General features: G+C 36.5%; 2 protein-coding genes across 2 annotated transcripts; one reads left to right on the top strand and one right to left on the bottom strand.

Annotated features, from left to right (window-relative positions):
* Positions 1-4,273: 4,273 nt before the first annotated feature.
* On the bottom strand, positions 4,274-6,636 carry LOC104238604 (E3 ubiquitin-protein ligase PUB23-like). Its single transcript, XM_009793004.2, has 2 exons — positions 6,275-6,636; positions 4,274-5,724 (listed from the first exon to the last, which is right to left on the bottom strand). Exons 1-2 carry the CDS (start codon positions 6,611-6,613, stop codon positions 4,810-4,812), a joined length of 1,254 nt encoding a protein of 417 aa, XP_009791306.1. The 5' UTR covers positions 6,614-6,636; the 3' UTR covers positions 4,274-4,809.
* Positions 6,637-26,256: 19,620 nt separating this feature from the next.
* Positions 26,257-27,353, top strand: LOC138877179 (uncharacterized mitochondrial protein AtMg00860-like). Its single transcript, XM_070156767.1, has 2 exons — positions 26,257-26,385; positions 27,018-27,353. Exons 1-2 carry the CDS (start codon positions 26,257-26,259, stop codon positions 27,351-27,353), a joined length of 465 nt encoding a protein of 154 aa, XP_070012868.1.
* Positions 27,354-52,740: the final 25,387 nt, after the last annotated feature.

Here is a 52,740-nt window from a genome sequence, read left to right as displayed (position 1 = left end):
AGTAAGTTTAAAAGTAATAATGCATTAAATTTTCTTTGGGCCTTGGAATTATGAAAACTATTACAATCCAATAAGTAATCAAACTCAAAATACTAATTCCTAAATTATGCTACTTCTACTTAAACTAAGTTATTTCAAGTATCTTTATTAGCAAGACACAAAGTATTCTAGCGATTATGAGTAACAAACTACAATGTATTGAATATGTTTCCTTTCATATAATTTGGATTTATCTTTTTGAATATTTAATCTTCTATAGACTTTATTCTTGAGTTCCAGCTTGGTATATCTTTCAACTCGTATGATTTATATTTTCTTTGCCTTTGTTTGATTTCTTTTACGCTGTTGTAGAATAGTTGATGGATCTATACTCTAGCCATCTTTTTTTTTTTTTTTTAATTCATCACCCTTAGAAAGTTTTGCTAAGTCTTATAAAAGAACGTATGTTATTACATTCTACTTCTACTGATGAATTTTACATGATATAAAAAATACCGAAAATTAACCGAACCTTACCGATACCGAAGAAAAATCGACATGATTGGGACGGTTCGAAAAGTCTAATTTTGATTATACATAATAGAATAACCGAAAAATTGATATGATACAAATTTTATAAAATAATCGGCCAAACCGAACCATTGACACCCCTAAGTCTAAACTAATGGCAGTAAGTTGACATAAATCAGTACAATTATTGCACTTATAATTGCTCATCCTCATCCACAAATTTTGTTTGATACTAAAACCCCACATGATTTCGGTGTTTCATAGTTATCTAGGAGGATAGGAATACTGAGACATACAACAAATCCGATTATTCAATTAATATTTTGAAGCTAATATTTTCAAGTGAAATGTTCAACTGAAGTCGATATAATTGATAATTTATTTTCTCCCCCCCCCCCCCCCTTTTTTTCTTCTTAATAACTTGTTCTATAAAGGGGCAGTTCATGCTAAAAAATTGGTATTATATCCTACTACAATGAGAACTATTAGAGTTAAAGGAATATTGTGAAATTGTCATTAGTTATCCCTTTTTGTATTAGCTATTTAATAAATACTGTAATTATTTATTTCTCCTGTTCTGAGGAATCTTTTAGACTATAGTTTAACTTATCTTTTTTGAGTACACCAAAAATCTTATGAGAGAATGTTAGTCCACGGTCTAAAATGTTATTGGAAATGTTAGACCACCAATATTTTGTATGCAAACTGAAAATTATATTAGCAAACATTAAATTTGAGACTAGATTTATCTGGAATGAGTAATTCTCAGGGGTTATATTTGCATAATTTTCAAATGAGGACAAAATCTAAACATTGGCCTAAAAAGGGATATTTACGTAAATCAGACAAGATGTCTATTTTGTGGCCCAATCAGATAATGGATTCTGATTTGGGCCAATTATGGGCCTCCCTTTAGTTTGTATTGAGTTGGAGGGTAGCCCAATGTATCATCCTTTAAACCAAAGTATTCTATTTACTTTAAAATTAATAAAGAGAATCTTATAGAAATACGGGGCATTTGCATCTATACCCGCTTTTTTTGTCACGTTTTAACTTGTGCCCGCTTTGCAAAAAAAATTGCAAGCGTACCCACTTTTTCGCGTAATTTCAGCATTCTAGTAGACGGGCCTGAAGTAGCAAATATTGTGAACCAAGTGTGCTGAAGTTTTTGTTTGTAATTGCTGAACTTAAACATAGTAGCTGAAGTTTTGTTCTCTATTTGCTGAAGCTTTTGTTTGTAATTGCTGAACTTAAGCATAGTAGCTGAAGTTTTATTCTCTATTTGCTGAAGTTTTTGTTTGTAATTGCACTAAATAAGCTGAACTTTTTTTTTGTCCTCAATTCATTAGTTTTGTCATTAAGCTTTTTCAAAAATTTCAGCAGAAGATGCTGAAGTTATTTAGTTTATTTATAAAAACTTCAGCACTAAATAAACTGAAGTTTTTTTTGTCCTGGATAAGCTTTTTCAAAAACTTCAGCAGAAGATGCTAAAGTTATTAGTTCAGTTGTAAAAACTTCAACACTAAATAGGCTGAAATTCTTTTGTCCTGGATTCATTAGTTTTGTCATAAAGCTTGTTCAAAAATTTCAGCAGAAGATGCTGAAGTTATTTAGTTCATTGGTAAAAACTTCAGCACTAAATAAGCTGAAGTTTTTTTGTCCTGGATTCATTAGTTTTGTTCAGATACTATAAAATAATTAGATTGCCAACAGTATCTAAATCATAAAATTTTGAAAACAATAAACGTGAAAAGGACATAATTATCATGAAAAGAATCACTAAGTGTGACCTTAAACTTCTCGTACTTGGGAATATTCATAAATTATTGTCTACTAACTTACATAATTATTTATAATTTATTTTTAAATAATCTAATAAACATACTTATGACAATCATCTCATGAACTGAAGTTTCATAGCAGCACCAACATCAGCAGAAGAAAGAAGAAGAATAAGAAGAAAAATAAATGAAGGAGGAGAAGGAAGAGTAGAAAGAGGGTTGAAATTAAAAAGTGGGTAACAAGTTAAAACTTTTTTTAAAAAAATGGGTATAGGTTAAATGGGGGCGACCAAATAGGGCGCCCCGTGCAATTTTTACCAGAAATATCCCAAATAAGTCCCAACTTACCAACCTATAGCCATTAATTATAGACTTACCAAAACTAGCCAAACACGTATAAAAATTGAAAACCCAAATAAATAAGGTTCTTTCTCTCCAAGAATCACACGCAAAGATTCCTTCCTTATATTTTAGCGTGATTAGCAACCTTAGATGCAAGACAAAAGAAAATTTCATGGATGAGGTGGCGAATAAGGTGATGAAACTCAATATATATATATAATTCCAAGCAAAAAAAGACTTTTTTTTTCCAATGGATATGGTTGAAATTCATTGAAAACATATAGATTAGTCAATAAACAAAATTTGAGGAAGATTAGAGGTGGTTCTGACTGATTTGGTATCCAAATTCGTAGTTAAAGTCAAGCTAAAAAAAATCTTCTGCGACACATGTATCACGCATGTATCTCACACACAGGTATACATGGATATACGTGTGATATTCATTTGATACAAATATGACACATATGTGATGCACAAATAATACACATATCATTTTTTTCTAGTTCCTCTTCTACTTCGAATTTTCAATTCAAACCACCTCAAAACTCCACCAAATCATCCCAAAACTGATATTCAAACTCCTTAAGATGTACCCAATCAATTCTAATAACACCACTAAAAAGAAAGCAAAAAATTAACCTTTTTTGGCTACAAATAACTAATTGGCTTATATTGATAATAATTGGCTAATATTAATAATATTTTATGAATTGATCAATTTTTGTAATAAGCTACTTATAAATGGACATATATAGCTAGTAGTTTCCCATTAATAAACCTCTGGCTTAGATAACTTTGAGTTGGTCTTCTTCAAACTTCATAATCTCTGATGTATTTCCATTTGCTTAGTCTATCTGCTAATTAAGCATGAATTATAATAACAACGATACTAATGACGTGAAGATGAGAAATACAAGTGTATTAACTTCGGTTTTCTTTTTGGGTAGTGAAAACGATAATTATATTAATTATGCATGGTTACAAAACGGGCTCTCTATGTTGAATAAACTCCAAATCAATTACGTAAAAGAAACCGAAAAAGGCAAACATTTGCTTTGTTCAAAAACCTTTACAGCTTGTTTGGATGGTTGTTACGCATCGTTTCATAATGTATCGTATCGTACTGTATTGTATTGTATCGTTTAATAAATACAATGTTTGGATAGATTGTGTCGTTTGCCATCATTTCATGATATCACGTACCAGTATTATGAAGAATAAACTTGAAATATTATAAGGAAAAATCATGATGCAAGGTAAAATTACTATATAAAAAGATATGGTAAATGATAAAATAAAATAATTTAATAATAATAAAGGGTGAGATTGAGAGAAAAAGACAAGGTAACGACGCGACCACACGAAATCGGTCGTTACATAAAGTGGCACATTTTGTTATTATGTAACGACGGATTTAACGATACGATACAATAAAATTTAAGTAACAATCAAAACAAACATTGTATTTAAAGTAACAATACGATACAATAATAACAACCATCCAAACAAGCTGTTAGTTATATATATGAGGTTGCTATTATCCTTGCTAGAATTACAAGTAGGATTTGGGGAGAGTGTGTACGCAAACCATACCCTTACCCTCCAAGTAAAATTGATGTTTTCGATAGACCCTCGGCTCAAGTATAGATGAAAAGAAAACAACAGTAACAAATAGTAACAACAAAATATTAGGAAAATGAAGCGAAAAGACCAGCACATAGTAATAGAAATCTAATAATATTAGAAAATAAGACTAACATTACTACTGGAATAGGAAAAAACACTCAGGACTACATACTAGCCTACTATCATATTATCCTTACTAGAATTGTTATACAGAAATAAAGAAACTAGAGTCTTTCTGTGTTTATACAAGTATAATTAAAAAAAGAAATGAATAGAATAATCAAAGAATTTAGTCGTTTGGTACGCGGAATAAAGTGGGATAAGATGTGAGATTAAATTTATATTGTTTGGTTGACGGTATAAATTTATCCCAGAATAAATTTAGACCGTCAATCAAATACAATACAAATCCCATCAAACTTGAGATTATTTTATCCCACATTCCAGATGGCATAAATTAGTCCAAGAATTATAATCCTAGGAATATAATCTCGGGATAATTTAGTCCGCCTACCAAACGACCCACTTTAGGGCTCTATTATCTTGGATATCAAGTTAAGAGATGAATTTGTATACATGGAGAATTACCCCAAGCATAAGAATGTGTCCTCAAAATCTCCATAGCTTTTTTCTTTAAATAATCTTCACAATCTGCTTGAATTACCATGCAAAGTTTTGAAACAGCTCCAACTCTCAACATCTCAATCAACACTTCTTTTGTAGCAGAAAATTTGGAAATTGATCCAAGAATTTGAATTGCACAATCATCTGTAGTTGAAGAAACCCTAAGTGTCCTTTTAGTAATAACACTAATTCCAGCTGCATGTTTCAAGAACTCCGCCCTCCCATCAGCACAGGTACATAGATGAGCCAATATACAAAATATTAATTCGCTAACCCTTTTTTCTGTGTTACATAATTCAAGCTCGATTAGCTCGAAAATGGCTCCCGATTCGATGATTTTATGCTTGTTTCTTCCCCATGGGCAAGTATCTATTAGCACTTGTAGTGCTACTTTTGTTGCTTGTTGAGAGATGTGATGTTTGCTTTCTTTTCGTAATATATTTACCATTTCTTGAAAAAACTCGGGTTGTAACCCTGATAAAAGATTTGAACTCGAGATCTCTATGACGTTTTTCAACACCATCATTGCATGAGTCTTGATAATAACTTGATTATTGTTCATCATTTCACTCCTTAGAATCCATAAAATAGCTTCAATTAGATCATGATTTTCCTTCACAAGTTGCTCATTTTTAGTTGTTGGGCTCCAAACTAGGTGAAAAATTCTCAAAGCATGTTCAAGACCATTGATTAGTTTTTTTTCTTTAAAACTTTTCACAATAAAAGAAACCATAGCCTTAATTGCACCAACTTCTTCTAAGCATTTCTTGTTCTTCTCATTCTCAATCACCAAAGCTTCAATTTTCCTCAATGCTTCAATACAAATCTGATGATTATTCACCTGGGATATACGTTATATATACTGTCAGTACAAAATATTTTACACTATACATCAATGTAATTTAACCAATTAAAATAGATTATTAATCTGTATTTCAAGTTATCAAACCATATTTGCTATAAACAATATACTATATGTTAACTATGGATAATATAATATGATAGTGCAAATAATTTATGCACTCTCACAGCGAAGAATTTTCACGCTATTAAACATCCCTCTGATCCATCCATCCTAATGGAAAGAAGAACTTACTATGAGCTCCAGTTTTTCCGGCAACACGGAGGATCCATCCTAATGGAAAGAAGAACTTACTATGAGCTCCAGTTTTTCCGGCAACACGGAGGATCCGTTTTGCCACATATTCATAGCACAAGCCATAAGTTTTTCCAAGAACTTCTATGATTTTTCTGGTACTTATGTCACCGATATTATATTTTTATGGAATTTAACTGGAACGCGTTCAAACTCAGATCATGCTTGTTATAAAATATTGCACACTATGAAACATTATCATACACTTCAATGCATAGAATTTAAACTCATTTACCTGACGGACGAGTCGAAGCATATGGGATTTGTCAAGAGGATATTTAGGAGTTGGAATTCTATCAATCCCTTTACTTGCATTAGCAATACACCAAGCTTGAATAAGTCGCCGGAGCATATGGTTTGGTGTCAACAACTCAGTGTCTCTAGGCAATTTTTGCTTTGTCACCGGACACGTCACCGCCTCGGCTTCCTCCTCCGCCTCTTCCTCCGCCGTTAACAACCACATCTCGATACTTTCCCGGTCGTATGTTATTCCGGTCACCGTCGTCACCGGATCTTTCATTATCATAAGTGATATCGGACATAGAAAATATTGTGGTATCTCAACTTCTTCCATATTTTTGTCTACAAATAATTAAATTCTTCTTCCAAAATAAAACAAGAATCTAAGTATATATGAACAAGAATATAAGTTTAAGTATATATATAATAATAAAAGTGGTAAGAGAAAGCGGCTATTATATATGTAAAGTTTGAATGGAGAACGTAAAGGAAGAATAGGAATAAAGACTTTGTAAAGTCTAGACAAAACCCTAATATTTTAATATGATAGGAAATATTCGTTTTTTTGGTTTGATTTATTGGTCAAAGGTTGAATGAGGTGGGTCTGTTCTACTTACGAGTAAACAATTGAGAAATGTAAATCACATTTTTTGTGTTGACTTTATAATATTAATTTGCCTTATGGTAGGTGTTATAGAAATTTTTATTCCTCTTATGATTTCTTCTTTCTAGTTATTTTTTTGTTGCTTTGTTTCTTCGCTAGGATAAGGGACAAAAGACAGAACTAGGAATATTAAATTCACGATTTATGTATTAACTCGCTCCGGTCCATAATAAGTGACAAATGCACACCCATTAAGAAAATACTAAATTCTAGAAAAAAATAGTTAGTGTGACTAAACTACCCTTTATTAAATGTTGCACCATAGTTATAGTAACACTTACTTCTGTTCTCAGATGTGAGGATTAAATGACTTTTTAGGGATACGTACATAAGGGTAATTTTGAAAAAATAAATTGAATTTTTTCTTGATTATATAAATGGACACTTATTTTGGACCAAAATAAAAAAACAAATTGATTACTTATTTGTGGACCGGAGGGAGTAATATTTGATATAATTAGGTCGCTTATAAAGCAAACTGATTACTCCGTAAATAAAATCTTTGTATTGTTAATGTATATACATAACTTAAATTCAAGAATATTTACCTTTTTTCTTTTTGGTATTTGCAATGTTTTATGGAAGTTGGAAATGTCTGATTTTTGAATCTTTTTGTTTTTTGTGCTCGTAAAAGGAAATATATTAAAGGCCATCTGATTCATATGGCTTAACATGTGGTTCACGAATTCGTTCATGCATAGGAGGGGCGATAATAGTGTTTTTCCATAGTGGGATTTTCATTCGGTATTCGATATTTATATTGGGACCCTAATTAATTTAGTTTTGTTTCGCATAAGACTCTTTAAGAGAAGAATCGCTCCTTACTGGAATTTTTTTTATTTCAAAACCTCGAATTCTAGACATTTGATTAAATATGGAGGTATCCTATTTATTCCATCACCATCCTTGGTCAATAAGAAGGGGCGGATGTAATCTTTCGGTTACCGGTTCAATCGAACACATAATTTTCGATACTAAGTATGAATATATATGTAAAATATAAACCTATTATATTTAAATTTTGAATCCGTTGTGTCAGTAATAAGCTTTACTTTGAGGTTTTTATTATTTTGGACAAATTACTTTCTTTCTAAGTCTCATCACTCATGATGTGACTGATGAAAAGCTAAGCTGGCTGGTTGTTAAAGTTTGTCATACGAAAGCAAAATAATTTTTGCAGCGCCGTATATGTTTTCAAATGTATTTTTGTCTTCAATACATTTTCTTCTGCCATATGACGTATACAAACCTTTTTCTTCTCTCAATAGAAGTGGTTAGCCAAAATTGTATACTATAATGTTTAAAAAATTAATTTATATACAATAGTAATAGTATAAATAGTTTTTTACCATAAAAAAACTACTCCGCGTCTGAATTTATGTGGCGAAATTTGAATTTCGAGAGTCAAATAAGTTTTTCTTTGACATGATTTTTTCATATGCCTTTTATATATTTTAAATTGTTAACTATTATGACTTATATTACTTTTTATATAGTTTCATTTTATTCGGTCCATTATATACTTATCATTACACTACTAGAAAACTGCCTAAAACCGTCCAGAAATACTGATCGAAATCGGTCGAAAATCTGAAAAAATCGACTGATTTCCGACCGACTTCAACTGGTCGAAAATATGTTGGTCGGTAAAAAATACCGACCGAAGTCGGTCGCAATTTCCGACCGATTTCGGTCGGTAAATTAATTTTCACAAATGACCCAAAAAGAAAAAATTGCCGAAAAAAATCGACCGAAGTTAGTCGGTATTTTTCGACCGAATTCGGTCGATATTTTTAATTATGCAATTAAAAAATGTACCATCTGGGACTTGAACTAGGGTCTGTATTGTGGCATGATACTATTCTACCACTAGACTATTGGTACATTTTGGTTTAGGACTTTCTTTTAATTTATTTGTACTCCTTAATTTTATTTTTGCGCGAAATAACCCACCAATTTCGGTCGATTTTACTAAAAATATAAAATTACCAATCGAAGTCGGTCGGTTTTTTAAAAATAATTGACTGAAATAATTTTTTGAATATTAGTTTTAATTTATTTTATATGAAAAACGGACCGATTTCGGCCGATTTCTTAAAAAATAAATTTTGCGGGATTTCAAAATATTTTTCCGCAAAAAAATACCGACCGAAGTTGATCGATTTCGTAAAAAAAAATTAAAAAATAAAATATTTTGAAAAACCGGCCGACTTCGATCGGTTTTTCGATTGGTTGGCCGCAGTCGGTTTTGGCCGAATTGCCTTTATTATTAGTGGAACTCCAACACGAAATGAATGGACTCGAGGTGTCCAAATTATCGAGAATTGGAAACAGACTTACAGTACATATATTATTATGTTTAGGTAGCTAAATGATCAGTATATGTTCATTTCTTACATATAATCTAAATTTAATTCTATTTAATTTCTATTAGTACTGAAGTAGAAATTCATAGGACTTAACTAGTTTTGTGGTTAGTGCTAATGCCCATTTTATGATAGATATAACGTTGTATTTATCAACAATTATAGTTAGCAGAATTCAATAGTTTTGACTCAAAATTTATAATTTTGTTAAAACTTTTTTAATATGAATAAATAATTGATCCATAACCAAGTAAGCAAAAAAATTATGATTAGAACTCATAAATTATAAATTCTGGCTCTACCTCCGCTTCCGTCTTTCCTTTAAACCACTGAGCACCTTTAAATTTTGTATTATTTTCTGCAAATTTGTTTTAAAAATTAGTCGGTTCCAAACGCAGACTCGCACTTTTTAAGAATTTAAATCTAATTTATTGTGTAATCGTATTTTAAAAAATTATTTTTGTCAATTCATAACTCTATTCAACTATTTAAAAGTGGGACGGAAGAAGTTAATGTCCTCTCTCGTGATGTTCAAGTCAAATAACTCTAGCTACATTGTTTGACTTAAAGATTTCATTATTAATATTATATACTCACTTTCATATGCGAATTCAGAATTTAATGTTTATGGATTCTTATAATATTCTTAAGTTAAGAGTACAGTACTAATTACATTTACAGTTAAATATCTATAGATATATAATTAATCTTTTAACAATTAATTTTCTAATCACACATACATGCACACACACAATGGCACCTCGATGGAGTACGTGACCTAGCCAGAATTAAATCGTTATTAGACGCTTTGGAGGCAAAGACATTAATTGTTTTTTACAATCAATTTCTTCTAATATTTTCTTCTTAATTGATAATATAACCAATTTATTTAATTATTCTTGAGACATTATTAGTTTAAGTAAACTTTTATTAATTTCACTTCTGAAAAATATCTTTCCATCAGGAAAAATGTCTTATTTTTCTGTTAGCAATATTATTTAGGCATGTGAAAGAAGAATCAAAATTTCTTATTTCATTGAATATATCAAATTAGAGTATTATCTTTTTGCTTATACAATTTTTTGTAGTACTTTTATTACAATATAAATACAAAAATAATATGGAACTAATTAGCTCAAATACAAAAACCATCGTAAAGTGAAAGTTAGGAGGAAGTTATTTAAGTGCATGCCATTCATTTGTTATAGTGTAACCAAATTCTCCCTGAAAAATAGCATAATGTTTGAAGCTATGTCATAATGATTATTGGCAAACCAAATGATTATTTACTTACCATTATAAAATGAGAAGGTTTAGATTAAATTTTACTAGATATAGAAATATGATAATCTTTTTCGAAACATACTTAAAAAGAAGATAGAAATACAACTTAAAACGGAGAAAGTACTTTTTTAAATATTCAAAATTATAAACAATCCCTTTTGAGAAAGCTAAATTAAAGAATATATACCCTAATTTTGATTTACTGAATTTCGAAGAATTAACTGATAACCAAAATCGACAAGAGGGGTTGCTCTGATGGTAAGCAACCTCCACTTCCAACCAAGAGGTTGTGAGTTCGAGTCTTCCCAAGAGCAAGGTGGGAAGTTCTTGGAGGGAAGGATGTCGGGGGTCTATTTGGAAACAGCCTCTCTACCTCAGGGTAGGGGTAAGGTCTGTGTACACACTACCCTCCCTAGACCCCACTAAGTGAGATTATACTGGGTGGTTGTTGTTGTTGTTGTTGTTGCTGTAACTGATAACCAAAATAAAACCACTTTCTAGTTTCAAAGCCTAGAAAAAGAGGTCAATGGTCTATGGGCCATACATAGAAGGATGACAGGGGTCTATTTGGAAACAACCTCTCTACCTCAGGGTAGAGGTAAGGTCTGTGTACACACTACCCTCCCCAGACCCCACTAAATGGGATTATACTGGGTTGTTGTTGTTGTTGTAACTGATAACCAAAATAAAACCACTTTCTAGTTTCAAAGCCTAGAAAAAGAGGTCAATAGTCTATGGGCCATACATAGAAGGATGCCGGGGGTCTATTTGGAAACAGCCTCTCTACCTCAGGGTAGGGGTAAGGTCTGTGTACAGACTACCCTCCCCAGACTCCACTAAATGAGATTATACTGAGTTGTTGTTGTTGTTGTTGTTGCTGCGGTAACCGATAACCAAAATAAAACCACTTTCTAGTTTCAAAGCCTTGAAAAAGAGGTCAATGGTCTATGGGCCATACAAATATTTGTAAAAGAACAACCAATTTGTCCAGAAAACAAAGCATGGTCGTTAATCGATCGTTAGTTATGATTTTTTTTTTTGGGTTTCCCCTTGGTGTCCGATATTCACATTGGGGTCCAATTAAATTCGGGTTCGCGCCAGAAAATCTCCAATTTGGGGGATAAAGTGCTCCCTAACAAAGGCGACTCCATATGGTCGTTACTCGTTAGTTGTGATTTTTTTTGGTTTCCCACTCGATGTCTGGTATCTAAATTGGGGCCCGATTAAATCCGGGTTCACGCCGGAAAGTCCCACATTGGGGGGGGGGAGGGGAGTAAAGTGCTCCCTAACAAAGGCGACTCCATATGGCCGGTCGTTACTCGTTAGTTGTGATTTTTTTTCTTTCCCACTTGGTGTCCGGTATCTAAATTGGGGCCTGATTAAATACGGGTTCATGCCGGGAAGTTGGGAGGGGGGGGGGGTAAAGTGCTCCCTAACAAAGGCGACTCCATATGGTCGTTACTCGTTAGTTGTGATATTTTCTTTTGATTTCTCACTCGGTGTCCGGTATCCAGATTGGAGCCCGATTAAATCCGGGTTTGCGCCGGAAAGTCCCACATTGGGGAGTAAAATACTCCATAACAAAGGCGGCTTCATATGGTCGTTACTCGTTAGTTGTGATATTTTGTTTTTGTTTCCCACTCGGTGTCTGGTATCCACATCGGGCCCGATTAAATTCGGATTCGCGCCGAGAAGTCCCATATTGCGGTTTAAAGTGCTCCCTAACAAAGGCAACTCCATACCCAGGGACTCGAACCCGAGACCTCTGATTATCCCGAGACTCCATACCACTCCACCACAATTCTTGTTGGTGTTAGTTGTGACTTTAATTTGAAAAGCTGGGAAAGTAAAAATTTGCCGCTGAGGTTATCTTTGATCAAATGAATCCAGAGGCGGATGCAGTATTGTGGCACGGTGTTTATCTGAATCCACTACTTTAAACGAGAACATAAATTTATGCATAAATTCTATTTGTCGGAACAAACAGTAGGTCTGAGCCTATAATTTTAAAAATACGATGAGTTCAAAATCAAAAAATTTAAAGATTGAATCAATAGAGCTTAAATCCTGAATCCGTCCGTAAATAAACCTTCCAGCTGCACTATTATATGAACTCTTGGTGTGTGAATTTTGGAAAATGTTTCATGTTTCCACTAGCATGACTTTGCAACAGTACATAGAAAGCTAACTTTTCCTGCAATAACATGCGTTATGAATAGAGCTGACCAGGCTAGCCCAGCCCAATCCACATGGGCTTTAGCAATTGACGGGTTAGGCTGGGCTAGTCCACCATTTTGATGAGCCTTATAATGATCAGCCCACTCCAGTCTTATGTGGACCGCATGCCCCACGAGCATGCCCATTATTTTTAAAAACATAATTTTATATTTTTCTTTAAGTTCTGACCTAAAAAAATATAATTATTTAAAAATTAAAAAATATCTTATTGGAAAAAATTCGCAAAACATAATAACTTTTTTATTGTTCTAATATATCACAATAAACACTAAAACAAGTAAAAGATAAGACTATATTTCATTTCATTCACTAAAAGTCAAAACTTAAAATAAGCTATTCAAGAGAACGCTCATGATGCTTATGAGATATCCAACACATCTTCTTCATCAAATACATTTGAATCTGCTTGTGACAAGATTGTCTTAACATCTTCACTTTCATCTACATCTACAATTCTTATGCAATATTAATTAGTTAAATATTAAAAATAATTAAATTTTAAAAATTAACAATATTTAAATTCATAAAAAAAATATTACCAGTTTGAGTTTGGGAAAACCCGTGCAGCCAATTTCGAGTAGTAACAAGTGTTTGGACATTTTTATAATAAATGCAACTTCTGTACTTTGTAAGAACACACCGCCAATGTTAAATGTTGATTCCGATGCTACAATGGTAGTAAGAATACTAAGTACATCACGCACCATCATTGAAAGATCGGGATATTTTCTAGAATGGTCCTTCTTATACATGAAGACATCCATCTCTTGAAACTTCTCAAGATCAAGTTTTTGTTCCTCTTAGTAAAAATCCAATTCTGACTTTCCATCTTTAAAGGCAGTATACCTTTTATTTTTTTATATATTTTAAATAAATATTTTACTAGGCTCACGGACCGGCCCGACCCAACCTCAGTTAAGCCTCACGGGCCACGTGCTTACTCAGGTCGGGCTTAAAAGCCTCGTTTTTAAACGGGCTCTAAAAATTCTAGCCCAACCATATTAAATCACGGGCTGGGCTGGACCAACTGACCAAGCCCATATTGACGGCTCTAGTTATGAACTAAAGAAGGAAAAAACATATTTCAAATTGTTTGCCTTGTCAAACGATAAACTTGTTTAATTAGTGCATGGAAGCTAGAAATAATTAGTTGTCTTTATTGGGATCAAAGTAACTCTACAACAATCCTAAGATAATTTAACCAATGACATATATTCATTAAATATGTATAAATATTTAATTGTGAACCTAGTAACTAAAACGAACTATAAATTCGATGGCAAATTCATAACTCAGGTAACTTCAAATCATAGTTCCGTCTCTAAACTTATATGGTTCCTAGCTAACTCAACATTTTAGGTGCTCAAGTCAGTTTGTTTCTCAACTAGCAAATTAGAGGGCAACTAGATAATAGATATACATTATAATATTTTGAAAGAGATTAGAGTTGCAATTAATTGGTTACAAATTACAACTCTATCCTGCATCATTTACGATACGTACACGGTTTGAACATTACCAAGTCCATCCTCAAGTCTAGAGGAAAAAAGAAAAGAAAAAGAGAATACATCTTTTTATTTAATCATTCAATAGTCTTAACTCCCCGCTCCAATTAATCTAGATTCGTGCCGTGTAAGACACCTAAAGTAAAGAAGATAAAAGTACTTAATGGTGGCTATATATGTCAATGTTGAACGAAATCTATTTTATTGATTTAAGAATAGGAATCTGAAATATTCTGACTCTCCCATATTCGCGCTCAGTATGTCTAATAAGGGAGGTAAATTAAGTACTTCCTATGAAGAGATCCTTTATTTTCAGCACTTGAACCCGTGATGTATGGTTAATGTTGAAAATTTCAACTATTGCATCATACCTATTAGAGATACTAGAATTAAAATTAGATGCATGCAAGAATATAAACCATACAATAGTCACTAGTCAGTGTTCAACTTGCATTATTTGCAAGGTCAACAATTCAAAACTATTCAAAAGAACTTGACCTGTTGACTAATGACCTAAAATATGCGTGACGTTTTGGGAAGCATGAGAAACCTTTCGCGTACGAGATAACAATGACAAGAGATTGACCAGTCGGATCGAGTGATCTCAGGGGTTTAGGGGTGCTTCTCCTAGCTGCGATTATCTCTCTTCTATTTGAAAGGTAAAGACCAACTATAGAGGTTTAATTTAGAGAACTTCATCACAACATTAATGGGCCTTTACCAAAAAACTTGCTACGAGCCAGGGCGGACGTAGAATAATGGCACCAGGTTCATCTGAACCCATAATTTTCGACACAGAGCATAAATTTATGTATAAAATTCATTAAAATTATAACAAATGTTAGGTCTAAACCCATAAATTTAAAAATATAATGATAGGTCTCAACCCATAAATTCAATACTAAAAGTTTTAAAGATTGAACACATAAAATTTAAATCTTGAATCAACCTCTGACTACGACACAATCATATACAATCAATTAGTGATGATTGATTGTATCAATATGAAGAGGCGAAGATGACTAATAACTAGTGTTTGACCAATGAGCTAATATTAGGAACCCTCGTAATCTTCACACATGCTTTCAAAATTGATGAAGATAATATACAATCTAGTTCAAAATTAATACTTTAGAGATTTCGGATATAACATTTGTGTGCATATAATTAATTTATTTTAGGTGATCTGATAGTCTAAAAATTCTTTTACACCATCTAATTAATATATTCGTGTCATTCTCCTAACTTTTAATAATGTTAGAGAAACTGAAGCTTCAATCATTTCTGTTAATCAGCCCTGAAATATTTCCTTGGCATTTCAGTCCAAAACCAAATTAAGCTCTCATGTCAAATGAAAATTCTTTGTCACCTTTAGTGCTAAAAAAGGACCATATTAATCTAACATTTTTGAATGTTATATATACAAAAAATATTTAATTTTTATACATTTTTCCGATAATCAGATTTTATACAATCACGAAGAAAAAGATCAAACATTAATCATTGTAAGTTGGATCATAGTGATTGGGCTGCTCACATGATTTATCTTGGGATCCTTGCATAAATAGCGCACCGAATTTACTGTTTATTTTTCTTTTTGCAACAAAATTTATAGACCTGAGATATATATTGTACACTTTTTATAAATAAAGTATCAATCTTGTATGAATATGTATAATAGTGTATAAAAAGTATTTATACACCCATATACCCTATGATATAATATTATACAAAGAACAAATTAATCACCAAAATGGGTAAAAAAAACATACCCTCTCAAAAATTCATGACAATGTTCTTTACATCAATCATTTTTCTTTTTCAAGTATAAAAAATTCATATGCCAAGGTTTAAATCATGTTGGTACCAAGCAAGCCACAAATTGGCCAATGGGCACAAACCCCAACTCAAACCACTTATTCTTCCTAAATTAACAAAAACTATATCTAAACTACAAGACTAATTCCCTTAAGAAAGTCACCAAGCTATCCATCATCGGGAAAAGTCGACAAAACTTTACTAATAATTACTCGGTTCAAAAATAAAATTGGCATCCTTAGAAAAGGAACCGTGGTACAACGAAAACCAAGGATATCTCCACCAAAATAAAACATTCTATTTAAAAAAATTAAGAATCTAATAAACATCAAGTAAATAAAACATAGTATATATTAAACCAAAAATTCAAAAAGCTAGTAAACATACTAATATAACGCATCACATGAAAACAAACAAAATACCAATCTACCATATCCACAGTTATCCACAATTATACAAGATCAACAATTATACAAGAACCCACCCCCAACTAAAGATGTTGAAATGTCCACAATGCTACTAAACACAATAGAGTAAAATAGTGGAAAGTGCTCCCTGAATACTGCATCAAGCGCTATCCTCGCTGTCGGAATTAGTAGCATCCTCCTCTCCTTCTTTCTTGGACCAATGAACTGGAGCATCATCATCATCTTTCGGCTTGGTCGATGGCACTGAGTCTTGAGGCCTTAGGACTTTCCACAGCCCCTTCACACCCTTCCACATGAGGGTGAAGAATTTATCTCTTTTTTTCTCCCTTTTCTCCATCCCGGTGTGTGCCTTTGCCAGATTGTCATGAGAAGTGCTCAAAGTACCGTGTGTCGTGGCTAAATTAGTATATGCCTTCTCCAGCTGCTTAAGGTGATCCCCTTGCTTCTTCAGGTCATCAAGATACTTTTGAAATTCTTTCTTTGAAATGTATGCAACGGGTCCCTCAGATGTTTCTCCAGGTCCCTGTGAAAGGCTAGCCACTAGGTCGCGAATCAGCCGCATTTCCTCGGAAAGCATAGCAAAAGATCCTCCTGTAGACGATGATGGCTGGAAACCCTGGTCGATCTGAGACGAAGATCCCAACTTTCTCTTTTTGCTCTTTAAGGCACCACCCTCTCCTCTTTTCTTCAATGGATGAATAGTCTTTCTTGGCTCTATCCAGATGTCTCCCGGATGCTCCAGAACCCTAGCAAGTTAGCACAGCTCAGTGATAAATGATGGGAATATCAATGATGTACTACTCTGAAGCCGATACTCCCCCAGTTCATTGATGAAAATCTCACCAACATTTAGTTGAATACCATCAAGAATGGAGGCTATCATTTGAGCTCTCGTTACTGATACCTTCCATATACTCGACACAGGGGAAATGCGACTGCATATGATGGCCAGCCATATCTTTGCTTCAGCAGTGAATTCTTTGGATGTGACCCCTCTCTTGTCAGCTGCACATGGAACATCTGCACCCGGACATAATTTGGAGACCAACCACTCCCCTGAGGCATAATCTTTTGCACGGAATGGAGCCATGTCTTGGTCTTGTAGGTGATAGACTAGGTTCACAGCTTCAGCTCCAAAATGCACCATTTTGCTGCGAATCCTCATCTTTGGCTTCTTTAGCCTGATGGTTGGAAGATTCGCATAAAACTCCCTCACCCATTGCTCATTGGCTCTGCAAGGTTGAGGGGCAGAACATGTCCATGCCATGTATACAAGACTCTAATGGAACTCGGGAAGACGTTCCGGGACATTATCCAGCTTTATATCACTTTTCGGTAGCACTTTCTTCGAAATCAGCTCAGCATAGTACCGTTCGTGGCATTCCAAGGACAAGAACCGGTGTTTGGCCATAGTTCTCCTCCATTTCCAAAAAATTTTCATGTGCAGATTCATCAGAGTTAGAGCTTATTTTTAACGTATGATACCCGTAAAGAAAGTATTGGAGTGAAAATATGGTATGGCTATGAAATATATTGCAAAATGAGTCAAATATGCCAAAGAAATGATTGAACAGTCAAAACTAAGCCTTAGAAAAAATTTCAGGATTTTCAAATTTTCAGGTGCCTGCTCTCTGACATCGCAAGTGCAACATTTTCTTCGCAAATGCAAAAGCAACATGATTTCACAAGCTACACAAATGCGAAGAATTCTTCGCAATTCCGAAGATGGTCAGGGCTGCCAAATTTCGCAATTGCGACCCCCATCGTACCCAGCCATAGAGCAGTCCTTAAACCCAAAATCTTTTGATAAAATCACATTTTTAGATACACCAATCACGTTTTTGCATGCAAATATAGACTAAACTTCACACACAGCCACAACCTGAAGTAATTTCAATGATTCGGCCAAGAATTTCATTCGGGCCTTTCATTGATCACATATTAAGCACAAAAATTCACTTCCATATTAACAAAGCAATGGGTACTCAGACTTAACCATTTTCAATCAAAGAACAAGCTCGCACTCTCAGCCAACCTCACTAGAAATCAACATATAAAATGAATAATTTTTAAACAATTTCGGACAGAGGAATGACCCATGTTTAAACCTGGATTTTGAGAAATAAAGGAGAGAGGGAAAAGAAGATGAAGCAATACACAACAATAGCATAAAGATTGAGTTTTCATACCTTGATGCTTTCAACTAGGAGTGAAAAATAGTGGAATTTGACAGTTAGGAGAGTGAGGAAGACGAAGATTTGAGAGCCCCAGATATTTTTCAACTTTGTTCAAAATGGGGACAATTACCCGTTTAAGGCTCCTGAAGTCGCATTTGTGACACTTACTTCACAATTAAGAACATTAGAATTTCAACAACATTTCTCGATTTTGCGAAGGTCCCCAGTTCGCAAATGTGAACACTGCTTCTGCAATTTTAGCAGCCACTAGTTTTGGCTCTCCAGACCACTCCGACCTGCTCAAATCAACTCCAAAAATTCTAAAACTTGGTAGATTAGTCAAAAATAATATTCTAAGCTATTCTAAAAATGAAATTTCAAAAATGACTAAAAGTTTTGAAAAACGATAGGTTGCCTCCCACCAAGCGCCGCGTTTAATGTCGTGGCACGACACAGATTAACTTTATCACTTTTATCGCCACTTGGATGATATGAATTAGGCACCTAATTTGGAATCAAATTTGTGACCACAAGAGGTGGGAGGTGGTAAGTTGATGATCAAGCCAAACTTTAATTTTTTCATTTTGCATTTCTTGGCTTTCATATTAGGAATGTCATTTTGCCTTCTGTTCCCTCAAATTGTAAGAGGTATGGCCTTTTTCTCTCCTCCTCGCAATCCCTCATTGACTCGTGTAGTTCAATTCCCATATCAGCACACAATTCCAATGATGAAAATGCTTGGAATGTGACATCAAGCCTTCAAATTGCAATTCTTCCTGGATTTTAACATCCTCTTTTTTCCCCGAATTAGAGTCAACTTCAGCCATATTTTCAACTACATCGATTGACTCTAATTTCATATTTTTCTCGGCATCACTAACAAGCATGGAGTCGGTTGGCGGATGTTCAATTCTTGATTCCTCAAAATAAAGCTCACATTCTTTCTCGAAATCAGACTCTTCTTGGCTTCTTTCCACACTCTCAAGTTGGTGGGTATATTGAGCCTCAACTAATATTTTCATCTGACCTTCCAAGGTGTGGATATCCTCATCATTTTGAGTCAATACTTGCTTCAAGTCCTCGAGTGCAAAGTTGTGCTTCTCCTCATTTTCAAGAATGACCTCCAACATAAGCATCATCTTCTCATTTTGAGCATTTGAGAGTTCTTCTTGATTTGGATCAAGTGCCAAGGAAGGATTTTTGGCTTCAACCTCCACGGAAGATTCTTGGCTATCATTCACTTCCGATGCTCTTTGGACCTCTAAAGCTTCAAGCATTTCTTCCATTTGTGAATTTAACCTTTCAAGTGCCAAGTCATTTTGGAGGCTATTTTCCAAAAGCTCCTCCAAGGCATTTTACTCTTTGTCTTCTCCTTCAAGTAAGCATTCTAACATGAGCTTGAAGTCTCCATTTTGACCATGCTCAATTTCTTCCACCTCCATATCCCTATAAATTTCATCACAAAAAGTAGAATCATCATAGTAGGGGCCTGGGGAAGGGAAGGACAAATAAGCATAATTATCCCAATGACCATTTTGACGACCACACTTATCACAAATATTCCACTTATGGGTTTGAGATTTTGCGCACAATCCGCCCCCAGGAGAATTTAAACAATTTTGCACTAGTGTGGTCCTCCAAAATAAGGACAAGGGTCATCAAAATATGAACAACCACCATCCGACCAATTTTCATTTCATGATGCCATTTTCCAAAAACAAAGAAAATAAACAAGAAAAAAATAGACCAAGGTAAGAAAAATTAATTACACAAATATTTACAAGTTTGAACCAAACCACTTACGCTTATTTCTCAAACAACCTAATTACGCCAAATTGTTCCCCGACAACGGCGCCAATTTTGATGACGTCCAAATCTACTACTAAAAAGTAAATGGACATGGTCGCATACAATATAATTTACCCAACTTTGAGTCGGGGTCGAATCCTAAAGAGAACAATATGTAGGCGATTAGGAATGTAAGATAATTATCATTTATTATGCAACGCCAAACACTTAGAATGATTTTTTGAGAATATTTATATCTAAATGAGGAAATATAAACTAACCTAGAAAGCAAGTAAAATGATCAATGGCTACAAGTGTGGATACATGGGCAATTACACTCAAGTAACGATCCAATGTTTTTCACGATTTTACAAATATGAGCTAGTTTATGTTAATTAGCCTCGGGTAATAAATCTATATTAGCTTCTTCCAAAGACTAACAAGACTTCCTAATTGAATTATCCCTAAAATAATTAGTAGATTAAGCACACCCGATTATGGCTGCAAGTAGTTCAATCCTATCCCTAGGTAAAATCTATAAAATGAGGGTTAAAGCCTCAAGTTCTTGTTAATTAATCTTTCCTAACCTCATATAATCTTTCCCAAAATTGATTCGAAGTTAAAGGGCGAGTCCTAAGGTTAGCTAATCCCTTTGGCAACATTAAACAACAAGAATAATTAAAGAAACAATAACTCACTTCATAAAAGATAAAAATCGTTCATATAAGCACAACAAGATATTTAATCAACACTTTAAACATGAATATTTCCATAAACATGATTCAAGTGTTGAAATAAATACTACACCTTCGATATTTAATACAAAGCAAGGAAATGAATAAATAAACATAAATGGGTATGAAATTCTCAACCAAAAGCTTCAAATCTTCAAGACCCAAGTGTGTGTGCAAGAACCCTAGCTTCCAAACTTGTTCTCTCTAGTCCAAAGACTGAACATTAAGCCAAAGATATTTTACAAATGAGCTAAGTCAGTTATTAAATGTGTTTGGGTCCAAAAAATGTAAAATGACAGAAGTGCCTAGAACTAAAACGAGATCTTCGCATTTGCTAACATTGACTTTCATGTTGACCTTCACAATTGCGACAAATACTTTGCATTTTTAAAGTTTGACTTCGCATTTGCGAGGTCCTTTTTCGCATTTTCGAACTCTGCTTAACTGGACCTACTTCGCAATTGTGATTGATTACTCATAATTTCTAGGTTTGTGTTCTTCGCATTTCGTACAAATGTGTCGCAATTACGACACCTGAGGCCATTTTCCAGATTTTCTTCTTTTAACGTCTTTTTGACTCGTTTTCACTTGGTTTCTTCATTATCACTTCTAAATCATATAGAACCTATAAAATATAAGTAAATGACATTAAACACAGGATTTTATCACTCAATCATAGCAAAAATATAGGCTTAAAGACAAGATAAGTTGGTAAAATACCAGTTCCGGCATGTTAATAACCTATTCCCTAGACGAGTTGACTTCTTTTTGTGTCTCCTCCACACTTTCATCAGTATCAATTTTCACTTTATCATTAGCTTGAACCACATTGCTTCGGATTTCATCTTCTTGAACCACTACATCTTTATCCACAATCCTTCTTTGATTTGAGATGGTTGCATCTCCACATTTTCCACTTCTTATAGTCACGGCCATAGCATTTCCCATATTATTCCTACCCTTCGGGTTCACCACCGTATCACTAGGTAGTTCCCCCTTAGGACAAGTGTTCAAAGCTTGTGAGATTTGGCCTAATTGAACCTCCAAATTGCGAATAGAAGCGTTTTGAGAGGCTAATTAAGCATCGAAGTCGACATTTTTCTCCATCATGTGTTTAAACATATGCTCAATTATACCCATCTCATTGTTAGAAGAGCTGGGACCTTGAGAAGGATAGGGAGCTGGATTGCTCGGTTGTTGGAACATCCGGGGCCTTTGAAAACCCGACCCCCGATTGTTGTTGTTGTTCCACCCTCCTTGGTAATTACCTCCCCAATTGCTTTAATTGTTGCCACCCTAATTGCCTTGATGATTACCTCCCCAATTTCCTTGGTTACCTTGATTATTCCAATTGCTTTGATTATTGTTACCACCATGCCAATGCCTTTGTGGCCTTGGTTGTTCCAATTTCTTCGACCGCCATTATTGTTGATTTTGTCCTTGAGCATCATTTCTTTGGCCTTGATAATTGTTGACATGTTGAACTTCTTATTCTTTCTCATTAAACAAATCACCTTGATCATAACCATTATCATCTTGCATGAATTGTTCCGGACGTCTTTGCATTTGTTGACCTTGTTGTCATCTCTTGTTCACCATCATATTCATACCTTCCATTGCATTCACTTGTTTCGGCCCTTGAACTTGTTGAAGCTGAGCTTTGGCCAATTGGTTCATTGTGGTTGTCAACTCGGCAATATCTTGCCCATGACCATGTAGTTCCTTGTATTGGTGAATGACATTAGGGTCACCTTGCGGAACATTAGCTCTACCTTGCCATGCCGATGAGGTATCCGCCATCTCATCAAGAATTTCACAAGCTTCAGCATAAGGCGTGTTCATGAAGTTCCCTCCGGCGAGTTGATTTACCATACATTTATTTGTTATGTTGTTCCCCTTGTAGAAGGTTTGTTGGATCAAGGCCTCAGTCATATCATTATTCAAGCATTCTTTAACCATGGTACACTATCTTTCCCAAATTTCATGCAATGGCTCATTAGGCTCTTGCTTGAATGCAAGAATCTCATCCCGTAGTGTCGCCATATGCATCAGAGAGAAGAATTTGGAAATGAATGTCTCCGCCAACTCATCCCAAGTATGGATGGAATGATTGGTCAATCTCTCTAACCAGTCCAATTCCTTTCCCCATAGAGAAAAGGGAAATAACCTCAACCGCAGTGCATCCTCAGAGACATTGGTTTTCTTACTCCCCCAACAAGTATCGAAGAACCCTTTGAGATGCTTGTAGGCATCGAAGAACCCCAGTGAAGAATCCCCGTTGCTCAAGTAGTGTAAGCATCACATTGGTGATTTGGGAGTTGGCCGCCCTAATGCGGGGCGGGACTATATCACTTGCATAACCCTCATTTATTAATTTTCAGTGTGCTTCTGCTCTTGGTGGAGGTGGTGGAGAAACAGGAACATTATCTTGAGGTGGGTGGCATCGTCTATTTGATTGAGGTTCAAGAGGAACCTCATCCATTTTGTCATCGTCCACTTCCTCCTCCAATGGCACATTTCCGATAGGCTCGCTGTTGAGATCCATTCTCGTACATATAATCAATTCAAAAACAAAGTTAGTGACTGAAGGAAAAGAAGACAAAGCACACAAAAACCTAGATATATAGCTAAATCAGTTTAACTCCCCGGTAACGGCGCCAAAAATTGATGTCGTCAAAACTCACACCACAAATATAGGTAGTGAAGCAGTCAAAGCAATAATAAACCCCAATGCGAGCCAGGGTCGAATCCTCAGGGAGTTAGAATTGGGATTAGGTATATATTTAGTGCATTTGTATGATGTGCCTCAAATTACACTTCAACATTCTTGTTTGTTGTTTTCACTTCTACTTTAAGCTATTGATTGCAAATATGAAACAAGGAGACAATATTTTTGGTTTTAGTTGTTTTTCAAATGATAAAAGATCTAGGGTCGTGACTTCCACCTAGATGGTTACCTAACTTGTTGTAAACTCTAGGGAAAGTTTGATTAGTCGGGGTTGTGATATAGCAATCACACACCATTACCCACTCTATACCTTTCGGTAATTTGAGTGATTTTGCCCAATTTGGCTTTCTAAAATCCAATTGGGTATTGCACAAAACAAGTGATATATGCTCAAGTTGAGTCTTACTATCTCTAGAATTGATCCTTTAATTGGGGTTGTCAATTTCTTGAATTCACCCCAATTTCTTGTTAGCCAAGTATTCCTAGACTTATCCTTTCTTTCCCAAGTAGAGACTAAGTCAAATAGGCATGAATCAATATTTTCAATCATTAATCCTTAAATTCAAGCATGAACTTAGCTAAATATCACTAACCCAATCACAAACAAGCCCTAAATAAAACACCTATTAAGTACCCACACTAGGGTTGCGCCACAACTCTAGCTAAAAATTTAGCTACTCATGAAAAATGAAGAAATACAAGAAGAAATTAAGATATAATTCATAATAATTGATTAGAGAAAGAAAATCTAATGTTTAGAATTTAATCTAGTACAAAATTACTCAAAAACAGTAAAGAAAACGGCTCAAGTGCTCTCCAAAAGCTAAACTTAACCTAAAAATAACAAAAAATTCTATTTATACTAAGCTAAAAATATCTGACAAATATCCCCCTGCGGAGGTTGTACAGACGCACAATTCTAGTGCGGTCTTGGACTTTAGCTGAGTAAGACTTCTGCGGACCGCTTAAAAATAAGTGTGGCCGCGATCTTGATTATGCGGCTACACAAAAATAGTGTGGTCCGCATTTATTCTTTAAACTTGAAGTTTCATCCCTCTGATCCTTGTCTTCTGTGGACCGCACAATTGTGAGTGCGGTCGCACTTATCATCCTGCGGCTGCACAATTCTGGTGTGGTGAACACTTCTTCCTGGCCCCAAAAACTCAAGACTCTGTACTGCATTTTATGCGGCTGCACTAGAATTGTGCTGTATGTATTTTGCCTTGAAATTCTGTTAGAGGTCGCCCTTAAGTTCTGCAGTCGCATTCACTTTTGTGTGGTCCACACTATGCCCCTTGTAGCATTGTTCTGGTCCTTGTCCAATTTTGACTCCTTTATGAGTTGATTTTGACTTCTTTGACTCGTTTACCAATATTCCTGCATGAAAGCACATTTCATTAGTTCTAGGTAATGTCTTTATGCATTTTTGAGCTAAAATGCAAGTAAAAAAGTAAATTAGCGGTCAAAATCCCTACTTATCAGTCATCCTTATAGGCCCCCTCAAGTGACTCGTCCAGTACATCATGTTACATCAGTTAACCATGGTTCATACAGTGCTCATTTTGGTCATTCATCATTTATTGTGTTGCCAACATAGAGTTCTTATCATGCTTCATCTTCCCAGGTTTCTACAGGCAGTTTCTTGGGTTATTAAGGTCAGCAGCCTATCATGAGGGGTTGCTATGAGTGCGGGGATTTGAGTCATCTAAGAGAGATTGCCCCAGACTTGTGAGCAAGGTTCCACAGCAGAGATCCTTGCCTTGATTTCACCACCAACAACTATACCACCCCGCAACCAGTTTGAGGTGGGTCCCTATCAGCTCGAGGCTGCCTTAAAGTGGGAGGTCGATCAAGTGGTGTTTAGGACCGATGCGATGCTTTTCCCGCCAGACCAGAGGCCATTGCTTCAGATGCAGTGATCACATATATTGTTTCAGTGTGCCACATAGAAGCTTCCATATTATTTGACCCTGGTTCCACTTATTCATATTTTCATCATACTTTGCTCATTATTTGGAGAGGCCCCGTGATTCCTTAGTTATGCTAGTTCATGTATCTACGTTGGTGGGTAATTCTATTATTGTGGATCGTATATATCGATCGTGTGTTGTGACTATTGGAGGATTAAAGATAAGAGTTGGTCTCTTATTGCTTAGTATGGTTAATTTTGACATGATTCTAGGCATGGAATGGTTGTCACTATGTCATGCTATTCTGGATTATCACGCTAAGACCGTGACGTTGGCAATGCCGGGATTTCCCAGGATTGAGTGGAGAGGTTCTTTGGACTATGTTCCCAGTAGAAAGATCTCATATATGAAGGCCAAACAGATGGTTGGGAAAGGATATTTGGCATATTTGGTCTTTGTGAAGGATGTAAGTGCTGATACTCCTATCATTGATTCTGTTCTACTAGTGCAAGACTTTCCAGATGTGTTTCCTACAGACCTATCAAGCATGCCATTTGACAGGGACATTAATTTTTTTATAGACTTAGTGGCGGGCACTCAGCTCATCTTTATTCCTCTGTATCGTATGGCACCAACGGACTTAAAGGAATTGAAAAAGCAACTTTAGGAGCTTCTTGATAAGGGGTTCATAAGGCCTAGTGTATCGCCTTGGGGTGAATTTATTCTATTTGTGAAGAAGAAGAAGAAGGATGGTACTATACGAATATGCATTGACTATAGGCAGTTGAACAAAATTACAATTAAGAATAAGTACCCATTGCCACGCATTGGTGACTTATTTGACCAGCTTCAGGGAGTTAGAGTGTTTTTAAAGATTGATTTGAGGTTTTCTATTACCAGTTGAAGATTAGGGATTTTGATATCTTGAAGACGACAATCAGGACACGCTATGGTCATTACTAGTTCCTTGTGATGTATTTTGCACTAACTAATGCCCCAGTAGAATTCATGCATCTGATGAACAGTGTATTCCAGCCATAGCTTGATTCTTTTGTTATAATATTCACTGATGATATACTGGTGTGCTCGCATATACAGGAGGAGCATGTGCAACATCTGAGGATTGTACTACAAACGTTGATGGAGAAGAAGGTTTATGCTAAATTCTCCAATTGTGAGTTCTGGCTTGATTCAGTTGCGTTCTTGGGGCACATGGTGTCCAGTGCGGGTATCAAGGTAGATCCAAATAAGATTGAGGCAGTTCAAATTTGGCCTAAATCGTTTTCAGCTACTGAGATTCAGAGTTTACTTGGTTTAGCCGAATATTATCATCGATTTGTGGAGGGTTTCTTATCTATCGATGCACCTTTGACTAGATTGACCAAGAAGGATGCCACATTCAGGTGGTATGATGAGTGTGAGGAGAGATTTTGAAAGCTCTAGACTACCTTGGCCACAACTCTGGTTCTAGTTTTGCCTTCAACATCAGGTTCATATATATTGCATTGTGATTCTTCTTGGATTGGTATTAGGTGTGTCTTGATGCAGGAGGGTAGGGTGACTGCTTATGCTTCACGATAGTTGAAGCCTCATGAGAAGAACTATCTCGTTCATGATTTAGAGTTGGCAGCCATTGTTCATTCATTAAAGATTTGGAGGAATTACCTCTATGGTGTGTCTTGTGAGGTATTTAGAGATCATCAGAGTCTACAACACTTTTTCAAGCAAAAGGATCTAAATTTCAGGCAGTAGAGATAGTTGGATCTGTTTAAAGACTATGATATCACAATTTTGTATCATCCTGGGAAGGCCAATATGATGGCCGATGCCTTGAGTAGAAAAGCGATGAGTATTGGTAGCTTTTCATATATTCTTGTTGGCAAGAGACATCTTTCATAAGATGTTTAGGCCTTTGGCCAATCAGTTCATGAGGTTAGATATTTTGAAGCCTATTCAGGTTCTAGTTTGCGTGGTTTCTGGGTCTTCTTTGTATGAGAGCATCAGAGAGTGTCAGTATGATGACTCTATTTGCTTGTCCTTAAGGACATGAAAGAACATGGTAATGCCAAGGAGGTTTCTATTGGAGATGATGGGGTGTTACAGATGCAGGGTCAGATTTGATTACCTAATGTTCATGGGTTACATGAGTTGATTCTTGATGAGGCCCATAGTTTGCGATGTTCTATTCATCCAGGTGCCGCAAAGATGTATCAGGATTTGAGGCAGCACCACTGGTGGAGAAGAATAAAGAATGATATATTGGAGTATGTGGCTCGGGGCTTGATCTATCAACAGGTAAAGTATGAGTATTAGAGGCCAGGCGGTTTGCTTCGGAAGCTTGAAATTTCTTAGTGGAAATGAGAGCATATTACCATGGACTTCGTTATTGGGATACCATGAACGTTGAAGAAATTCGATGTTATTTGGGTGATTATGGACCGGTTGACTAAGTCTGCACATTTTATTCTGGTGGTGACTACCTATTCTTCGAAGCGGTTGGCTGAGATCTATATTCACGAGATTGTTCATCCTTACGGTGTGCTGGTGTCTATTATTTCTGATTGGGGCACATAGTTCACATTGCATTTTGGGAGAGCAATGCAGTGAGAGGAAATGGGAATACGGGTTGAGTTGAGTATAACATTCCACCTTCATACGGATGGGCTGTCCGAGCGCACCATCAAGATATTGGAGGATATGCTACACACTTGCATTATAGATTTCGAGTGTTCTAAGGATTAGTTTCTATTGCTTGCAAAGTTTTCCTACAATAATAACTACCAATCGAGTATCCAAATGGCTCCTTATGAGGTCTTATATGGGAGGCGGTGTCGGTCTCTGGTTGGTTGGTTTGCGTAGGGTGAGGCTAGGCTGTTGGGTAGTATTATGGTTTAGGATGCCTTGGAAAAGGTCAAGTTAATGCAAGATCGGCTTCGCATGGCACATTCTAGACAAAAGGAAGGGAAAGTTGATCCCTCGGTATATCGGTCATTTTGAGGTGCTTAAGAGGATTGGAGAGGTAGCCTACAAGCTTGCATTGCCACCTAGTCTGTCAAATGTTTACCCTGTGTTTCAAGTTTCCATGATTTGGAAGTATTGTGGTAATCCGTCTCATGTTTTGGACTTCAGCACGGTTTAGTTAGATAGGGATTTGACTCATGATGTGGAGCCGATGACTATTTTGGATCGGCAGGTTCGAAAGTTGAGATCAAAGGATATAACTTCAATGAAAGTTTAGTGGAGAGGCTAGCTAGTCGAGGAGGCTACTTGGGAGACCGAGTGGGAGATGCAGAGCAGATGACCACGCTGATTTGATACTCTAGGTATGATTCTAGACCCGTTCGAGGATGAACGTTTGTTTAAGAAGGGGAGAATGTAATCAGCCGGCAGGTCATTTGGAGTATTGTAGCCCCGTTCCCCATTTATTTCTTATTCTAAGTTAAATTGTGGTTATGTAACTTGTCGGGGTGTCTTGTTTGGTTTCAGGGATATTTCAGAATGAATTGGGACACTTAGTCCCAAGGTTTGAAGCTTAAGTTGAGAAAGTTGACGGGATGTTGACTTAGGAGTGACCGACTCTGGAATGGAGTTTTGATGGTTCCAATAGCTTTGTATGGTGATTTTAGAATTGGAGTATGTCCAGATATTGATTTGGAGGCTCGTAGGTCGTTTTGGCTTGAATTGGCAAAAGTTTAAAAGTTAAAGGTTTTGAAAGTTGAGAAGTTTGACAAAGAGTTGAATTTGTTGATATCGGGCTCATATTTGGGTTCTGGGCATTGGAGTAGGTCCTTTGTGCCATTTGTGACTTATGCACAAAATTTGAGGTCAATCTGAATTGGTTTGATAAGTTTCGCCGTTGGTTTTGGAAGTTGGAAATCCATTAGTTTCACTGGGCTTGAATTAGAGTGTGATTCATGTTTTTGATTTTGTTTGGTGTGATTCGAGGCTTTTACTAAGTTCGTATGATCTATTAGGATGTCTTGGTATGTTTGTATGGGGTCCCGGGGGCGTGGGGTGAGATTCAAATTTATTTCAGATTGAGTTTGGCCTTATAGAATTACTGATTTTATGGTATCGTGTTTCCTCTTAGGCGATCACATGAAGGGGGTCATGATCGCGTAGGGTTAATTGTGGCATGGATTTTGTTCAATGCCTTTTCGAGTTTATTGACGCGATCGCGGTTCTTTAGGTAGTTTTGCATTACGAACACGGGTGATGCACATGTCTGCGAAAGAAAGAAGGGGAGCTTTAGGAAGTTCACGCATTTGTTCTTCGCGATCGCGTGTCCTTGTCCACGAATGCGTAGGTCAGACTTTCTGAGCATCACGTTTGTGACGGGTAGTTCGCCTTTGTGTAGACCATTTCATGAGGGCAATAAACTTTGTTCTTCTCATTCGCGAGGGAATTTTCGCGATCTCGAAGGGGAAATTTGGCTGACTATTTAAAATTTTAAAATGAGGGTTATAGTATTATTTCATATTTTGACTTGTGGAGCTCGGCTAGGGGAAATATTTGTGAGGGATTTCTCTGCAAATCAAGAGGTAATCTACTTCTGATCAATTTTGTCCATTATTATTGAATACCCATCGATTTTCCCGCCTAGATTATGTGTTTTTAGGTGAAATTTGGGGGATTTTGGATTAGGGATTGGCAAATAAGATTTGGGGATTTGAGGGTCGATTTGTGGTTGGAATTGGATGATTTTGGTATGGTTGGACTCGTTACTGAATGGGTGTTAGAATTTTGTAAACTTTATCGGGTTCCGAGACTTGGGCCCGAGGTTGAATTTTTGGGTTTGGTTAAAGATCTTAGCTTTATCATTTAGAATCAATTCCTATAGCTTTTATTGATAGTATTACGTTATGTTTTTGCTAGATTCGAGCCTCCCGAAGATTGATACATGCGGGAAGGGTTTGCTAGCAGAGTAATTTGATTTGCTTGAGGTAAGTATATTATCTAAACTTTGTTGAGGCACTAGTTGCTTGAATTATTGTGATAGGTGCGTGCTATTTGGGTGCACATATGTGTAGGGTTTGAGCCCATGTGCTAACACCGAAGGTATTTATCCATGCTCGGGTTGTGCTTAGGCTACAATATGCCTAGATTTGACTATCATGCTTTAAGCTATGATGTTTCTCAACTTTGTGACATTGTTTTGAACAATTTGATCTAGGTTATAGGCTACATAGCGGTTTAATCCCTGAATGAACTTGATAAATGCTATTCTATGATGAAATTGCCAATTTGAGCTATGATAGCACACTTTGCACATGCCTAAACTTTAGCATATCATTTATACTAGTCTAGGGGCATGAGATTTGATATTTATTCATCACATACATGTATTCTTGTTTATTTGCTGCTATGTGATACAATCAGGCTGGGTGCCTATGACCATGCTAGGCGGATTGTTATTGTTATTCATGTGACCATGTCGGGTGGATTATTGCTGTTATGCATGTGACCCGCCGTTTGAATTATTGTACTGTTATGCCTGTGACCACACCGGGCGAATTATGATATTGAGCCTGTGACCATGTCGGGCTGGTAGCACGTTGAATTGGTCATGCTTTCATGTGGATAAGGATCCATTCCCCTAGGATCAGCCTCTCATGTTTCTCTCTTGATGGTGTACACGCGGTTATTGAGGAAAACAGATCAGTGGTTTGGTACATATATGGAAAGGTTAAGGAAGTCTGGCCAGTATTTTTTTGGATTTTGCATTTCATCTTTACTTGCAATGTTCTTGATTATTTATCCGATTTAATTATATATCATCTCTATATGCCAAATATTGACTTAGTAGAGTATTTGAGAAATAGCACACATACACACACAGATGTTTCTTCCCGTACTTTGTGACTTGATTTCATTATTGTTCTGTACTTGTTTTACAGATGAAACTACGTAGGTTATAACTAGCATTATTTAATAATTTGTGCTTCTTTTCCTTTACAGTGGTTAGTTACGATACTTATTGAGTACATTGTGTCAGTTGTACTTATACTACACTCTGAACTTAATTGTGCAGATCTAGGTGTGGGGACGCGTTATCAATAGTAGGATTGTTTGTTGGACTATCTGTGAGAGGCGAGGTAGAGTTGCATCCTTGGCCGCAACTTGACTTGTCTTTTCCTTATATACTGTTGCTATAGTTCAGACAATGTTATTATCATTCAGTTTCAGACTTGTATCAGTTTTAGAGCTCATGATTCTATATTTTCAGTTTTTGGGGAATTTTCTTTTGTATTAGTAGTGTTTGTTGTAACGAGATTTCAGTTGTGCTATTTCTATAGGTTCTGTTGTTCTGTTTTCTTTTATTATCATGTTTCGGATTTACTAGCCGGTGTGTTAGTTGGCACCACGATGGGTTTGGATTGTGGGTCATGACATTTCTTACTTGGATCCTCCACATAAAAAGCTTGATAAACTTGTGATACCAACACAAAAGGATTATCTATACTGCATAACCTATTGAAGTACACTCGAGTAAAACCCATAATCATCGATTTTATTAGGAAACCAATCATATGTAAACAATACAATGCTAAAACAACCCCCAATAATCAACCTTAGTGATATCCTATATAGCCCCAAAATAGATACCTCACTGTCAATGGAATTTTGGTCCCCAGCACTAGAAAACTATTTGTTGTTGCTGATAAAATCACTCTACTATTTGAGTCTTGCATTGGGAATCCCATTCTTTGGTATAAAATCGGTATCCATTAATAAAATATGCATTATATCTTTTGGCCACCATATTGGATCCTTTGGGTAGCCATCGTAAATAATCTAGTACTGCAATATTTTTGACTTTATCTTTAAACCAATTATTGAATTCCGGACTATGATTCCTCGCTCTTTCCCATGCATTTGATCTACTATGATTAATAATTAAATTCTTATGTTCTCTACAATCATGAATATTTCAAGTTTAATCATATAATAAAGAAAAATATAAAATATAAATAAATGTTTATAGAATTTATCATACTCGATAAACTTTTTCATTTGTTCATTTCCAGTATTGAATAAAGCATATCAGTGTTCTTCAAAACATAACTACGAATCCACGAGCCACGTACTTTTTTCTTACTTCCAATTGGATGGCCTATATTAGGGAATATAGGTGACAAATTCAGAGAGCACTCATCATCCACAGTTTGACACCGACTGAATTTTGTCTTCATGCCATCATGTAGGTATCTTGAACAAAACGTCAAGCATTCATCAGCCAAAAATCCATCTGCTATTGGCGCTTTTGGACAAGATCAATTATGTACAAACACCTTGTACTTACATAGTTTCCTCTCTCCCACAAATATTATCATTTTCAATATTGTTGTGGCATGCGACCCACTCTCACAAATATTATCATTTATGCAAACAATTTAAAACCAACTACCACGTATCACAAAATCAAAAGGAATAACAAGGCTACACAAAGAAGCCGCAACTGATGAGAAATTTATGCGATAACTCACGAAATCAATAGCAAGGAATGCAACAACAACAACAACAACAACAACAACCCAGTATAATCCCACAAGTGGGGTCTGGGGAGGGTAATATGTACGCAGACCTTACCCCTACCCCGAAGGGTAGAGAGGCTGTTTCCAGGAGACCCTCGGCTCAAAAAAGCAACAGGAGCCGATATATTAGTACCATAAAAATGCATAATAAAATAACAGCAATATAAATACCAGCAATACAATAGATATGAAATACAGAATACGAAATACTAAAACGATGGCTAGTATAGTAAAACTAGCAGGTAAAGCCCTGCATCAATAGACGACCAATGACATTCTTAGTCCAACTCCTAACTGGCTAGTCTCACTCTATTGTGCTGTAGAAATATTCACAACTCTCCCCTAACCTACAACCTTAATACTCGACCTCCATACTTCCCTGTCAAGGGCCATGTCCTCAGTAATCCTAAGTCGCGCCATGTCCTGTCTGATCACCTCTCCCCAATACTTCTTAGGTCGTCCTCTACCTCTCCGCGTGCCCACTACAGCCAGTCGCTCACACCTCCTCACTGGTGCATCAGTGCTCCTCCTCTGAATGTGCCCGAACCATCTGAGTCTTGCTTCCCGCATCTTGTCCTCCATGGGGGCCACGCCCACCTTCTCTCGAATATCTTCATTCCTAATCTTATCCATTCTTGTATGCCCGCACATCCACCTCAACATCCTCATCTCTGCTACTTTCTCAATAGCAAGGAATGGAAATCCATAAATCAAGACACAATTTCTGAGAATAAATTATCAGTTAAGGCATGAAGAAGATAACGTTTGAATTCAACAAATAATTACAATCATCAATTAGCATATAGTGAGGAATTTCACCATGAAATATGGAACATTTACTAATAACTTCAAGTAAAGCACGTAACAACAATCCTAACGACAAAAGATATAACAAGAACCGATAACTACAATTAATTGTATAAAAGAAGCCTAACGATCTAATCCGGTCAAATACTACATATAAGTCAATGTACACACTCAACACCTTGTGTACACGCTTTTCACATAAGTCAAACAATACCATCAATCCAAAGCCTAAGGGGTAGTTTCCCCCACAAAATGTTAGGTAAGATACTTACCTATATGAAGTTAGGCCGATACTACAAAATGGCCTTCATACATAAAACGGCCTCCGGACGACTCAAATCTTGCCAAAATGAATTCATAACATCATTAAAATTCATTGAAAATAATTTCGGATAATAAAACGTCGACTTTAAATTTTACATTAAAAAGTCAACCCGAATGTCAACCTAGGGTTTGCATCTCGAAACCTGACAAAATTCACGAAATCCAAACACCCATTCATATACGAGTCCAGCCATACAAAAATTATTAAATTCCGATAACGAATCGCTCTCCCACTAAATTCGAAAGAAATGATGATTATAACAATAGAATCATGAAATATAATCACGTTCGAATATAGAATATTTACCAAAGTCAAAGTCATGAAGAACTCCTCCAAAATCACATAAAACCAAGGCTTTCAATCTCAAAAGAAAATGAAGAGAATGTCCAGTTTAGCTTCTGTGAGGATTTCATCGCGCCTACGGAGTCGCTTCTACGACACAAACATTGCTTCTGCGGAGCACACTAGCCAGCATCCTCGCGCAGGTGCGCAGCGTTTCACTTCTGCAACCAGAATTTGCACCATCTTCAACAAGGCACCAGTAACTAGAATTTCCAGTAGCTTCAAATGATCTGAACCCTGTCGGAAGCTCATCTAAGCCACTCAGGATCTCGTCTGAATATACCAATAAGTGCCGTAACATATCACAGACCTAGTCGAGGTCTCAAATTACATCAAACTACGTCGAAATTACGAATTGTGCATCAAATCGCACCTATAAATTTTCAAACTTTCCAACTTACGAAACTCGTGTCGAAACGTATCAAATCAATCCAGAATAAATTAAAATTTTGCACACTTGTCGTAAATGACATAATGAAGTTGTTCCAATTTCAAGAATCAAAATCCGATTCTGTTATCAACAAAGCCAACTCTCGGTCAAACTTATAAATATTTCCAAAACATTAACTATCCAATTTTAGCCAAAATGCGCCGAATTGTCCTACGGACTTCCAAATCAAAATCTGGACGTACGCCTATGTCCGAAATAACCATACAAAGCTATTGAAATCATCGAAACTCCATCCCGGAGTCGTTTGCTCAAAAGTGAAACTCCAGTCAACTCTTTTCACTTAAGCTTCTAAAATAAGAATTGTTCTTTCAAATTAAATCCGGAATCATCCGAAAACCAAACTCGACCAAACACAGAAGTCATAATACATATTATGAAGTTGCTTGGGACCTTAAGTCGCTGAACGAGATGCTAATTCTCATATCACTGCGGGAGCCTTTATATTTTATTTTAAAAATTATTTTTCCCGAAATAGCATCCCGCGTTTTAGCCCACCTTATCACACCGCATGACTTCTAGTAGTTCTCCTACTAGCCACGTGTATCAATTCCACCTTATCTCACTGCATGCGTTTTAACACCCAGACATTATATCATCGCATGCGTATCAATATCACAACATATCAAAATTCTCACCTCAAGTGCCCACACTTGCCAAAGAAATCAATAATAACGTTATTTTCTACAATAAGGAGCCCAACTCAACCACATTGTACAAAAATTCTCAACAAAATAACCGAAAGTGAATAACTCAACATAATAATATTTCACAATTTAATACTTTGCCTCAATATGATTCACAACCTTTACATCTCAATACCAATTTTAACAATCAGATATTTCATATTTTAATAACTTCAAGTAAGGAATTCAACTTTAAAATAATGAGCACGGAATAGAAAGGGAACAAAACTTCAACTAAACGACAAGGAAATTAGCAAGAAAAAGGTAAGGCAAATAGAACATGTGAAAATAGACTAACGATGATGAATATAACATGATAAAATAACTCAGTTAATACTTTATAGGGATCTACACAGTTAAATCTAGAATTTTCCACATTTAGCCTGTGTACACACTTGTCACCTCGCGTACATGGCTTTCACACATCACAATTATCATAACAACACTAATCTTAAGGGGAATTTTTCCTACAGAAGGTTAGACAAGTCACTTACTTCAAATCGGGCTATCTCAATCCACTAGTAGGCCTTTTCCTCGATTACCCAATTCCGAATGGCTCAAATCTAGCCACAACAATTCCATACTATAAATATAATCATAGGAAACTAATTCGAACAATAAATTTACGACATTTACAAAGAAATGAAAAAATTAACTCGGAAAGTCAACACAGGGCCCACATATCGAAATTCACAAAAGTTACAAAATTCGAACTCTCATTCAACAACGAGTTCAATCATACCAAAATTACTAAATTTCGATCACAACTCGGCCCTCAAATCCTAAAATTTAACCTAAAGGGTTTTCACAATTTTCCAACTTAAAACATCAATTAAATGCTAAAACTGTTGATACCCAATTTTTTTCTAAAACTATTTTTATTGCATATATACCTTCTAAATTATTTTTTATAATAATTGGTATTTTTCCATAATTTTCCATATTATAAATTTATTTTTTCCCTAATTTATTCAGTATTATATCCGATAATTATTCATAAATTATATTACAAGTGATTTCAAAAGTATTTCTTAGCTCAATATATCATTTTTAATCATATTAGTATTTAAGTATTTCACAAATTAGCCAATTTGACATTGTTTGGCTATAATTATAATAATTTTACAATTATAGCCTAATTGTACACTTTGTGCTATTTTAATTCAATAATCGATCATTTTATATTTTATTAATTATTTTAATTTCACCTATTTAGCTTTAATTTTATTTTTATCTAATTATTATGTATTTTCATTAATTATTTATCTAATTTTGATGGGTATTTAATAATTAACCACTCTTATTTAAATTATAACCTAAGTTAAACCAGCCCCAAAACCCAATTAAAACAACCCAATATAACCCAGGCCCAAACCCCTACCTAACCCGACCCAATCTTGTTGAATCCTGGCTGTTTATTATTTTTGATCTACGGTCCAGATTCACTCTTACCATAATTAACCTAATAGTCTACCCCCCAAACCCTCATTCTCTCATTCACTCTCCGCCATTACATCTCTCAACTCTCTTATCTCTCTTTCTAAAACACTCTACCTGTTGGGCCCATTTCCTCCTTTCTCCAGTCGTCTCCCTACCGGAATCCATGGTGGTCTCGCCACCTACTAGCCTTATGGCTCCCTCTTGAATGTGTGTCATCGTTTTGAGGCCTTCAAGTGAACCTAAGGCGGTTCACTCACCTCCCATGGTTTCTCATGCCAATTTCCGGCCATCCATGACTGTTTGAGTAAGATCTATGACTTTTCCGGCTAAGACCGGTAACATTCTAAGGTTTTCTCATCTTCTCTGGGTTCTCTGAAACCCTAACTCTTAAGATTTTCCGATTTCTTTTAGATCTGTCTTAGATCTGTGTATATTATGAGCTTTTGTTGTTTTCCTCGAAGGTTTTTTTGATTTTTTCTAAAGTAACCCTTCGTTTTCAAGACTAGGGTTTCTTAACCCATTTTCAAAACGCTTTTTCTTCTTATTTTCAGTACTATTCTATGATTTCTACCATGTTTAAGCAGTTTGTTCAAGTTTTCCCTTTTATCTGATCCATCATGTTGAAAACCCTATTTATTTTTGGTTTAATCCGGGTTTCTAAAGCTGTCTTTGCTCATCTGATTTGTATGTGTACCTGTTTCTCATGCATATGTGATGGTTCTATGATTTTCTACCTCCTCGTGTTCATTAGGGTTTCTGATTTTGCTTCTCCCGCCTATATTATGTCTACTTTGTTTGATTAACGAAATTTGTGGTGATTTCTTCTAATCAGTATTATCTTTTAATTAAATCCCTGATCTCCTGTGAGTTATACCTTTTACTGATTTCCTGTGATTGATATATCTATTGATTTCTGACCTATAAATCATTCTCTTGCCTTAGTACATGATTGACTATGCTGTTGATTGATTCTTATGCTGTTTCCTTAATTAGAACCTTATGAATTTAGCCTCAATCGTTTACCCTATACCTGCTGTGTTTGAAGTATGTCCTTATTGGTCGTACACTAATTTCTTTCCTTATTTTGTTATCTAACTCCTTAATTAAGGGGAAGTACTTACACTAATTAGTACATAGTTCCATAATTATTGTTGAATTATGATTCTTACCTTATTTTTCTATTTTTCAAAACTATAAATACTCTACTCTCTCTCTAGCATAGACACGAACAAAATCTGTTCAACTCTCTCTCACACAACTAAAACTCTCTATTCTCTCTTCTACATTACTTGCTACTATTCTAAGCTAGCCGGCTGCAAGCTAAGGCTAACTACTGCACCTCTCCTATTTCTGCTTTGTGTTGCCTTCTTCACTTTACTGGTATGTTCTAATTCAAATTTCAGTCCTCATACCAACATGTTTCTATTACTGTTACAATCCCTGTATTTCTGATATGCTTTTATTTACTATCTTTGTTGTTCAACATGTAATTAGGATCCTGAATTCCCTCTACATGTTAAGTTATGCTTTACTTGTCCATGACCAGCATGTTTTTGTATACTTAGTACATGTTTCTTATGCGAATCTCCATGATTGGTACATGGTCTTAGTTGTTTGATGTTGATATAATCCAATACCCTATTGTTCCCCTGATCCTCTGAACCTATAGGAGTTTTCTGATTGTGTGCTTGTATATGTTCCTGCCTGCTACATGTTTGCCCTCATATGATCCATATTTGTCCCTCCAATCCCATTCCCTTGCTTGTGTTTGCTGGAGTATTCCTGGTCCTTGGTATGATACTTACTTTGTTTTAGTTCAGAGATTGGTATGCACATTCCTTCAAATTGTTTTCATCAGTTAAACTTTGTCATAAAACTATTCCAATTAAGTCTCTCCTTTCAAAACTGTTTCTTACTTACCTTTTTTCAAAACTATTTTCTTACTTAAATCTTTTCAACACTATGTCAAGCACGCTCACTCTAATCCTAGACCGCTAAGTTCTGTCCCTTTTGTGTAAACCTTGCCTTGGGACCCTTGAGCCCCCTCTGAACTTGGACGTATGAAAACTGGCCTTTCCACACTGCACTTACTCTATCTTGGCTATGAAATTTGGGTGTGAGCACTGCCCCGGATCCCTTGAGGTTCTTAGGGAACTCTGACGCACCCGGATATGAGAAAAGCTATGAAACAATCTTGGCATTTGAGGTGTTGGAGTTAGATTTATTATATAACTCAGGGAGGAAATCCTAATCATGTGTTGTAAATCTGGGCCTGTTTTCAGGCTCTCTATAGTGTAACTTTTGTTTTTCTTATGTAATTCATTTCAATATTGGTCTGTAATAATCTGTTGTAAACAAGTACTGTGGCTGGCTAGTGAAAATGGGATGGTAGTTATATATGCTATCAACATCAATGGGTAGAAACCATGTCTTAGGTTTACATTTTCTATATGTGCATTAGAATCCATGTGTAAGATCAACCCATTCAAAGCATGTCATGCATTAGATACCATGTTCTTAGGTTTACTGTTTCAGCATCTCATTTGACATCACTTTACCACTTTGAAATCCTGATTTAGGCTAAATAACAACATCAACATGAAACTGTTGCTCCTGCACACCTTGAAATCATGCTGTAACTCTTTGAGCATTTATAAACCATGCTCTAGGAATTCTGCATATTCTGCATTTTTCATATGTCCACGTTAGATACCCTATTTTAGGATCTTGCTTAGTTAAACTACTGATGCATGAAAAAGGACATAAAACAATCTCATGTTTGATTATCCTGTTTAAGTGAAACTGGTCATAATCCCTACATGTCTTTGCAACATTTAGAACAACATGCTTTAGGTAAAATAACTTCCAAACTATTTCAATAATTCTGGTAACTGCTGCATATTATTTTATGCCTAGGCAAGCCTTTGGTAATATAGCTTAAATAAAAACCAGAACTGTCTTTGTTTAAGTGTCAGCATGTTAAAATCAGTAGGCAAGCTTGATTAGGACTTCCTATTTGAGTTATGTTATAAATATGACTTTGCTGTTATCACTTAGATACCATTCTTAAGATTTGAATTCAGACCTTAATTGTGTATGAGTCGTACTATTTATGTGTCCTGTGTGTGGAGTTATATCTGAGCCTTTCATTTATTTTCCATGCTCCCCTTAATTGAAGTCCTACTTGTTTATTATATGTCGCCTTAGTATTTTACCTTTAAACTTGAGGGTATATCTAGAACCCCCTTTTATAGGATAAGAGTCCTAAATCCCTTCGGGACTGATAAGAAGGAACGGGTAACAACATAAAATAGGGGTCGAGACCAACCCTCGCTTTAGTTACCTTCACAGGTAGGGAAAGGGTAGATATGGATATGATGACCGGTGCGTTGATGCCACGTGTAGCCCCTCTTTGAGGAGTGTCATACAGGGTATTGCATTGATGTGATCCATATTATAAACAAACCTAGGATACCCCTTTACATTCACAAGTATGCTTAGATTATAATTTTTTTCAAAATCTCGCTTTTCACTATTTTTTTTCCAAATACTTGTGTATTTAAATTTTGAATCCCCTACTATTTGAGCCATATTTGTTTATTTGCTAATTGTACAAATTCACAAAAATTGTTTGGCCGGGAACCACATTAGTGGATCTTGAGGGGTGGCTAACACCTTCCCCTTAGGATAATTTCAAGCCCTTAGCCTATCTCTAGTTACCAAACGTAGTTATAAATGAACTCTATAGGTGCCCTAACGTATCGTTAGGTGGTGACTCTTCAAAAAATGCAAAACCCCTTTCCAAAAGGAAAGAGTTGTCTCAACCAAAATGTCATAAACACCAATTTAGCGAGAAAAAAGGGGTGCGATAGCATGGCGACTCTGCTGGGGATATTTAGGCTTTTACCATTTCATACCCTTTTTTTGTGAATTTGTACCCCTCCATATGTGCAATTATTTGTTTAATTCCTTTAAGCGTTTAATTTCTTCAAAAGCAAAACTAACATATCTTTCTTGTTTTCTTCCTTTATGACTACTTTAAATTATAAAACTACTGTATTTATCGCTTTCTTAACGTGAAAATACATGTCAACATGCTTTTAATTATTGCATAATCATGCTCAACATCATACTCCATTTGTGCCAAACAAATACTGTAGCAACGCTTGATGTTCCTATATCATTATCCCCATAAATTCAGAAAGACTTATTTGCAGTAAAACTAGTCGATCAACGATGCAGTCGACAATTCCGTGCCTTCTCCCTTGAGTTGTCCACTCAAGGGTACTAGTCTAAAACCCCATAGAAACCTTACTCTATTTAAAGTGTGCATGCATCATGGTCAAACCTAGCCGGGTCAGTTATGTTGTCCACATGATGATCCTTTAAGATAGCCTTGTCCAAAAGTCCACTGGGTTTCCCTAAACCCAAACTGACATCATCACGTTCTGTGCATTTATTTGGAGAACTAATTGCTTTATGCTAATTGTTGATGTTAAATAGTCAAGTCTGGTGGGGGTAAGGGCCTAACCTTGTTTGTCTTGCAGAAATATGAGGCACGAAGTCCCTAGATTCGGCATGGTCCCCAATATCCACCCGAGATTGCTAAGTTGGTGGGAAGATTTACATTCTAGTGACAAAACCCTAGTCAAAAAATTTCTGGGTAATCTACCATCCCTCATGGAGATCTATCCTAACAATATGATAATAGAAGCTGCTACCTTATTTTGGGATTGTGAAAGGGCCGTGTTCCGCTTTGGGGATATCGAAATGAAACCTTTGCTAGAGGAGATAGGAGGCTGGCCGGTCTAGTGTGTGAATCCCCAAGTCTGCTAATGCCTGAGAACCACACAGGCAAGGGTTTCCTAAAAATGATGGGTTTGAAGAAGCATGCAGAATTGGTATACCTAAAGGAATCGTACATCCCTTTTGACTATCTGTATGAAAGGTACGGTCACAGCGAATCATACTGTACCTACCCTAACGAGTTTGCTATCACGTCCTTGGGACATATCCATCATGGGGTATTCGTCTTCATGTTTTGCTTCCTGGGTCTGATCGTGTTTCCAATGAAGAAAGGGAGAATCCATACTAGGCTGGCTATGGTAACCAAGACCCTAATGGAGGGGATTAGTGGGAAGACGTTCACTATTGTACCCATAATCATCGCAGACATATACCGAGCCTTAGAGAAGTGTCAACAAGGAGAAAGACACTTCGAAGGATACAATATACTACTTTAGCTTTGGCTCATGGAACATCTCCAAAAGGGCGAATACCGACAAGAAATCCAGCGAAGGGCCTGGGATGATCACATCGCTTTCCACCATCCAAAGCGAATGAATTACATCCCCAACATGTTCGCTCAGCCTGAGAATGCTAAAGGATGGGTTGAGATCTTTGATAATCTAACTGAAGGGCAGGTTCAATGGATGTTCGAGTGGTTTCCGACAGAGGAGTTCATTACCCGTTCCAGAGATGCACCTTTCCTGATACTGATTGGTCTAAGAGGAATATACCCTTACGTCCGTCTTTGAGTTATGAGGCAAGCAGGTAGGAAGCAAGTCATACCCAGGGTCGACAAGATGAGCCATCCTCGAGCTGACTTCTAAAATGATGATAGTCCCCATAAGTGCTAAGCCCAACATAAGTGGCACTGCAAGATCGTAATGGAGAAAGACACCATCGAGCCAGATAGATATCATGCCGGTTGTACCCCTTTCTATTCTGGTTGTTTGGAAGACAATTGGGATGGTCTAGGCCAGCCAGGGTTCATTCGAGGTCATAGAATTATAGATGAGAAGACCAAGGCACAAGTTAAGTACAACTAGCTGCGCAAAAGGATCCGTGAATGCGAGAGCGAAAACCACGAGATACAAGAGTCCAACAAGAAGCTGATTGAGGAATGGAAAGACATGGATATTAGTGCCAACAAAAGGCTAGGATACTTGGAGAGAGGCATAGTAGAACTGGAGGCAAAATTTCTCAAAAGGGTTGAAGACTGTCAAAAGGCCGAATGGACCGAAGGTGGACATCTAGCTAGAGCATACCTATTGCCGGGACTTCGCGAATTGAGGAAGCTGTTCGGCAGATCCAAGGATGTCGAATCTGGGGAAGGCCCTTCTGGGACCAAATAGATAGGAATTTACTTTTTCGCTTTATGAATGTAATAAGGCCAATAGCCATTAGTGACTTGTATTTCTTGCTTATTTAGTGTCGTTTTGGGATTCACCTATCTTTATCAATAAAATGACGCATTTAGCATGAAAAGTTCTCCAAATCTATTTGTCATTAGGCCTACCTTGGGCACAAAGAGTTTCCCAAATTAGGACACGCTTTACATTCCCGCACTATGTGTTTAAATATTGCAATACTTTTTATAATCCTCACTGACTTGATTACCTTTTGTTTTTATTTTTATTTTTATTATTCCCCTCCCCAAAGGTTAGTTCATGCACTCTGGCATCATCATCTTATTTTACAAGATCTAGGGGCCCTCCACCCACTCCCCCTCTTAGTCCCATTAAAGGCAAGAACAAAGGCAAGAATAAAATGGAAGATTTAAACATCAGGAAGGAGAACACAGCTGAACGGGTAGAGGCCACTGATGGCCAGGGTATTCGGGTTCCTAACGAGAATGTATCACAACTTGAACAGAGACTGTTGAGATTCCAAGAAGAGCTCGATCAGGTTCGAAATCTGGCAAACCTGTCATTTTCCCTCAACGCCCCAGATATCAACTTCCCCAACACTCAAAACCCTACACCTCCTCAAAATATCCCAAAATAGCAGAATCATCCCGCGCCTTACCATCATGCTGCTCCACCCAAAGAACCAATGTAACACTTACCATACCCCAAACAACACCCCACTATTCATCCCAGAACCTCAGAACTCCACAAACGATCATTTCTACACCCATACACTAGGCCACCATAACACTCCTATCTACGTGGAGACCATGCCACACTCCACCCAACCTTTCTCACGCACACCTGAGTCTGATGAAAAGGATCTGCTTATTAGGAACTTGGCTGAGGAACTTAAGAAATTGACCAGTCGAATTCAGGGCATTGAGGGAAGCAAAGGAATTGAGGGGCTGAACTATGAGGACCTTTGCATACAGCCTGATGTCGAACTACCTGAGGGGTACAAACCTCCTAAGTTCGAAATATTTGATGGTACGGGTGATCCAAGGGTCCATCTGAGGATATATTGCGACAAGCTGGTTGGAGTAGGGAAGGATGAAAGGATCCGCATGAAGCTATTCATGAGGAGTTTGAAGGGAGATGCATTATCTTGGTACATCAGCCAAGATCCCAAGAAGTTGTCAAGCTGGGTAGGCATGGCATCTAACTTTATAGATATATTTATGTTTAATACAGAGAACGCACTAGACATGTTATATATCCAAAATTTGAAGAAGAAGCCCACGGAGACATTTCATGAGTATGCTACTCGCGGGAGGTCTGAAGCTGCTAAGGTCAGACCCGCCTTAGAAGAGGAGCAAATGAACAAGTTCTTTGTCCGGGCTCAAGACCCGCACTGCTATGAACGACTGATGATGATTGAGAACTACAAGTTCTCTGACATTATCAAATTAGGTTAAAGAATTGAAGAAGGTATTAAAAGTGGTATGGTTACAAATTTCGAAGCCTTGCAAGCTACGAATAAGGATTTACAGTTCGGTGGTGTGTCCAAGAAAAGGGACGTAGGGGCCGTGATGGTTGCACAAAGGACCAAGTCTCCCCTTAAATACCAAGCTTACCCAACACCTCCACTCACATACCAACCAACCCTAAATTACCAATCATCCTCATACCAAGCTCCGCCACTAACTTATTAGTCATCTCCACCTCCTACATATCAACCTACTTCACCCAGATACTCCCAACCCGCTCATGTCTACCAAACTTATAATACTCAACCACCCCATTATCAATCACCCCTTGCATGCCAAAATTTCCCTAGACCCCGACCTAATTTTGATCGCAGACCTCTAAAATAATATACAGCCATCGCTGAAACTATCAACCAGCTGTATGAGAGGTTTAAAGCTACTGGTTATGTCACCCCCATCCCTGATACAACCTTTGAGAATCCTTCTCAGTGGGTTAACCCAAAAAAGTCCTATGCATACCATTTTGGCATGAAAGGGCACACCATCGATGAATGTTGCTCCTTGAAAGACAAGATACAATCTTTGTCTGATAACAAGATCATTGTGGCAAAGGAACCCGCTCCAAACGTCTACAACAATCCTCTACCAGACCATAAGGGTGGAGGTATCCACATGATTGACGTAGAAGATGACTGGGATCCCGAGGGATCAATCGGGTTGATCATAGAAGGTGATGACCCAAAGAACTGACAATTACTCTCAATCCAATCATAGTCCAGATCCAACCGTTTGAGAATGCTGAGGTGAATATGTCTAGACCTCTTGAGTTTGTAGCAGCTCCACCTGCAAAGACACCGATACTAATTGATATTGAATTCGTGTCTCCAGCAAATACACCCGCACCATTTGAGGTTGCAGTCTTGCCACCTGTCGCACCCTCTTTTTCTCTCCGCGGAGAGGAGTCCGGGTTTTGACGTTCATGGGGTGTGATGACTCATTCCTTTTGGGAATTGGGTATTTGAAGAGTTGCCACCTAACAATTTTAAGTGTGTTAGAGCACCTATAAGGTTCAACTACAACTATGTTTGATAACCAAAGATAGGGTAAGGGCTTGAAATTACCCTAAGGGGAAGGTGTTATGCACCTCTCAGGATCCATTAGTGTGGTTCCCGGCCAGATAGTTTTTGTGAATTTGTGCAATTAACAAATAAACAAATAAAGGCTCAAGTAATATGGGATTTAAGTTTGAATACAGAAGTGTTTGAAAAACGACTAATAAAAGAAAGGTTTTGAAAAAAGTTATAGTCTAAGCATACTTATAAAATAGAAGGGGTGTCCTAGGTTTGTTTGTAATATGGATCACATCAATGCAATACCCGGTATGACACTCCTCAAAAGAGGGGATACACGTGGTACTATCACACCGGTCATCATATCTATATCTACCCTTCCCACTTCGTGAATGTATTAAAGCGAGGGTTAGTCTCGTCCCCTATTGCATGCTGTTACCCGTCCCATTCCTATCAGTCCCGGAGGAATTTAGGACTCCTATAACTATAAGAAGGAGGTTCTAGGATGACTCTTAGGTTTAAAGGTAAAATGCTAAGACGACATACAAAACAAGTAAGACTGCGTTTAGAGGGGGGAAACATATAAACAACCAGAAGGCTCACGTATACCTCCGCAAGTAATGCATATAAATAGCATGACTTAAACATAATTAAGGTCAGAATTTAGAATCCTAAAGCAGGGTGTTTGAGTCAGAACCAGATCCATTATGTAACTTAGAAAAGAAGTCCGAATCAGGCCTGCTTGCTGGTTGTAGCAGTTGATATTTAAACAGAGGCGACTCCAATTTTATTTAAGTAATTACCTAAGGCTTGCATAGGCGTAAGCAGTATTCAGTGGTTATTCAGAATTGCTAAGATAGTTTGGAGGTTATCATTACCTAAAACATGCTGTTCTAGGTGTTCAACACATAAGATTATGGCTAGTTGCTTGTAAAAACTGAGTAAAATTATTTTATTCTTTTTATGCATTCATAGTTAGCCTAAGCGTGTTTAAGAAAATATAAATGAAATCCTAAAGACATGGTATCTAATGTACGGAGATGCAGAATGATGTATATGCAGAATCCTAAGTAGGATTTCTATATGCACAAATATTACAACGTTTAAAATATGATTTCCAGAATATGCAGAGAGAGGATATGTTTGTTAGTGTTGTTTAGCCTAAAATAGGATCTCTAAGTGTGCATGACAGTAGGAACATGGTCGCAGAAAACACCGGTTATTAGCACATTTAACGCAGGATTTTCTAAGTGCTATGATAGTGAAATGGACATGCTGAAAATAATAAGTGTAAGTCCTAGGGAACATGATCTCTAATGTATGAAATGAGTCCTAAGCATGGATCCTATTGCACAAGTAGAAATATAGACCTAATAACATGTTTTCTACTCTTTTGATAGCTAAAGCATGCATATTTCCCATCCCTTTTCACTAGCCAACCACATACTAATTTACAAATTACTACAGACCAAATGATGAATTACATAAGGAAAAATGCAAAAATAAGAAGTTACAACCATAGGAAGCCTGATCTTGACTTCCTCTCTGAGTTATATAATGAACCATATCAAAAGCCAATATTGTTCCAAAGCCTTTCTCATATCTGGGTGTGTCAGAGTTCCTTAAGGACCTCAAGGAATCCTGGGCAGTGGTCACACCTATATTTCCATAACCAAACAGATTGAGTGTAGTGTGGAAGGGCCAACTCTTATGTGTCCAAGTTCAAAGGGAGCTCAAGGGTCCCAAGGCAAGGCTCACACAAAAGAGGCAGAACCTAGATTCTAAGAGTATAGGTGAGAGTACTTGACATAGTTTAAAAAAAAGATTTTGTTTAAAAAAAACTGGACTGGCAAGTCCATTTTGAAAGTAATCAGTAACAGAGGTGATTGAAAACAGTTGTAGTAGTAAACAAAACTCAAGGGATTTGGGACACACAGACATTTGACTGTAAACACATAACCCCATCAAGGGTCTTAGGACTAGTTGGATATGCACATCAATAGCTAATACTAGCATGATCACAGGCTAGTCAAAAAGAACATAAGCACATTGAAGGGATAGGGACTTGGGATGACAAGTACACAATAAGTGACTGATAGAGTATGCCTTGAAACACACATAGGAGAGTGCATTAATCTAAAGGGGAAGGGGAGACATTATAGCATGCTGGTAATATAACTTGACTGAAGGTTTCACAACAGAACCACAAGTAAAAGTAGACCAAGAATGAGAGAAACTGAAACAATTAAAGAAGCATGTTGTTGTTGAAGCTTTAAAATTAAACTAGGACATACCAGTTGAGAAAGCAAAGTGCAGAAAGGTAAAGCAAGTATTATTCCATAGTCTAGCCTTGGCTTTCAGCCAGCTAGACAAAGCATTAGCACAAGTAGTAGTAGAGAAAGAGAGAGTTTTGAGTGTGTAAGTGTGTGTTCTGAACTCAGTTGTTCGTGTGTTTAGAGAAGAGTGGGTGGAGTATTTATAGCTTTGAAAATGAGTAGAAAACAAGTAAAGGTTTAACACAAATATGGAAATAATCACAATCAGAATCCCATTAATACAAGCACTTTCCTTTAATCAAGGAATTACTGCTTAACGGATACTAACAAGGATAATAAACGAAAGAAAATTAATTTAAGGAAGATTGATTTCTACCATATAAGAGATAATAAGAATATAGAGTATGCAATTGAGTCTAGGTACATATTATATTTAATTGGGGAAAGGATTCAGCAGGGGTACAACATCACAACAAATAAAGGAAAAGAATCAATCAACTCAAACAAACAGGTAGAATTAGGGGTTTATAAGAAAACCTTTGCAATTAGTCGTAACTTGAGGAAATCAAGATCAATCAAGAAAAAAATCATGATTATGCACTTTGCTATATAAATGGCGAAGAATGAACAAGAGTATCAGATATGCAAGGCCAACCATATTGACAAAAGAAGCAACTGGACGAATACAAACATACAACAGTAATATGAGTAGGCTTAGGGACTCAGTAGTAAAAGAACCTACTCGAAGCATGGTAGTCAACAAGTCAAGTAGTCACAAAGAACTGTCGTGCCCCCTTTTTCTCGCAAAATCGGGTTTATGAAATTTGGAAGGACAACTCGTTCCCTTTTCAGGAATTGGGTTTGAATTAAAGAGTCGTCACCTAATGATTAAAGTGCATTAGTACCCTAAGAATAATTTAAGTTAGGCAAACAAGAGATTGGGTAAGAGCTTGAAATTATCCCAAGGGGAAGGTGTTAGGCACCCCTTAGGATCCACTAGTGTGGTTCCCGGCCATACTACAATTGTGACTTTAAGTATGAATAACAAGTAGGCAAGAAAGACTTTCAGATATGAGGGGAGTTTTCACATAATGGTTACAAAGAGATGAAGTTAAAAGAAATGAGAGAAAAGCTGGAATTTGAGGAACAATAGTTTGAAATTCTGAAGATAAAATAAACAAGTAAAGGGAGGGGGTCCTAGGTTTATAAATAATATGGATCACCCTATATAACATCCGGTAATCACTCCTCAAAGAAGGGCTACACCAGATATTATCTCGTGGTCATCATATCCATATCTACCCTTTCCCACCCCGTTAAGGTATTAAAACGCGGAATGGTCTCGTTTACTTATTGCATGCTATTACCCACCCCAATCTTATCAGTCCTGGAGGTATTTGGGACTACTAATCCTTAAAAGGGAAGGGGTTTGAGGTTTTATAGTTTTAAAAAGGACAAAATTCTAAGGCGACAATCAAAACATATATAGTAAGTATTGGGAAAGCACATAAGCAGATACGACTCAAACAAACCTCCTTAAATCAAAGAAAAGCATATAGATTAGCATGTCTTGCGCGTACTGATTAGGGTCTGATTAAAACTTAAAAGGGGCAAGCAGGCTGATTTATCACATATTTTCAGATAAGAAGTCCGAATTAGACCTGCCTGCTGGTTATAATTAACAAAGACTGGTGCAACTATAACTTTTACCCCAAGACTTGCCTAAGTGTTGGACGAAACCTATAGGCATGATATCTACTGATTTCAGAAACAAAGAGGTAAACTGATTACATATTGATTTAGGAAAGGTTGCTAGTTTTTAACAGAAGAGTACAAGTTCGACAGTTGATAAAGCATTACTACTGAAAGCTTACAAACGAGTGAGGCGATTCAGATTTTGATTAGGAACCCTATAAGCATGCTTTCTATGTGTTGCATCTTTTTGAACGCGATATCTAATCAAACTGATAATTAAGACCTATAATTATGTTTTCCTAATAAGAGATGAGTGTACAAGAATCAGAAAAGTCCTATAGGCATATTATCTACATGCATGAGCATCCTATAGACATGGTATCTATGCAAAAATTCTTATAGGCATGTTATCTAAAGATGAGAATGCAGAAGTTCTAATAGACATGGTTCTATAAGCGAATGCATAAATTCAGAAAGAAAATCTCATAGGCAGGATGTCTATATGATATGCAGAAACCAGGGATTCCTATAGGCAAGTTATCTACCCTTTGCATACAGTTATTCCCATCCCTTTTCACTAGCCATCCCCAATAGTTATTACAAGTTATTATAGCCCAGAATGAAACAAGAAAAACATCAAAAATTAAAAGTACAACCAAGGGGAGCCCAATTCAGACTCCATGTCTGAAATATGAGATGAACCAACTCCAAAGATCATGATCCAAAGCCTTTCTCTCATCTTTGGATATGTTATAGTTCCCTAAGAGCCTCATATGGACTCCGGGCAGTGCTCACACCCAAATGTTACCAGATAAAGAACATAGTGTAGTGTGGAAGGGCCAACCCTCAAGTGTCCAAGTTTCGAGGGAACTCAAGGTCCCAAAGCAAGGCTCACAAGGGGGGGGGGGGCAGAACCTAGAAGCTAGGAGAGAGTGCAAGTGCAGAAGTGAAATTCTGAATGGGAAAGGGGAAAAAAGGAACAACATAAAAATCAATGCATATAGGGGTATAGAGGAGCAGGGAATTTGCAAGAACACAAGAGAAGCAGGCTGATGGGCATACTCAGCAATGGGATATGATAGCACGTCCTCCAGCCTATTAGAGGTTAGGACCTCACTGGTTCAGAACTCAAGTCATGGGCAACAACTCATGTTGCCATACCCTGAGTCACCACTTACAAACACATAGGGGTAATGGGGTAGGGAGTAAAGATTCACAGTAGAAACAGACAGTAGAACATAGGCATATTAAGTTACATATTGAACTCTACATAAACAGTAAGGTAGTCATGGATATAAAACTTTAAGTAAACACATTGGGGTGATGCTGAAACTAAAATTAGGACATACCAGTTTCAGAGAAAACAAACAAAGAGAAAGCAGTAGTCTTGTAAGAGCCAAAGTGCAGCCACGAAGATAGAATACTATAAGTGTGAGTAAGAATTCAGAAAGAATTGTGTATTGTGAAGTCTGTAGTGTCAAGTATGTAAGGTGTAAAAAGGTCGTGCCTTTTATAGTGTAAAGATCAGGCAGAAATAAGGTAAGAAGATAGTTTTAAAATTGATTGTTAATCAATTACACAAGGTTTCCCTTAATTAAGGGATTCAGATTCAAACGGGTGAAGCCCTTTAAGGAATGGAATTGAATAAACACTTTGTGCAAAGTAGCAAATTAGGGGAAAATACATAAAGGTTATTTAAGGACAAGGAAATCAATTAACAGCTAGTAAATCACGAGGTCTGAGATTTGGTATGAATGAACCAAGTCAGAAAGATGGGAAAGATTTTTAACTTAAGGAAAATCGGTAAACAATCAATTAGACCTATTTAAAAGGAATTCTGAATCAATCACAAGTTTGAAAACCCTTTTGAAGAAAGATTCATCACATATAAAAACATACAGACACGTTAAACATGAAAGAAACTAGTCACGCCATTGTAAAATCAGTAGAAAGAAAAGAAAAGATGTCCAAACTCAGTAGAGACTCAAAATCAGTCATGAAAGAGTTAAGGGTTCTGAAAAAATAAAACCCTAGTTCACATAAATAAACCTCGGCAGAATCCCCAAATTCTAGGGTTTCCGCCTTGAATCAAATACAGAGATAAGGAGGCAATTAGTCGAAATAGGTTTAGGGGTTCTTTCAAAAACTCATGAGAAAACAAGCAAATACAGTAGAAAGTTCAAGGCAAACAGAGTGAATGAACTAATTCGAAGCATAATGAGAGTAGAAGAGACAGTAGAGGAAAACATACTTAAGCAGGTCTTTTAGAAGAAACTTAAAACAAAGTAAAATAGTAAGAACACTTAATGAACATGGTAGAAGGAAACAATAGGCAAAGCTTATCAGATCATAATGGAAGAAAATAGCAAAGCATAATGAAAAGAATACAAGCACATAGTGTAGAAAATACAGCAGAAGAACATGCATGGTAAAAAAAGAACATAAGAACACAGTAGAGACAAACATGCACAAAGGAAAAGGAAAAGAAAAGTCAGAGAAACACTTTAAGCATTTTCAAAAAACCCTAAATTGGAAAGAAGTGATTTTGAAAGTAATTTTTTTTTGAAAGAAAAATT

Source organism: Nicotiana sylvestris, chromosome 9 (assembly GCF_000393655.2).
Source record: "Nicotiana sylvestris chromosome 9, ASM39365v2, whole genome shotgun sequence".
Classification (NCBI taxonomy): Eukaryota; Viridiplantae; Streptophyta; class Magnoliopsida; order Solanales; family Solanaceae; genus Nicotiana; species Nicotiana sylvestris.
The sequence above is the reverse complement of the archived record's forward strand: the minus strand, read 5'-3'. Positions and strand labels throughout refer to the sequence as shown.

Bases quoted from the DNA above. Each gene is read 5' to 3' on its own strand.
- LOC104238604 (XM_009793004.2), bottom strand. From the start codon at position 6,613: ATGGAAGAAGTTGAGATACCACAATATTTTCTATGTCCGATATCACTT. The intron at 5,725-6,274 runs GTAAATGAGTTT...CGTATATCCCAG, and splicing joins TGCTTCGACTCGTCCGTCAG to GTGAATAATCATCAGATTTG.
- LOC138877179 (XM_070156767.1), top strand. From the start codon at position 26,257: ATGCCGGGATTTCCCAGGATTGAGTGGAGAGGTTCTTTGGACTATGTT. The intron at 26,386-27,017 runs GTAAGTGCTGAT...TCGCATATACAG, and splicing joins ATTTGGTCTTTGTGAAGGAT to GAGGAGCATGTGCAACATCT.